The sequence below is a fragment of the Bos mutus genome, chromosome 7 (assembly GCF_027580195.1).
Source record: "Bos mutus isolate GX-2022 chromosome 7, NWIPB_WYAK_1.1, whole genome shotgun sequence".
Classification (NCBI taxonomy): Eukaryota; Metazoa; Chordata; class Mammalia; order Artiodactyla; family Bovidae; genus Bos; species Bos mutus.
In genome coordinates this window covers 80,913,738-80,985,826 of record NC_091623.1, presented here as the reverse complement: position 1 = coordinate 80,985,826, position 72,089 = coordinate 80,913,738, and the positions used below count along the sequence as shown (strand labels likewise).

Here is a 72,089-nt window from a genome sequence, read left to right as displayed (position 1 = left end):
ACTATGTATTGCACATAATTTCAGATAGTTTTTATGTAAAGATCAACATAATTCCGTTTTTAATTGCCTTATTTATTTTAATTGGAGGTTAATTACTTTACAATACTGTGGTGGTTTTTGCCATGAAGTGAAGTGAAGTGAAGTGAAAGTCACCCAGTCATGTCTGACTCTGTGGCCGCATGGACTATACAGTCCATGGAATTCTGCAGGCCAGAATACTGGACTGGGCAGTCTTTCCCTTTTCCAGGGCATCTTACCAAACCCAGGTCTCCTGCATTGCAGGTGGATTCTTTACCAACTGAGCCACAAGGGAAGCCCAAGAACACTGGAGTGGGTAGCCTACCCCTTCACCAGTGGATCTTCCCAACCCAGGGATCGAACCAGGGTCTCCTCCATTGGAAGCGGATCCTTTACCAACTGAGATATGAGGGAAGGTATGAGGGTTTTACCATAAATCAACACAGGTGTACATGTGTCCCCTGGTCCCAAATCCCCCTCTAACCTCTCTCCCTATCCCATCCCTCTGGGTTGTCCCAGTGCCCCAGCTTTGTGTGTTCTGTTTAATACATCAATCTTGAATTGTTCATCTACTTCATATATGGTAATATACATCGCACTCTCACCTTCTCCCACAGAGTCCAAAATCTGTTCTTTACATCTGTGTCTCTTTTGTTGTCTCATATATAGGGTCATCTTTAACATCTTTCTAAATTGCATATATATGTGTATGTGTGTGTGTGTGTGTGTGTGTGTGTATCAGAGAAGGCAATGGCACCCCACTCCAGTATTCTTGCCTGGAAAATCCCATGGACGGAGGACCCTGGTAGGCTGCAGTCCATGGGGTCGCGAAGAGTCGGACAGGACTGAGCGACTTCACTTTCACTTTTCACTTTCATGCATTGGAGAAGGAAATGGCAACCCACTCCAGTGTTCTTGCCTGGAGAATCCCAGGGACAGGGGAGCCTGGTGGCCTGCCGTCTATGGGGTTGCACAGAGTTGGACACGACTGAGCGACTTCACTTTGACTTTTCACTTTCATGCATTGGAGAAGGAAATGGCAACCCACTCCAGTGTTCTTGCCTGGAGAATCCCAGGGACAGGGGAGCCTGGTGGGCTGCCGTCTATGGGGTTGCACAGAGTCGGACACGACCGGGCGACTTAGCAGCAGCAGTGTATATATATATATATATATATATATATATATATATGCGTTAATATACTATATTGATGTTTTTCTAATTTACCTCACTCTGTATAATAGGCTCCAGTTTCATCCATCTCATTAGAACTGATTCAAATGCATTCTTTTTAATAGCTAATACGCCATTGTGTTTATGTACCACAACTTTCTTTCCACTCATCCGTTGATGAACATCTAGGTTGCTTCCATGTCCTGGCTATTGTAAACAGGGCTGTGATGAACATTGGGGTACACATGTCTCTTTCAATCCTGGTTTCCTTGGTGTGTATGCTCAGCAGTGGGATTGCTGGGTCATATGGCAATTCTATTTCCAGTTTTTTAAGGAATCTCCATACTGTTCTCCATAGTGGTTGTACTAGTTTGCATTTCCACCAACAGCATAAGAGGGTTCCCTTTTCTCCACATCCTCTCCAGCATTTATTGTTTGTACATTTTTTGATAGCAGCCATTCTGACCAGCATGAGATGGCACGTCATTGTGGTTTTGATTTGCATTTCCCTGATAATGAGTGATGTTGAGCATCTTTTCATTTGTTTGTTAGCCATCTGTATGTTTTCTTTGGAGAAATGTCTGTTTAGTTCTTTGGCTCATTTTTTGACTGAGTCTTTTATTTTTCTGGTATTGAGCTTCATGAACTGCTTGTATATTTTTGAGATTAATTCTATGTCAATTGCTTCGTTTGCTATTATTTTCTCCCATTATGAAGGCTGTCTTTTCATGTTGCTTATAGTTTCCTTCATTGTGCAAAAGCTTTTTATCTTAATTAGGTCCCATATGTTTATTTTTGCTTTTATTTCCATTACCCTGGGAGGTGAGTAATAGAGAATCTTGCTGTGATTTATTTCAGAGAGTTCTGCCTATGTTTTCCTCTAGAAGTTTTATACTTTCTGGTTTTACATTTAGATATTTAATTCATTTTAAATTTATTTTTGTGTATGGTGTTAGAAAGTGCTCTGGCTTCAGTCTTTTGCAGGTGGTTGACCAGTTTTCCCAGCACCACTTGCTAAAGACATTGTCTTTTCTCCATTGTATATTTTTGCCTCCTTTGTCAAGAATAAGGTGTCCATGGGTGTGTGGATTTATCTCTGAGCTTTCTGTTTTGTTCCGTTGATCTATATTTCTGTCTTTGTGGCAGTACCAAACTGTCTTGATGACTGTAGCTTTGTAGTAGAGCCTGAAGTCAGGCAGCGTGATTCCTCCAGTTCCATTCTTCTTTCTCAAGATTGCTTTGGCTTTTTGGTTTTTTGTGTTTCCATACAAATTGTGAAAGTATTTATTCTAGTTCTGTGAAAAATACCATTGGTAGCTTGATAGGAATTGCATTGAATCTATAGATTGCTTTGGGTAGTATACTCATTTTCACTCTATTGATTTTTACAATCCATGAACATGGTATATTTCTCCATCTATTTGTGTCCTCTTTGATTTCTTTCATCAGTGTTTTATACTTTTCTTTTGTTTCTTTAGGTGAATTTATTCCTAAATATTTTATTCTTTCTTCACAATGGTGAATGGAATTGTTTCCTTAATTTCTCTTTCTGTTTTCTCAGTGTTAGTGTATAGGAATGCAAGGGATTTCTGTGTGTTAATTTTATATCCTTCAATTTTACTATATTCATTGATTAGCACTAGTAATTTTCTGGTGGAGTCTTTAGGATTTTCTATGTAGAGGATCATCTTATCTGCAAACAGTGAGAGTTTTACTCCTCTTTTCCAATCTGGATTCCTTTTATTTCTTTTTCTGCTCTGATTGCTGTCACTAAAACTTCAAAAACTATGTTGAATAGTAGTGGTGAGAGTGGGCACCCTTGTCTTGTTCCTGACTTTAGGGAAATGCTTTCAATTTTTCACCATTGAGGATAATGTTTGCTGTGGGTTTATCATATATGGCTTTTACTGTGTTGAGGTATGTTTCTTCTCTCCCTGCTTTCTGGAGAGTTTTTATCATAAATGGGTGTTGAATTTTGTCAAAGGCTTTCTTTGCATCTATTGAGATAATTATATGGTTTTATCTTTCAATTTGTTAATGTGGTGTATCACATTGATTGATTTGCAAATAATGAAGAATCTTAGCATCCCTGGGATAAATCCCACTTGGTCACGACACATGATCTTTTTAATGTGTTGTTGGTTTCAGTTTGCTAGAATTTTGTTAAGGATTTTTTCATCTATGTTCATCAGTGATATTTGCCTGTAGTTTTCTTTTTTGTGGCATAATATAATAACAAGAATATGTATATATATATATATATATATAATGCTGATATATAAAATCTTTCTTTAGTTTTAACAACAAATACTACTCTTTTATGAATAAATATTATAATTTACTTTACCTGTACCCTTACTGTTAGACATTAAATCTCTGAAAACCACTATTTTGTTGTTGATTTTTTTTTAGAAATGATGTTACAAGCAGAATTATTTTAAGTGTACTATTTCAATCAATCCTAAGATCATCAATAAACTATTTCAACATGCATCAGTGAGTTAAACAACAACAGTACATATTTATGTGCATTGATACATTGACTCTATTTACATTTATTGCTATGACTATGTATAATTAACTCCATAGCCTTATTCTTTCAGCTTTTCATAAATTTTTTGTTTTGTTTTTTCAAGTGTGCTTTCACTGTAATAACTTGGAGCTGTTTTTTAAATCTTATTCCAATCCACTTGATAGGTAAATCTGTATTTTATCATTTCTTTAGTTTTTGTTCTTGGTTAACATCTGTAAAATATTACTGACTCCTCAATATTAAAGTAAAAATAGCAACAAACACAATCTCTGTCACCTCATCTATTTACTATCAATTTTCTTGGTTTAGCTGTTTCTAAATTAATACTTCTTTCCTGAATATTCTCCCTTTTCTAGTTATTCTTTTGGTAATCACTATTTTCAATACATATTGGTAAATATTTGAGATTTTTAAAATAAAAACAACTTCAGCTTTCTATAATTGATTTTCTATTCTCATCTGTTACATTATTTCTCTCCTTTCTCATATTTTTAAAGTAGAAATATGATGACTTTATTTACAATATTGTAAAGTAAAAAAATAAAAAATAAATAAATAAAATAAAATATGTTTATAAGGAACATATATTGCTGATGTCCCTGAACAGGCAGGAGGAAATATATTCCTTCAATGTCTTATAAAATTCTTATCTACCTCCTTTCTGTCCTCTCCCCCCATTCATACAACTTCTTCTTCATAAATCCATATATTGCTGGAGAGAAATATGTCCCTCTTTTCACATCTTGCACAACTGGCAAGTTGAGCAGCCACTCAACACTTTTACCTTTCACGTCCTCAATGGGAGAAGTCACCATGTTCTACCTCCCCTGTCAGGTACAACCTTGTTGTTGCCAGACACCACCAAAAGCCCAACCAATCAGCCCCTTGCTTTATCACCCTCAGGAAAGGGACAAAGTTGACAATGTTCTTTTTTGTATGTTCATCTATACCCATTCTTTTCTTTTCTGGTGGTGTGCCAGTTTTTCCTGTTAAGCAGACTAAATTTTCACAAATTCTCTATTGCTGGTGAGTATGCACTCACTTTTGTGATTTTCAGGTTTCTGTATTTCTAATGGTAGTGAGTAGGAATGGACCTGGCCTGCTCATTCTCTTGGTTCTACAGCTCCAGCAGACACTATTTGCCTACTTGCAGACGAACAGATGGGTAAAAACCTTCTGTGTGCCCTGATGTAATGTGCAGAGGAATTTTATGTGGTTAGAGATATTCAGATAGCTGTTAATCAAAAAGGAGAGAAGAATGGAACAACATATAGCATCATGATACTGACATCACTCAGTATCAACTTTATTAAACTGACACATTTGTGATACACTTTGAAGAGAAAAGTGATTTGGCAAAAAGTAATATCTATGCTGCTTTGTTGAAACAGACTAGATAGAAATAAGTGAATCAGGAAAATAGTAGTGAAGCCATTGCTGGAACATAAGGGCTAGATAGATGCATGGACTATAGTGATTGTGCAACAGGAGGAAAGGGGGTAGGGCAAAACTTTTGAAAGAATGACATAGCCTGAGGACACAACATAAAATGATTAGAATCAAATGGGCCCAAGATGGCAGACAAGTCAATTTCAGCTAGATCTTGATCCTCAATCAGCAAGCTTAATGACACACCCAGAGCCTCCATGACAGTTCCAAGATGCTATCAAAAGACCAAAGACTGTTAGTTGTTGTTCAGTCACTCAGTCGTGTCAAACTCTTTGTGACCCAATGGAATACAGCATGGCGGTCTTCCCTGTTCTTCATTATCTCCTGGGGTTTGCTCTAACTCATGTCCATTGAGTCAGTGATGCCATCCAACTATTTCATCCTCTGTTATCTCCTTCTCCTCCTGCCTTCAATATTTCCCAGAATCAGGGTCTTTTCCAATGAGTTGGCTCTTTGCATTAGGTGGCCAAAGTATTGGAGCTTCAACTTCAGCACTGGTCCTTTCAGTGAACATTCAGGGTGGATTGCGTTTAGGATTGGCTGGTTTGATATCCTTGTGGTCCAAGGGACTCTCAAGAGTCTTCTCCAGTAGCACAGTTCTAAAGCATCAATTCTTAGGTGCTTAGCCTTCTTTATGGTCTAACTCTCACATTTGTACATATCTACTGGAAAAACTATAGCTTTGACTACATGGACCTTGGTCGGCAAAGTGATGTCTCTGCTTTTTAATATGTTGTCTAGATTGGTCACAATTTTTCTTCCAAGGAGCAAGTGTCTTTTAATTTCATGGATACAATCACTGTCTGCATTGATTTTGAAGCCTAAGAAAATAAAGTCTGTCATTGTTTCCCCATCTATTTGCCATGAAGTGATGGGACTGGATGCCATGATCTTAGCTTTTGAATGTTGAGTTTTAAGTCAGCTTTTTCACAGTCTTCTTTCACCTTCATCAAGAGGCTCTTCAGTTCCTCTTCACTTTATGCCACCATTAGGGTGATGTCATTTTATTTGAGATTATTGATATTTGTCCCAGGAAACTTTCATCCAGCCTGGCATTTTGCATAATGTACTCTGCATATAAGTTAAATAAGCAGGGTGACAATATACAGCCTTGATGTACTCCTTTCTCAATTTGGAACCAGTCTGTTGTTTCATGTCCAGTTCTAAATTTTGCTTCTCGACCTGCATACAGATTTCTCAGGAGGCAGGTCAGGTTGTCTGATATTCTTTATCTTTAAGAATTTTCCACAGTTTGTTGTGATCCACACAAAGGCTTTAGCATAATCAATGAAGCAGAAGTAGATGTTTTTCTGGAATTCTCTTGCTTTTTCTATGTTCCAATGGATGTGAGCAATTTGATCTCTGGTTCCTCTACCTTTTCTAAATTCATCTTGTACATCTGGAAGTTCTCAATTCACATACTGTTGAAGCCTAGCTTAAGGGATTTTGAGCAATAACTTGCTAACATCTGAAATGAGTGCAACTGTGTGGTAATTTGAACATTCTTTGGCACTGCCCTTCTTTGGTATTGGAATCAAAACTGACCTTTTCCAGTCCTGTGGCCACTCCTGAGTTTTCCAGATTTGCTGGTATAGTGACTGTGGCACTTTAACAGCATCATCTTTTAGGATTTGAAATAGCTTACCTGGAATTCCATCACCTTCACTACCCAATTCCTGGAAATCTCTACCATTTCCCCCAAATACTTGGAATAATCCTCTCACTCATTAGCCTATGAAATTACCCAGTCCATAAAAACTAACCATGTTATATTTCATGTCAACCGCACTCACCCTTTAGGATGGCCATACCCTGTGGAGTGTGTTTCCCTCTAAATAAAATCACTTTTTACCTGTTACTTTGTCTCTCACTGATTTTTTTCTGTGATGAGACAACAAAAGGCTGAGCTTCATTAGGTCCTAGATTTATTAGGTCTGTGATCTCAGTTGGAAGATTGTGGGTTCTGGATGGGTTCAAGTCTGTCCGGATAGGTTCAAGTTCCAAGCAGAATTTTGGCCAGGTTCAAGTCCCAGCACATGGGTTCAAGTCCCAATCTGAGGCAGATGGTTTCAACTGGGTAGAAAATTTCTGCATATACTCTTCCTACCATATATTTTAAGAAATGAAAATGATATGAGAAACAAGAAAGAGTCCTAAGGGTATGCATTAAGCAAGGATTCAATCAAGCTTTCTGAGAATGGTAGGGAAGGTCAAATTTGTATCATGTGAAATAAAGGGATTTGATTTTGGTCATATTATGCTTGCATGTGTGCCTGCTAATTTGCCTGACTCTTTGCAACCCTAAGGACTGTAGCCTGCCATGCTCTTCTGTCCATGGCATTCTCCAAGCAAGAATACTGGACTCAGTTGTGTGCCCTCCTCCAAGGGATGTTCCCAACCCTGGGATTGAACCCATGTCTCTTACATTTCCTGCAAAGCAGACAGGTTCTTTACCACTAGCACCACCTGGCAAGCCCATGTTATGCTTGAGGTTACCCTTAAACATCTAAATAGAATAAAGTGTCAGATACTCAAACCTGAGGCAGAGTTGAGAGCTTCAGAGGAGCATCAAACAACTTGCAGCTATCCTTTTCTACCTAAGTCTATGAAACAAGAATAAGTCATACCAGGAGCAAATGTGAGTTAATAAAGTAAAAGGCTGAAAGATTTTTTCTTTCATCATTAACTATGATGTTAGCTATGAGTTTTCATAAATGCCCTTTATCATAATCAAAATGTTACCATCTACTCCTAGTTTTGTAGAGTTCTATCATTTTTAAAAAATGGATCGTGTCAAATATTTTCTGCATTTTTTGTATCATGTGATTTTTCTTAGCCCTTTTTTTTATGTGATAGAGAATTGTTGTGTTAATTCACTTGCTTATATTAAACTATACTCACATTTTTGTAAAAATCCTGCCTGCTCATATTGCATTATCTAAATTTAAAGCAATTTAAATTGCTTTCAGATTCAGTTTGCTAATATTGTGTGGAAGATTTTGTTTCAATATAGGAATATTAGGTCGAGGAATTTTGCTTTAATGCATGCTTAGTCATGTCCTATTCTTTGTGATTCCGTGGACTGCAGCCTGCCAGGCTCCTCTGCCTATGGAATTTTCCAGGCAATAATACTAGAGTGGGGTACTATTTCCTACTCCAGAAGGTCTTCCTGACCCAGGGATCAAACTTGTGTCTCTGCTTCCATACTCATGACAGATGTTGCTTTGAATTTTTTTCTTGTAATGTCTTTAACTGGCTTTTAAAATGAGATAATGCTAGTTTCATAGAATGATTTGGAGAGTGTTGGTTTATTTGTAATTTTTGGAAGTGATTGAGAATTCAGTTCAGTCATTTAGTCATGGCTGACTCTTTGCAACGCATGGACTGCTGCAAACCAGGCTTCCCTGTGCATCACCAACTCCTGGAGCTTGTTCAAACTCAAGTCCATTGAGTCAGTGATGCCATCCAACAATCTCATCTTCTGTCATCCCCTTCTAATCTTGCCTTCAATCTTTCCCATCACTGGGATCTTTTCCAATAAGTCAGTTCTTCACATCAGGTGGCCAAAGTATTGGAGTTTCATCTTCAGCATCATTCCTTTTAATGAATATTCAGGATTGATTTCCTTTAAGATTGACTTGTTTGATCTCCTTACAGTCCAAGGGACTCTCTAGAGTCTTCTTCAGCAGCACAGTTCAAAAGCAGCAATTCATCAGCACTCAGCTTTCTTTATGGTCTAACTCTCACATCCATACATGACCACCGAAAAAACCATAACCTTGACTAGACGGACCTTTGTTGGTAAAGTAATGTCTCTGCTTTTTAATATGCTGTCTAGGTTGGTCATAGCTTTTCTTCCAAGATGATCACCAGATGGTCAGTACCGAAATCAGACTGATTATAATCTTTACAGTCAAAGACGGAGAAGCTTTATACAGTCAGCAAAAACAAGACCGGGAGCTGACTGTGGCTCAGATCATGAACTCCTTATTGCAAAATACAGACTTAAAATGAAGAAAAGAGAGAAATCCACTAGACCATTCATGTATGACCTAAATCAAATCCCTTATGATTATACAGTGGAAGTGACAAACAGATTCAAGGGATTAGATCTGATAGAGGGCCTGAAGAACTATGGACAGAGATTCGTAACATTGTACATGAGGCAATGGTCAAAATCAACCTCAAGAGAAAGAAATGAAAAAAGGCAAAATGGTTGTCTGAGGAGGGCTTACAAATAGCTGAGAAAAGAAGAGAAGCAAAAGGCAAAGGAGGAAAGGAAAAATATAGCCATCTGAATGCAGAGTTCCAATTGTGGCTCAGCTAGTAAAGAATCCATCTGCAGTGAAGAAGTCCTAGTTCAATCCCTGGGTTGGGAAGATCCCCTGTGTATGGGAAAGGCTACCAGCTCCAGTATTCTGGCCTGGAGAATTCCATGGACTGTATAGTCTATGGGTTCTCAAAGAGTTGTGCACAACTGAGCAACTTTCATTTTCACTCACTAAAAAAAAAAAATAATAACCTTCCTAAGTGATCAGTGCAAAGAAATACAGGAAAACAATACAGTGGGAAAGACAAGAGATCTCTTCAACAAAATTAGAGATACCAAGGGAATATTGGTATATTCACCATCCAAAGAGCAGTGGCTGTGTGGGCACAGGAGGGCCGAGAGGAGCTACTCCATGTTCAAGGTCAGGAGGGGTGGCAGCGAGGAGATACCCTTTGTCCAAGATAGGGAGCAGCGGCTGCACTTTGTTAGAGCAGCTGTCAAGAGATACCCCACGTCCAAGGTAGGAGAAACCCAAGTAAGACGGTAGGTGTTGTGAGAGGGCATCAGAGGGCAGATACACTGAAACAATAATCACAGAAAACTAGTCAATCTAATCACACAAACCACAGCCTTGTCTAACTCAATGAAACTAAGCCATGCCCTATGGGGCCACCAAGGCAGGCAGGTCATGGTAGAGAGGTCTGACAGAATGTAGTCCACTGGAGAAGGGAATGGCAAACCACTTCAGTATTCTTGCCTTGAGAACCCCATGAACAGTATGAAAAGGCAAAATGATAGGACACTGAAAGAGGAACTCCTCAGGTCAGTAGGTGGCCAATATGCTACTGTAGATTAGTGGAGAAACAACTTCAGAACGAATGAAAGGATGGAGCCAAAGCAAAAACAATACCCAGTTGTGGATGTGACTGGTGATAGAAGCAAGGTCCGATACTGTAAAGAGTAATATTGCATAGGAACCTGGAATGTCAGGTCCATGAATAAAGGTAAATTGGAAGTGGTCAAACAGGAGATGGCAAGCATGAACATTGACATTCTAGGAATCAGCGAACTAAAATGGACTGGAATGGGTGAATTTAACTCAGATGACCATTATATCTACTACTGAGGGCAGGAATCGCTTAGAAGAAATGGAATAGCCATCATGGTCAACAAAAAGAGTCCAAAATGCAGTACTTGGATGCAATCTCAAAAACGACAGAGTGATCTCTGTTCATTTCCAAGGCAAACCATTCAATATCACAGTAATCCAAGTCTAAGCCCCAACCAGTAATGCTGGAGAAGCTGAAGTTGAAAGGTTCTATGAAGACCTAAAAGACCTTTTAGAACTAACACCCAAAAAAGATGTCCTTCTCATTATAGGGGATTGGAATGCAAAAGTAGGAAGTCAAGTAACACCTGGAGTAACCGTGAAATTTGCCCATGGAATATGGAACGAAGCAGGGTAAAAGCTAATAGAGTTTTGGCAAGACAACACACTGGTCATAGCAAACACCCTCTTTCAACAACACAAGAGAAGACTCTACACATGGACATCACCAGATGGTCAACACCAAAACCAGATTGATTATATTCTTTGCAGCCAAAGATGGAGAAGCTCTATACAGTCAGCAAAAACAAGACTGGGAGATGACTGTGGCTCAGATCATGAACTCCTTATTGCCAAAGTCAGACTTAAATTGAAGAAAGTAGGGAAAACCACTAGACCATTCAGGTATGACCTAAATCAAATCCCTTATGATTATACAGTGGAAGTGAGAAATAGGTTTAAAGGACTAGATCTGACAGATAGAGTGCCTGATGAACTATGGATGGAGTTTCGTGACATTGTACAGGAGACAGGGATCAAGACCATCCGCATGGAAAAGAAAAGCTAAAAAGCAAAATGGCTGTCTGGGGAGGCCTTACAAATAGCTGAGAAAAGGAGAGAGGAGAAAAGCAAAGGAAAAAGGAAAGATATAAGCATCTAAATGCAGAATTCCAAAGAACAGCAAGGAGAGATAAGAAAGCCTTCCTCAGTAATCAATGCAAAGAAATAGAGGAAAATAACAGAATAGGAAAGACTAGAGGTCTCTTCAAGAAAATTAGAGATACCAAGGGAACATTTCATGCAAAGATGGGCTCGATAAAGGACAGAAATGGTATGGACCTAACAGAAGCAGAATATATTAAGAAGAGGAGGCAAGAATACACAGAACTGTACAAAAAAGATCTTCACAACCAAGATAATCACGATGGTGTGATCAATGACCTAGAGCCAGACATCCTGGAATGTGAGGTCAAGTGGGCCTTAGAAAGCATCACTATGAACAAAGCTGGTGGAGGTGATAGAATTCCAGTTGAGCTATTTCAAATCCTGAAAGATGATGCTGTGAAAGTGCTGCACTCAATATGCCAGCAAATTTGGAAAACTCAGCAGTGGCCTCAGGACTGGAAAAGGTCAGTTTTCATTCGAATCCCATAGAAAGGCAATGCCAAAGAATGCTCAAACGACCGCATAATTACACTCATCTCACACTCTAGTAAAGTAATGCTCAAAATTCTCCAAGCCAGGCTTCAGCAATACATGAACCATGAACTTCCAGATGTTCAAGCTGGTTTTAGAAAAGGCAGAGGAACCAGACATCAAATTGCCAACATTTGCTGGATCATGGAAAAAGCAAGAGAGTTCCAGAGAAACATCTATTTCTGCTTTATTGACTATGCTAAAGCCTTTGACTGTGTGGATCACAATAAACTGTGGAAAATTCTGAAAGAAATGGGAATACCAGATCACCTGACCTGCCTCTTGAGAAATTTGTATGCAGGTCAGGAAGCAACAGTTAGAATTAGGCATGGAGAACAGACTGGTTCCAAAAAGGAAAAGGAGTACATCAAGGCTGTATATTGTCACCCTGCTTATTTAACTTCTATGCAGAGTACATCATGAGAAACACTGGGCTGGAAGAAGCACAAGCTGGAATCAAGTTTGCTGGGAGAAATATCAATAACCTCAGATATGCAGATGACACCACCCTTATGGCAGAAAGTGAAGAGGAACTAAAAAGCCTCTTGATGAAAGTGAAAGAGGAGAGTGAAAAAGTTGGTTTAAAGCTCAACATTCAGAAAACGAAGATCATGGTATCTCGTCCCGTCACTTCATGGGAAATAGATGGGGAAACAGTGAAAACAGTGTCAGACTTTATTTTGGGGGAGGGGGGGCTCCAAAATCACTGCAGATGGTGATTGCAGCCATGAAATTAAAAGACACTTACTCCTTGGAAGGAAAGTTATGACCAACCTAGATAGCATATTCAAAAGCAGAGACATTACTTTGCCAACAAAGGTCTGTCTAGTCAAGGCTGTGGTTTTTCCAGTAGTCATGTATGGATGTGAGAGTTGGACTGTGAAGAAAGCTGAGCGCTGAAGAATTGATGCTTTTGAACTGTGGTGTTGGAGAAGACTCTTCAGAATCCCTTGGACTGCAAGGAGATCCAACCAGTCCATTCTAAATGAGGTCAGTCCTGGGTGTTCTTTGGAAGGAATTATGCTAAAGCTGAAACTCCAGTACTTTAGCTGCCTCATGCAAAGAGTTGACTCATTCAAAAAGAGTCTGATGCTGGGAGGGATTGGGGGCAGGAGGAGAAGGGTCGACAAAGGATGAGATGACTGGATGTCATCACCGACTCGATGGACGTGAGTTTGAGTGAACTCCAGTAGTTGGCGATGAACAGGGAGGCCTGGCGTTCTGCAGTTCATGGGGTCGCAACGAGTCAGACACGACTAAGTGACTGAACTGAACTGAACTGAACTGAAGGGAATATTTCATGCAAGTTTAGTTCAGTTGCTCAGTCGTGTCTGACTCTTTGCGACCCCATGGACTGCAGCACGTCAGACCTCCCTGTCCATCACCAACTCCCAGAGTTCACTCAAATTCACATCCATCGAGCTGGTGATGCCATGCAACCATCTTATCTTCTGGCAGCCCCTTCTCCTCAGGCATTTAATCTTTCCCAGCATCAGGGTCTTTTCAAATGAATCAACTCTTCGTATCAGGTGGACAAAGTACTGGAGTTTCAGCTTCAACATCAGTCCTTCCAATGAATATTCAGGACTGATTTCTTTTAGGATGGACTGATTGGATCTCCTTGCAGTCCAAGAGACTCTCAAGAGTCTTTTCCAACACCACAGTTCAAGAGAATCAATTTGTTGTTGCTCAGCTTTCTTTATAGTCCAATTCTCACATCCATACATGACTACTGGAAAAACCATAGCCTTGACTAGATGGACCTTTGTTGGCAAAGTAACGTCTCTGCTTTTGATATGCTGTCCAGATTGGTCATATCTTTTCTTCCAAGGAGTAAACATCTTTTAATTTCATGACTGTAATCATCATCTGCACTGATTTTGGAGGCCCAATAAAATAAAGCCTGCCACTGTTTCCACTGTTCTCCCATCTATTTGCCATGAAGTGATGGGACCAGATGCCATGATCTTAGTTTTCTGAATATTGAGCTTTAAGCCAAATTTTTCACTGTCCTCTTTCACTTTCATCAAGAGGCTCTTAATTTTTCTTCGCTTTCTGCCATAAGGGTGGTGTCATGTGCATATATGAGGTTACCGATATTTCTCCCAGCAATCTTGATGCCAGATTGTGCTTCATCCATCCCAACGTTTCTCATGATATACTCTGCATATAAGTTAACTAAGCAGGGTGACAATATATCGCCTTGACGTTCTCCTTTTCTCATTTGTAATCAGTCTGTTGTTCCATGTCCAGTCTCAAGAGGCAGGTCAGGTGGTTTATTATTCTCTTCTCCTTCAGAATTTTCCACAGTGTGTTGTGATCCACACAGTCTAAGGCTTTGGCATAGTCAATAAAGCAGAAATAGATGTTTTTCTGGAAGTCTCTTGCTTTTTTGATGATACAGCGGATGTTGGGAATTTGATCTCTGGTTCCCTTGCCTTTTCTAAAATCAGCTTGAACATCTGGAAGTTCACGGTTCACATATTGTTGAAACCTGGCTTGAAGAATTGTGAGCATTACTTTACTAGTATGGAGATGACTGCAATTGTGCAGTAGTTTGAACATTCTTTGGCATTGCCTTTCTATGGGATTGGAATGAAGACTGACCTTTTCCAGTCCTGGGGCCCTGCTGAGTTTCCAAATTTGCTGACATTTTGAGTGCAGCACTTTCACAGCATCATCTTCTAGGATTTGAAATAGCTCAGCTGGAATTCCATCACCTCCACGAGCTTTGTTCATAGTGATGCTTCCTAAGGCCCACTTGATCTGGCATTCCAGGATGTCTGGCTCTAGGTGAGTGATCACATCATTGTGATTATCTGGGTGGTAAAGATCTTTTTTCTACAGTTCTTCTGTGTATTCTTGCCACCTCTTCTTAATATCTTCTGCTTCTGTTAGGTCCATACCATTTCTGTCCTTTATCGAGCCTATCTTTGCATGAAACGTTCCCTTATTTCATTTGCATGAAATATTCTCCAATTTTCTTGAAGAGATCTCTAGTCTTTCCCATTCTGTTGTTTTCCTCTACTTCTTTGCATTGATCGCTGAGGAAGGCTTTCTTATCTCTGCTTAGTATTCTTCAGAACTCTGTGTTTAAATGGGTATATCTTTCCTTTTCTCCTTTGCTTTTTGATTCTATTCTTTTTGCAGCTATTTGTAAGGCCTCCTCAGACAACCATTTTGCTGCTTTGCATTTACCTTTCTTGCGAATGGGTTTGATCCCTGTCTCCTGTACAATGTCATGAACCTCCATTCATAGTTCATCAGGCATTCTGTTTATCAGATCTAGTCCCTTAAATCTATTTGTCACTTCCACTGTGTAATCATAAGGGATTTGATTTAGGTCACATCTGAATCGTTTAGTGTATGTTCCTGTTTTCTTCAGTTTAAGTCTGAAGTTGGCAATAAGGAGTTCATGATCTGAGCCAATCAGCTCCCAGTCTTGTTTTTGCTGACTGTATAGAGTTTTTGCTGACTGTATGGAGACTGCATAGAGGGTATTTGTTTTGCTGACTGTATAGAGACTAGACAGAGGGTATTTGCTATGGCCGGTGCATTCTCTTGGCAAAACTATGAACATTTTCCGTGCTTCATTCTGTACTCCAAGGCCAAATTTGCCCTTTATTCCAGGTTATTCTTGACTTCCTACTTTTGCATTCCAGTCTCATATAATGAAAATGACATCTGTTTTGGGTGTGTTAGTTCTAAAAAGTGTTATAAGTCTTCGTAGAATGGTTCAACTTCAGCTTCTTCAGCAGTACTGGTTGGGGCATAGACTTGGATTACTGTGATATTGAATGGTTCGCTTGGAAATGAACAGAGATCATTCTGTCATTTTGAGATTGCATCCAAGTACTGCATTTCGGACTCTTTTGTTGACTATGATGGCTACTCCATTTCTTCTAAGGGATTCTTGCCCACAGTAGTAGATATAATGGTCATCTGAGTTAAATTTACCTATTCCAATCCATTCCTAAAATATCGACATTCACTCTTGCCATTTCCTGTTTGACCACTTCCAATTTGCCTTGATTTGTGGACCTAATATTCCAGGTTCCTATGCAGTATTGTTCTTTACAGCATCAGACTTTGCTTCCATCACCAGTCCCATTGGCAATTGGGTGTTGTTTTTGCTTTGGCTCTGTTTCTTCATTCTTTCTGGAGTTTTTTCTCCCTGATCTACAGTAGCATATTGGGCACCTACTGACCTGGAGAGTTCATCTTTCAGTGTCCTATCTTTTTGCATTTTCATACTGTTCATGGGGTTCTCAAGGCAAGAATACTGAAGTGGTTTGCCATTCCCTTCTCCAGTGGACCACATTTTGCCAGAGCTCTCCACTATGACCCGTCCATCTTGGGTGGCCCTACACGTCATGTCTTAATTTCATTGAGTTAGACAAGACTGTGGTCCATGTGATTAGATTGGTTACTTTTCTGTGATTGTGGTTTCAGTCTGTGGTTTGCATTTCATGCAAAGATGAGCCCACTAAAAGACAGAAACAGTATGGACCTAGCAGAAGCACAATATATTAAGAATAGATGGCAAGAATACACAAAAGATCTATACAAAAAAGATCTTAATGACCCAGATAAATATGATGGTGTGATTATTCACCTGGAGTCAGACATCCTTGAGTATGCTTGAGAATAAGAGATGTTAATTTTTTTTTCAAATACTTTCTAGAATTCATCAGTAAAGCTATCTAGTACTGTATTTTAATTTGATTGAAATTTTGAATATTGAATCAATCTATTTACTTGCCATAATTCTAATTTTTTTCCTTAAAAATTGAGTTAGTTTTGGTGCTTTAGAAATGTCTCCATTTCATGAAGACTATTGACCCATTCTTAAAATTGTTTATAGTATTCTCTTATAAACATTTTCAGGTTTTTTTTTATTTTATTTGTTTTTTAATTGAAAGATAACTAACTGCTTTATAGAATTGTGCTGGTTTCTAAGGATAGTACTGATACTATCATTTTGATTTCTGAATTTCACATATATGTGGCTTCTCTCTTACTCATGTTAACTGAAAATTTTTTCACTTTGTCTTTTCAAAGAGACAACTTTGGGTTTTATTAATTCTCTAGATTATTTTTCTTTTTTTCCCCTATTTTCTACCATTTAATATGCTCTTCCTTGTGTTATTAATTGCCTTGGGCTTATTTCCCTCTTATTTCTATTTTTGCAAAAAATGAAATTACAGTGTTGATTTAATAACATTCTTCATTTTACCGTAGGCATTAATAGATATAAATTTTCTTCTGAGAACTGCCTCTACTATATCTCAAAAGTTTAGATATACTCTATTTTTATTCATTCATCTCTAAATATTTTCTCTTTCTTATGAAATCTTATTTGACCCATTGGTTATTTATAATGTGAATTTTCTAATTTAACCTTTGTTTTTAATTTCCCAGATTTATTTAATTGTGATTGAATAAGGTATATGTGCAATACTAATATGTTTTCAATTTATTGAGACTTATTTTGTAATCTACCATATGGTCCATTTCAGAAATTTTTCTATGTGCACTTGAGAAGAATGTGATTTCTATTGTTAGATTGTTCTATATATTTTAGTTATATTGTTAGATTGTTCTATATATTTTAGATGATGTATTGAGCTGTCTGAGCCCTCTAATTTTTATTGTTCTTTGTTGTTGTTGTTGTTGAAATTCTCTATCTATTGTATTATTAAACATGAGGTAATGAAGTCCCCACTTACAGTGTAGAATTGTCTATTCTTATTTCTGTCAAAGTTTGTGTCATATAGCCTGAGGTTTTCCTGTGTAGTGGAAATATGTATATAACTGTTGCCGTTTATTTTTGAGTTGATAGTTTATTAATATATAAAGACATGTTCTTTTAACATATTTGTTTTTAAATTAACAAAATTAATTTAAAGAATTCAATTCTGTTTTGATTACTTTTTGTATGAAATACATTTTCTATCATTTCACTTTCATCCTATTTGTATCTTTGCATCTAAAATAAGTACTTTGTATACAACATATAAAAAGATAATTTTAAAAATACTGTTTCATCGTGTCTGTCTTGATGTATAGTTTGCCATCAATATACAATGTAGTAATTGATAAAAAGATTTATGTCTGCCAATTGCTCTTTTTAGTGTTTAGTCCACTCTCTTATAATTCATCTCCTCAAAACTGCCCTTACTTATGTTTAATTTTTTTAGCAAACTGAATTAATATCCTTTGTTATTTCTTTTGCATATATTTTATTGATATTTCCTTTATTGCTAATTTGGAGGTTAAGTCTTTAAACATTTATAGCAATCAAATTTGAATTTATGCAAAATTAATTTCAATATTAAATATTCTACTTCTATAACATTTCCACCTCACTTTTTGTTATTATTGTTTCAAACTATATTTTTGCATATTGTGTGGATATAACTGTTAATTCATTTTTTAGCATTTTCCTCTGAAAATATGTAGAAAACAAAAATTGCAATTACTCACTAAAAATACAGTCAGTTCAGTTAGGTCCAGTCACTCAATTGTGTCCGACTCATTGCAACCCCATGAATTTCAGCATGCCAGGCCTCCCTGTCCATCACCAACTCCTGGAGTTCACTCAAACTCATGTCCATTGAGTCGGTGATGTCATCCAGCCATCTCATCCTTTGTCATCCCCTTCTCCTCCTGCCTCCAATCCCTCCCAGCATCAGAGTCTTTTCCAATGAGTCAACTCTTTGCATGAGGTGGCCAAAGTACTGGAGTTTCAGCTTTAGCATAATTCCTTCCAAAGAACATCCAGGACTGACCTCATTTAGAATGGACTGTCTAAGGGACTCTCAAGAGTCTTCTCCAACACCACAATTTTCAAAAGCATCAATTCTTCAGCTGCTCAGCTTTCTTCTCAGTCCAACTCTCACATCCATACATGACTACTGGAAAAACCATAGCCTTGACTAGACAGACCTTTGTTGGCAAAGTAATGTCTCTGCTTTTGAATATACTATCTAGGTTAGTCATAACTTTCCTTCCAAGGAGTAAGTGTCTTTTAATTTCATGGCTGCAGTCACCATCTCCAGTGATTTTGGAGCCCCCAAAAATAAAGTCTGACACTGTTTTCACTGTTTCCCCATCTATTTCCCATTAAGTGATGGGACCAGATGCCATGATCTTACTTAGTTTTCTGAATGGGGAGCTTTAAGCCAACTTTTTCACTCTCCTCTTTCACTTTCAGCAGGAGGCTTTTTAGTTCCTCTTCACTTTCTGCCATAAGGGTGGTGTCATCTGCATATCTGAGGTTATTGATATTTCTCCCGGCAATCTTGATTCCAGCTTGTGCTTCTTCCAGCCCAGTGTTTCTCATGATGTACTCTGCATAGAAGTTAAATAAGCAGGGTAACAATATACAGCCTTGACGTACTCCTTTTCCTTTTTGGAACCAATCTGTTGTTCCATATCCAGTTCTAACTGTTGCTTCCTGACCTGTATATATGTTTCTCAAGAGGCAGGTCAGGTGGTCTGGTATTCTCATCTCTTTCAAAGTTTTCCACAGTTTACTGTGATCCACACAGTCAAAGGCTTTGGCATGTCAATAAAGCAGAAGTAGATGTTTCTCTGGAACTCTCTTGCTTTTTCCATGATCCAGCATATGCTGGCAATTTGGTGTCTGGTTCCTCTGCCTTTTCTAAAACCAGCTTGAACATCTGGAAGTTCACGGTTCACGTATTGCTGAAGCCTGGCTTGGAGAATTTTGAGCATTACTTTACTAGCGTGTGAGATGAGTGCAATTGTGCGGTCATTTGAGCATTCTTTGGCATTGCCTTTCTTTGGGATTCAAATGAAAACTGACCTTTTCCAGTCCTGTGGCCACTGCTGAGTTTTCCAAATTTGCTGGCATATTGAGTGCAGCACTTTCACAGCACCGTCTTTCAGGATTTGAAATAGCTCAACTGGAATTCCATCACCTCCACTAGCTTTGTTCATAGTGATGCTTTCTAAGGCCCACTTGACTTCACATTCCAGGATGTCTGGCTCTAGATGAGTGATCACACCATCGTGATTATCTTGGTCGGGAAGATTTTTTTTTGTACAGTTCTTCTGTGTATTCTTGCCACCTCTTCTTAATATCTTCTGCTTCTGTTAGGTTCATCCCATTTCTGTCCTTTATCGAGCCCATCTTTGCATGAAATGTTCCCTTGGTAGTGGTTATGTTTCTTTTATTCATGTGCACAGGTATCTGACATTTTTTATATTTTTAAAATTTCTCTGCAATGTACTTATTTATTGCCCGGTTTCCTTTCAGTTCAATTAGAAAATTCACTTTGGCTTTTCATGCAACAAATTTAGTGGTTATAAAATCTCTCAACTTTTATTTATTTAGGTTGTCTTAATTTCTTCCTCATTTTTAAAGCCAATATTACAGGATATGAAATTCTAGTTTGACAGATTTTCTCTTCCAGCATTTAAAACACTGTTATTTGATTGCCTTCCAGCCTCCATTAATTCTTTTGAAAATTTGATTGTTAATCTTACAGAGAATCCCTTGTACATGAAAATTCACTTCTCACTTGTTGCTTTCTGGAATCAGTCTTTGTCTTTCTGCACTTGATTAAAATGTGTCTTGTGAATCTCTTTGATTGTGTCTTGCTCAAATACCTAAATTTCTTGTGTTTTTAGATTCATGTATTTCATCAAATATGAAAAATTATGTCCTTTTTCCCCAAGTATGTATTTATTTATTTTGCCATTTTCTCTGTCTTTTATCCTTATTAGATACATATAAAGTATAATCTGGTCCACTAGATAGTATTCCTGAGTTTTCTTAAGCTCCAATTATTCTTCTAAATTTTTATTTAATTCTGTTTTTCAGGTTCAATAAAAATTTGCCTATCTTCATGTTCTGCTACTGTACCTACTCGAACCTGCTCTTGAATTGTTCTGCTCAATTTTTCATTTAGTCATTCTGTTCAAATCTATAATTTTTTGATTCACTTTCCTGATTTTTCATCCTTTTTCATATTTATCTTTTATTTTACAGATTTCCTTTATTTTTCCCAGAGCTTGATTTAGCAATTTTAACATAGTTTTAGGCAGTTCTTTTAAAATCTCAATGTGTGGGCTAAGTCACTTCAGTTGTGTCCAATTCTTTGCAACCCTATCTCAGTAGGTACTTCAAATTAGTAGCTTTGCTACTAATGTTACCTGAATATTTTTTTCCTTTAGGGTTTTTTTTTTTTTCCTGCTTTGTATGCTTTATCATTTTTTTAAAATATTAGATATCATCCTATTATAACATGGTAACTCAGAGATTATCTTTTCCCAGTTTCCAGGGCTTTCTGTTTTTCTATTAATTTTTGAAAGCTCTAGTAGAACATTATGAGAAGGAAATGGCAACCCACTCCAGTATTCTTGCCTAGAGAATCCTGTGACCAGAGGAGCCTGTTGGGCTGCTGTCCATGGGGTCATCAGAGTCAGACACAACTGAAGTGACTTAGCAGCAGCAGCAGTAGAACATTTGTTTAAGTAACATTCTAATTTATTTTTTTACTTAAAAAAATTATGTGTGGTCAATACATGTGCTTGCTTTAAATCACTGTATTTTGTATTTAGCTAATATTTTGACAAAAATCTATTTGAATTCAACAATTAGAAAAAAACAATGAAGAAAAAAACACACAGAAAACTTCTGTAATATAAACCTCTGAAAAATGACATGATATTTATACCTATTATACTGGTCAGCATTGTTACTCAAAAACAGCCAGTAAAGGCTTTTTAGTTATCTGCTACAGAAAAAGTTAAAGTCAGTGTTGTTGCTGTTTTTGTTCGTTTTACTGGTTGTGTAATTTTCTATTGGAAATAAAGAGTTCTCAATGCTAACCCAGTTTTTACTATTCATATTAGAGAATAGTATCTTCTATGGTATGGGCATGCTGCAGTCCGTGGGGTTGCAAAGAGTCGGATACGACTGAACGACTGAACTGATTGATCTTCTGCGGTGGCTGAAATATCAAGAGACACAATTCTGAAATTATATTTTGAAGGATAGTGACAGTTAATGAAGCCACCACAATTGCTTTGTTCCTCCTTTGGCCCCTAGGGAAGAGTACTCTGACCTTAACCCTGGGAAAGTCCTCAGAAGATATAGTTGTGAATTTCCCAAGATAGAGGACATATCTCCAAGGCTTAAGATTGATGAAGTTGAAATACTTCTCACAGGGGAATCTCTGACCATGCCTTTCCCTACATCCTGCCACAGGGAAAAATAAACTGAGGGGAGAAAAACACAAAGGGAATTTTGCATTTATCTAAAGCATAGGGATGTGCCACGTCGAATGACAGCAGGGAGGAGATCCCTTTGCTTATTTCCCTTATGAAATAATTGAATATAGTGTCCTCTAGTTAATAGCTATGTTGAAAAGGAACATTTGAAGAATATATAATTAATACTATTCCATTCCTGAAAAATAATCAAGCAAAATATTGGATGTGAGTATACGTGGCAAGATACATTCTGTGTTATTTCTCACTTGTCTAGAGAGTAACATAGCAGTGCTTTTGCAATTTCATTATTTCTGTAATCTGAGACAATAATCAACCTCAGAAATTCATTTAGCATGTATATTATCAATGAAAATATTAAATAAATAATATATTTCTCCTTATATTTAAATATTTAATTTTATAAAAATGCTAAATAAATTAAAATTGTATTTTTCTATATCAATTTTTTGCTAAGATTATACATAGCTAGAGAGTGTATAACCCTGTTTTTCTAAAGGCAGACTAAAATAACTGTGATATCTTTCAGAAAAAGAAAAAGTATTTGCTTTGGGGTATGGCATTGATTTGATTCTCTTGTCAAAACTCTATTTATATTCTTTCCAAATGGTTTTTCTTTTCTTGTTAGTACTAGAAAAATAGTGATAATAATGCTAGGAGAAATAGTGATTGATATCTTTTAGCATGACTAAGTACCATGCCATTGACTATATGCTGCTGCTAAGTCGCTTCAGTCGTGTCCGACTCTGTGCAACCCCAGAGACGGCAGCCCAGAGGCTCCCCTGTCCCTGGGATTCTCCAGGCAAGAACACTGGAGTGGGTTGCCATTTCCTTCTCCAATGCATGAAAGTGAAAAGTGAAAGTGAAGTCCTCAGTTGTGTCTGACTCTTAGCCACCCCATGGACTATAGACCGCCAGGCTCCTCCATTCATGGGATTTTCCAAGCAAGAGTACTGGAGTGGGGTGCCATTGCCTTCCCCAATTGACTATATAGAAAATGGCAATAAGATATACTTTGGACACTTGGTCTGGACATGAATAATATATATTTTAATATTTTTCTTCTGGAATCAGAGAATCAAATTCAGCAAATATATTTTTAAAAGTCTGTCCCAGTTCTTTCCTCTAAATGGTTTCCTCAAATTATAAATTATAGGTCAATTGTTACTCATATTTTTCAAAATCTTTCGAACAGTGTTACACCTGCAAAAATCACAATTTTATTTTTGTTAATCAGATAAAAATGGCAAAAAAGGATTAAAACTTTTTGGGATACTAAAACTGAAGGTTAGGTTAGTAAGACTCATAAACTATCCCTTGACCATAATGACCTAACAGCCGTTTAACAAGGTCTAACTTCAAGCTTTTTTTTTTTTCCCATCTTGAAAAAGTGTACTTTATCAACAGTACACCACAGAAAACATAAATACTGTGGCATAAACCCTATACACATTTCTATAAAAAGATTTATGATTCAATCACTATGGAGAACAGTGTGGAGATTCCTTAAAAAACTGGAAATAGACTGTCTTATGGCCCAGCAATCCCACTGCTGGGCATACACACTGAGGAAACCAGAATTGAAAGAGACACGTGTACCCCAATGTTCATCGCAGCACTGTTTATAATAGCCAGGACATGGAAGCAACCTAGATGTCTATCAGCAAATGAATGGGTAAGAAAGCTGTGGTACATATACACAATGGAGTATTACTCAGCCATTAAAAAGAATACATTTGAATCAGTTCTAATGAGGTGGATGAAACTGGAGCCTATTATACAGAGTGAAGTAAGCCAGAAAGAAAAGCACCAATACAGTATACTAATGCATATGTATGGAATCTAGAAAGATGGTAACAATAACCCTGTATGTGAGAGAGCAAAAGAGACATAGATCACAGATGTATAGAACAGTCTTATGGACTCCGTGGGAGAGGGAGAGGGTGGGATGATTTGGGAGAATGGCATTGAAACATGTTTAATATCATATAAGAAATGAATCGCCAGTCCAGGTTCGATGCAGGATACAGGATGCTTGGGGCTAGTGCACTGGGATGACCGAAAGGAATGATACACGGAGGGAGGTGGGAGGGGGGATCAGGATGGGGAACATGTGTACACCTGTGGCGGATTCATGTTGATGTATGGCAAAACCAATGCAATATTATAAAGTAATTAGCCTCCAATTAAAATAAATAAATTTAAATTTAACAAAAAGGGAAAAAAAGATTTATGATTCAAAACGTTCATAAAGGTTTAATGAAGAAATATCTAGATATGAACCATATTGCTGTCATGTTACATTCAGCTGCTGTTTTCACTGTGATCTATATTATCTGTATTTTTACCACCAGAACTTCTTTTTAAACATTATAAAATGTTTTACATTTTATACATTTCTTATATATGTTTTACATATATAAGAACATTTTTATTATTGGTATTCAATTTTTTATCATAATTTGATTTTATGATCTGTGTATTTTGGTACTAAAGCACATGTATATAAAAATATAACTATTGAAAAACATTGTTTCTCTGAAAACAAGATTTCCTTTTAAAAAAATTATAAGAATATTTAAGGTTTAAGTATAGTCATAAATACTGTATTGTATATTTAAACATTTGTTAGGTGGATATGTTGTAGCCATGTATTCTGGGAAACAAACTCACTCAGAAGGACAATGCAGATAGTGGAATGCAGTTTATTACACTGGTAGGCCCAAGGCAGAGTCTTCTCTTAGCTAAGGACCCCAACCAGTTTTTGTGAAAACCTTATATACCCTAAGCATATGTGTCCAAACCCACCTCCCCAAAATTCCCTGAAACTAGGCTGAACAAAGGAAAAAGAAAGATAAATCAAAGTTAGCCCATGATTCACAGCCTTAAGCCTAGGTGGTTAACAGTGGACAATTATTAATAGTCTTGTAGTCATACCCCAATAAGCAGAATAGAATGTATGATTCTATTTGGTTACACAAATAATTAGGGTATTCTTTTAGGAGATGGAGAGCCCTGGGGCTCTTCCTTCTGGGGGCCTGGTTTTCCAGTTGATATGTCGTTTCCATAGATACTGGGCATATAGCTCAAAGTCCACAGTCTGGCCCAAGATGGAGTCCTGCTTTCAAGATGGAGCCTGTTCTATTTCCCCCTTTAGATATATCTCATATTAAGTGTTCTTTAACTTAGCCAACTTATGGAAACAAACACTATGGACACTGAAAGATGAATGGATGTGTTGTTAGGGAAATTAAATAGATAGTCTTGTTTAGGCTTCAGAGACAAAGCAGAACAGGCCTCTGACCTTTCTTCTAACCTGCCTGGACACTGTCCTGACTAGGAATGACTGGGAGTGACTGCCTGCTGTGAGTGCAAGACTTGCAGCACCTTAGATAAAATGGGGGAGGAATCTTGAGATTGTTGAGCCCCTGGAGAGGGCCTGGCAAACCAAGCCTAGGCTTAGCAGCATTCTAAGTTTTACATGACAAAACTACCAGCTTTAAAGTGAAACCAGGCTTGCAATTTGGTCACAGATTGATGATGATTATCAGCTTGGATCCTGGTATTATAAGCCGGAACCCCAAATGGCAATCTCTGAAGCATCACCCATGTAGCAGACACACTGCCTGTGACCTTTTCCCAATTGGGACTCCAGATGTGCTGCGACACAGGACTTCCCAGCGCTGTTTAAGTCTGGGTGTTAGTCAAAACCCAATGTGGTGTGGTGATGTATGCTCTGCTCTATTTCTCATTCTTTTAATGTTAGTGTGTTGAAAGTAAGCTAGATAATTCTCTAATAAATATTTGTATTATTTATTTGTATATAATGAGTGGCTCATTTTGTTAACAAATAGTTTGAACCTGAGATGAAAGTGAAAACTTTCACCAAAACAATGTGTGAATTTAATAATTTTTTAAACTATTTTTAAACTATGCATGAGAATTTGTGAATGCAATCGTTTTTTAAATAAACAAGCTAAGGTTAGAACACCTAAAAAATATGAACAAATGCTTTTCCATAAGTGTTGAATTCCCTCTTTGTTTTGTGTTCTGAAAACAGAGTTGTTCATTTACCAGTCTCCCACCAAACCCTAATTGATAGCATGTAACAGCGTTCATAAATGTAAAAATGTAGCCAATACTTTGTCTTCATATGGACACTTGCATGGCCTAGGAGTTCTATTCTGAGACTGACCACCTCCAACCACTGGTCTCAGATTTGCATGTTTTTTATTTCTTCACCCTCTTCTAATGTTTACTATATAAAGTCCTCAGAGATAGGTAAATGTTATTATCTTTCAATAGCCATAATTAATATATTATCCCAACTGTGCTTTATTAAAACAACCTACCCGGTACAATACATGCCCCACCGCTTAAAACTATATAGCTAGAAAAATAATTTACTTCTTTAGTTTCTTCATTTGTAAAGTGGATTATTAGACTATTGTTGTCTCTGATTTATTTCCTAAATCAAATAAACTAAATCATGTCAAATTAAAGATGCCAATTATGTTTTTCCCATCATTAATTTTTAATTTTTCTTAAGGGTGCATTATTATCATCAAATAAGTAAAAATATAATATTCCTTTCTTGTTCATATTTTGGCTTTGTTGTTTCATTCCAGATTGGAGACAATGAGATATGAATGTGGCAAATCAAACAAGAGTGACAGAGTTTATTTTTCTGGGATTTTCTGGTGTTCTCTATCTAAGGCTTGCATTATTTGTGATGTTTCTTACTGTATATCTGCTCTCTCTCATGGGAAACACCCTCATCATCTTCATTGTTCTCACGGATTCCAGACTCCAAACACCCATGTATATTTTCTTAGGAAATTTGTCATTTCTGGAGATCTGGTACACAACAGCCACAGTGCCTAAATTGCTGGCCACTTGTCTCTCACAGGTTGTTACCATTTCCGTTTCTGGTTGTATAACCCAGTACTACTTTTTTTTCTCTATGGGGGCTACAGAGTGCATCCTGTTGGCTGTGATGGCCTATGATCGCTATGTGGCCATATGCAACCCTCTAAGATACTCATTCCTCATAAATCTTCAGGTATGCCTATGGTTTTCAGCTGGATCTTGGATTGGGGGCTTCATTGCCCCTGTTCTACCTACTGTACTTGTCTCTTATTTACATTTTTGTGGCTCTCAAAAGATCAATCATTTCTTCTGTGACTCAGAACCAATTTTTCAACTCTCCTGCTCAGATACATTCATGGTGGAGGCCTTGGGTTACACATGTACCTCTGTTGTGATTCTAAGTTCTTTTCTTCTCACTATGTCTTCCTATGGACACATTGTGGTCACAATTATCAAGCTATCTTCTCGAGAGGCTCAGAAGAAAACCTTCTCCACCTGCGCCTCCCACCTCACTGTGGTCACCATCTATTATGGCACCATTATTTTTGCCTATGTTCGCCCTCCAGCCAAGCACAACTTTACCATGGGTAAAGTAGTCTCAGTGTTCTACTGTGTGGTCACCCCACTTTTAAATCCTCTTGTATACACCCTAAGAAACAAAGATGTGAAGAAAGCCTTCAGAAAAGTTCTAGAAAGAAAGAGATTGTTCTTGGCCAGACATATCCAGGAGATTTGAGAGATTAATTAACATGAAAAAGCTAGAATGGATTACCACATTACATATGCAAATGGTAAATATTGAAAATTATATTATAAAATTGATGCTACCTAATATGGATATTTTTGCAATTCACATTTTGGTTTGAATTCATCTGAAATAGATATTTGGTAATTAGTGTTTAAGAATACTTCATTGCAAAGCTATAGTGATAAGGAGATAAATACATGAAGTTCCTACTCACAAGCACTTACAGTGGGAAAATTAGCTGGCTAGTTCTAAGCAATTGTTCAGCCAACTTTATAAAAATCTACACTTTAATAGTAACTATTAATACAAGCCAAAAATTGTTTCTGAGGCAGTGTTACTCCATGTGGTTGATTGTCTATCATAAATATATCATTTTGTACTTTAAAATAGTTTGATCAATAAACATTTCTTAAATAAATATAGTGAGCCAGACACTATTCTTAAGTATGAATGTTTATTTATGTATGGATATAAACACATATGAAGAATTTCTTTAGAAATATATCATGAAAATATTAGATAATTTAAATTTTTAGATCAGATCAGATCAGTTGCTCAGTCGTGTCCGACTCTTTGCGACCCCATGATTTGCAGCATGCCAGGCCTCCTGTCCATCACCAACTCCTGGAGTTCACTCAGACTCACGTCCATTGAGTCAGTGATGCCATCCAGCCATCTCATCCTCTGTCACCCCCTTCTCCTCTTGCCTGCAATCCCTCCCAGCATCAGAGTCTTTTCCAATGAGTCAACTCTTCGCATGAGGTGGCCAAAGTACTACAGTTTCAGCTTTAGCATCATTCCTTCCAAAGAAATCCCAGGGCTGATCTCCTTCAGAATGGACTGGTTGGATCTCCTTACAGTCCAAAGGACTCTCAAGAGTCTTCTCCAACACCACACTTCCAAAGCACCAATTCTTCGGCGCTCAGCCTTCTTCACAGTCCAACTCTCACATCCATACATGACCACAGGAAAAACCATAGCCTTGACTAGACGAACCTTTGTTGGCAAAGTAATGGCTCTGCTTTTGAATATGCTATCTAGGTTGGTCATAACTTTCCTTCCAAGGAGTAAGCGTCTTTTAATTTCATGGCTGCAGTCACCATCTGTAGTGATTTTGGAGCCCAGAAAAATAAAGTCTGACACTGTTTCCACTGTTTCCCCATCTATTTCCCATGAAGTGATGGGACCAGATGCCATGATCTTCGTTTTCTGAATGTTGAGCTTTAAGCCAACTTTTTCACTCTCCACTTTCACTTTCATCAAGAGGCTTTTTTAGTTCCTCTTCACTTTCTGCCATAAGGGTGGTGTCATCTGCATATCTGAGGTTATTGCTATTTCTCCCGGCAATCTTGATTCCAGCTTGTGTTTCTTCCAGTCCAATGTTTCTCATGATGTACTCTGCATATAAGTTAAACAAACAGGGTGACAATATGCATAATTTTAAATATTAAGAAAGGTAACATGATGGAAGGAAAGATTTAGAATTGGACTATGCAAGTATTGAATATCTAACATGATAAAACAAATTTCTTAAATTTTTATAAAATATTCAAGCAGATAATCATTTCAGCATGTACTAACGCATTTTGGAGCAACAGAAAAGTGGAAAATGGGGAATAAAATATGTTTCTATTATCATGTTCTTTTTTGTGTGTTAATGGAGATGCTTCACATTTTTTAATAATTTTGGTATAGTTTAGTAACATAAAGGATGAAAGGAGTGCTGAAAGACTAATAGTCTATAAAACTTTTTATGACAAGTGGTCTGTACATGATTGCTTATTGCTTGCCTTCTTTTTCTGTATTTAGTAGACTAGAAGTATCAGAATAACCTGGGAACCTGTTAAGAAATACAAATCTAACCTCAGCCTCTTGAATGAGACTATTCATTGTAACAAGATACCCAGCTGACTGATATGCAGATTAAATCATTAGTAGCACTGTTTTAGGCAATCAGAGTATTCAACAATCTATTTTTAATGGCAAGATTATATAATTAAATCATGAATTGTTTGCACATGCCAATGCCTGAAATTTTTCTTAGTTTAAATTTTTACGTATTTTCTGTATATATTAAAACTACAAGATTATTTTTTCTGAATGCCTAGTTTTTATTTTGTTTATCTTACACTTTCATGGAAACTATTGTCACAATCACTGGTTCATATAAATGAAAAATGTATGCCATACTTCAACATTTTTCTAACCCTTCTTTTGCCATCAGAATAATAGAGCAATATGCAAATTCTCACAATAACAGTGAAATGTTTTGTGTTATTAGACAAGTATTTCTGTATACCACTCTTCTGCAGGGAGTAAAAAGTTCTTCTATACATTTCTGTCCTATGGTTAAGCTTAAGTACTGAACTAACAAAAGGAAAATACACAGGATAAAATCATGTATGTTTTGTTCTAATTTTTTTTACATGTGTTTAAATGTCTTCAAAAGGAAAACAAATGTCAAAGAATTATACTCCCCATCCAGTTTTACAATGATTAAATCATTTGTTGCTGACCTCCAGTGCACCCTGAGAGCAAATATAAGGCACTTTGTGCTTTGAAAAAAATGTAACATTAAGATGGTTAGATTTATGTCTCTGAAAAAATTTTAAGGAAGCCAGATTTTTGCATCTCCCCTTAATATAGAGAAGGCACGAAATGGATAAACTGTGGTATCTGCTCTTCATGTCTAGCAGTAAACTTTTACCAAGATGTATGCTTGATTACATGCATTCTTTAGCCAAAAATCATATACATATATAATCATATACATTTATATATGTATAATCATAAGCACACACTGTCTTCTCCCTTATCTCTTTAGATCTGTCTTCTCAGAGTTGTTGAGAGAATATCTCTGAGGATACAGTCATAAGTAAGATCCTGCACAAACATCAAACTCATATCTCTTCTATTACGCATTTTTCTTCATGCCAACAGAATGCAGGAGTTGTTAGGCCCCAAATCATATATAACTTTTAAAAAAGAATCATAACCTGTGGCAGTGTGACAAAAGAAAGATATAAAGTAATTAACCTCCAATTAAAATAAATAAATTTATATTAAAAAAGAAAGATGCTAGGGTAAGGGACACTAAGTTGCAAAGCAGTGGTATTTTGATAGATTTATTTTACAGTTTCATTTGATATTAACTTCCAGATTCCACTGATAAGAGTTTTCTTCTCCTCCTGGGACTGGTAGACACCTTCCAAAGGGAAATATTATGACCTGCTTTTAGATGGGAAGGGAAAAGCCATAGAGTTTTTTGTGTGGCTTCTGTCTATCCAGTGTTTTCAGCTGAAAAATAGGATATTTTCTTATTCTATTTATGGGGGTAATCTTTCTAAATACAATTCTTTGCAGAGTGCGTACCCAAGTCTTCCTCTTTTTATCATACCACTTATCCCAATAATATTTTTTTTCATTAGAGCAAGCCAGAAGCTGTGGGTGGCTTTGAGTCATTCATAAAAGAATTTGTTACTTAATTCAACTACAATCTAATAATATATAAAGAAGTTTGCCTGTTCCTTTCACTTATATTTATCTCGGTTTATTTTGGTTGTGTCCAACTCTTTGCAACCGCATGGACTGCAGTATGCCAGTCTAACTTGTCTTTCAGTATCTCCTGGAGTTTACTCAAACTCATGTCCATTGTGTCAATGATCTCATGTTTATATGTTTGTAAACTCTTTGGTCTTACTTTCAAAAACTGCAACAAGTGTGATTTCACTGGAAAGCAGTATACTTGTTAATATGCATCACATTTCCTATTGGCTTCCCTGGTGGGTCAGATGGTAAAAAAAATCTGCCTGCAGTGTGGGAGACCCAGATTCCATCCCTGGGTTGGGAAGATCCCCTGGAGAAAGGAATGGCTACCCACTCCAGGATTCTTGCCTGGAGAATTCCTTGGACAGAGGAGCCTGGGGGGCTACAGACCATAAGGTTGCAAAGAGTCAGAAACAACTAAAGTGACTTAGCATACATGCACTCTTTAAAAAACAATGTAACAGCATGTAGCAGAATGCAAACCTGAGTCAATATAAAAAAAGAGAAAAAGTAAAAAATAAAGTCAAATAATTTTATTGTAAAAGTAGGAATATTTGATAAAATTTTGTAAAACATAAAGGAAATAAATATTTTATAGATTTTGAGTTTATTTTTGTGTATGATGAGAGGGTGTGTTCTAACTTTATTGATTTACATGCAACTTTTCCAACACCCTTTCCAAATTTTTCAACATCATTTGCTCAAGTACAGTCTTTCTGTCATTTTATATTCTTACCTCCTTATTTGAAGTTTGTGATTTTATTTCTGATATCTCTATTCTGCTCCACTCATCCATATGTTTGTTTTTGTGGCAATATTATACTGTTTGATTAATGTATCTTTATAGCATTGTCAAGTCTGGGTGGATTATGCCACCTACTTTGTTATTTTTTCCTTAGGATTATTTTGGTAATTTTGGGTCTTTTATGGTTTCATATAAATTTTAGGATCTTTTTTTCTGGTTATGTGAAAACTGACAAGCATAATTTGATAGGGGTCACATTAAATCTGTAGATTGTTATGAGTAATGTGGTCATTTTAACAATGTTAATTCTTGCAATCCAAGAGCTTGGGATACCTCTCCATTTCTTTGAATCATCCTCAATTTCCTTTGTTAATGTTTTATATAGTTACAGTACACAAGTATTTCACTTTCTTGGTCAGATTTTTATTTCTGATATGATCTTAAAAGATATTTTCTTTTTATATTCCCCTTTTCCTATATCATTGTTAGTGTAAAGAAACACAACCAATTTTTCTGTATTAATCTGGTATCCTGCTACCTTTCTCAATTTATTTATTACTAGTTCTATTGATTTTTGTGTGGAGTCTTTCATGTTTTCTACAGAAAGTACCGTGTTATCTGCATATGATGACAATTTCACCTCTTCCTTTCTATTTGGATATGTTTATTTTATTTTCTTATCTGATTGCTGTACTAGAACTTCTAATACAATGTTGAATAGAAGTGATGACATTGGACACTTGTCATCCACAGTGATGGACATTGTTGTCTTGTACTAGATTTTAGTGATATGGATTTTAACACTTCTCCATTGAGTATTAAATTGGCTATGACTGTCATAAATTAGTTTTATTGTCCTGGAGTTACGTTTCCTCTATACCCACTTTGGTAAGGATTTTTATCATGAATGGATGTTGAATTTTATCAGATGCTTCTTTTACATCTATTGAGATAATAATGTTGATGTGGTGTATCCCATTGACTGAGGTGCATATGTTGAACCATCCTTGTGAACTTTGGATGAATTCCACTTGGTTGTGGTTTTGATCTTTTTTATGTGGTTTTGGATTCAATTTGCTAATACTTGTTGAGATTTTTGCTGCACGTTCATTAAAGATATTGGTCTGTAGTTTTCTATTTTGATGGTATCTATCTGATTTTGGCATCAGGATGATGTTCCTTTTGTAGAATGTCATTGGGAGTATTCTCTCCTCTTCAGCTTTTGGAAGATTTGGAGAAGGATCAGTGTAGGTTCTTCTTTGTATGTTTGATAGCATTCACCAGTGAAGGCATTCTGGTCCTGGGGTTTTGTTTATAGGTAGTTTTTTTTTAATTATTATTATTACAGATTCTATTTCACTTCTAGACATCAGTCTGTTCAAATTACCTGTTTCTTCTTGATTCAATTTTGGTGGGCTGTATGCTGCTAGAAACTTGTCCATTTCTTCCAGATTGTTAAATTTGTTGGCATATAATCATTCTTAGTATTCTTGTCTTTTAGTATTTTCATGATATTGGCCATTATTTCTCCCTTTTTTTCCTTTTTTTGCTTATGTTCACTCTCTTTTCCTCCTTTCAAGCCTGGCCAGAGGTTTGACAATTCTGTTTACCCTTTCAAATAATAAATTATTGGTTTTATTCACTTCTATTATTTTTATCTCTATTTTATTTCCTCTCTGATATTCATTATTTCCTTTGTTTTGCTGACTTTAGGTTTTGTTTGTTCTTTAGCTTTTTAGGTGGGAGGTTAGATTGTTTATTTAAGGTTTTTTGTTTGTTTGTTTTCTGAGGACAGCTTGCATTACTAAGAATTTCCCTTTAAAGGGAAGATTTGCTGCATCACATAGATATTATGTGGTTCTGTTTTCACTATCATTTGTCTCTAGCTATTTTTAAATTTCCTCTTTGATTTCATCATTGGGCATGCTCATACTCCTTGGAAGGAAAGTTATGACCAACCTAGACAGCATATTGAAAAACAGAGACATTACTTTGCCAAGAAAGGTCTAGTCAAGGCTATGATTTTTACAGTGGTCATGTATGGATGTGAGAGTTGGACTGTGAAGAAAGCTGAGTGCCAAAGAATTGGTGCTTTTGAACTGTGGTGTTAGAGAAGACTCTTAAGAGTCCCTTGGACTGCAAGGAGATCCAACCAGTCCATTCTAAAGGAGATCAGTCCTGGGTGTTCTTTGGAAGGACTGATGTTGAAGCTGAAACTCCAATACTTTGGCCACCTCATGCGAAGAGTTGACTCTGTGAGGGATTGAGGGAAGGAGGAGAAGGGGACGAGAGAGGATAAGATGCCTGGATGGCATCACCGACTCGATGGACATGAGTTTGAGGGAACTCCAGGAGCTGGTGATGGACAGGGAGGCCTGGCGTGCTGCAATTCATGGGGTTGCAAAGAGTCGGACATGACTGAGTGACTGAACTGAACTGAACTGAAGTAGTTTAGAAAGGGTCAGTAATTTCTCTTGATCCCATAGGGTCTCCATTGACTTTACCTCAAAATAGTCCACATGCCTAAGTGGTACATCTTAGGGAGGCTTGATCTAAACCACTACAGATACAACTTTTTTTTAATTAATGATGCTAAAAATTTTTATAGATGGATTTTTTAAAAATGAAAAAAAGAAATCCTCAGATTATTTTTCAATAAATTAGAGTGCTGTGAAACAGACTTCTCAAACTTGAAGTTATATCCATTAATACTATCTTTATTAAAAAGAAGTTTGTCAAAATAAATTGAAAGACTCAAAAAATCTTTAGCAGTGATTTAATACTTCCAGTAATTTACCGCCATGGGATAATTCTGAATAGCAATGTATTTTTTTTCCTAAATTGAATTTTTATAAATTATTGATTTGAAAAAAAAAAAAACTAAATCAAATATACAGAAATTACATATAATTGCTTGATAATATATCATGCAAATAATACTTAAGCTGTTTTTAAATCAACAAAGGAGGAAACACCCAAAGTTACCCAGTTCATTCTTAGTTACTTTCTTCACCTAACATTAAATCTTGTGTGTGTGGTCATGTATGGATGTGAGAGTTGGACTGTGATGAAGGCTGAGAGCTGAAGAATTGATGCTTTTGAACTGTGGTGTTGGACAGGACTCTTGAGAGTCCCTTGGACTGCAAGGCCAACCAGTCCATGCTGAAGGGATCAGCCCTGGGATTTCTTTGGAAAGAATGATGCTAAAGCTGAAACTCCAGTATTTTGGCCACCTCATGCGAAGAGTTGACTCATTGGAAAAGACTCTGATGCTGGGAGGGATTAGGGGCAGGAGGAGAAGGGGACGACAGAGGATGAGATGGCTGGATGGCATCACTGACTCCATGGACATGAGTCTGGGTGAACTCTGGAAGTTGGTGATGGACAGGGAGGCCTGGTGTGCTGCTATTCATGGGGGTCGCAAAGAGTCAGACACGACTGAGTGACTGATCTGATCTGATCTGATGCAATATCATGATAAACCAACTCATTCATTTATCCACATTAAAAGCTGAGCACTATTTCCTTGGTTTTGATATAATGAGGTGTGCACCAGAAGACAGTGAGATGTTGAAGATAACTTTCACTACAGTTGACTATACCAACTGCTTTTTTTTTTTTAATGTTGGGGCTCACTCATCAAAGCAGGAACGCTATTTGTCTCAGAAAATAGCAATTTGACTCTTATTAGAAATTTTGATCGGACATGACTGAAGCAACTTAGCAGCAGCAGCAGCATGGATGGCAGGGGAGAAGGCAATGGCACCCCACTCCAGTACTGTTGCCCGGAAAATCCCATGGATGGAGGAGCCTGGTAGGCTGCAGTCCATGGGGTTGCTAAGAGTTGGACATGACTGAGCGACTTCACTTTCGCTTTCCACTTTCATGCATTGGAGAAGGAAATGGCAACCCACTCCAGTGTTCTTGCCTGGAGAATCCCAGGGACGGAGGAGCCTGGTGGGCTGCAGTCCATGGGGTTGTACAGAGTCGGACACGACTGAAGCAACTTAGCAGCAGCAGCAGCAGAAATTTTGATTTTTGGAAATCCTCAAAAAGTAAGATTAGAAATTTATTTATTTATTTATTTATTTTTTAGCTCTGCGTGATTGCACGCTAAGTCTCCAGTCATGTCCAACTCTGTGGGACCCTATGGACTGTAGTCCAAAAGGCTCCTCTGTCCATGGGATTCTCTAGGCAAGAATACTGGAGTGGATTGCCATGCCCTCCTCCAAGGGATCTTCCCAACCCAGGGATCAAACCTGCGACTCTACCACCTTACCCGCAACTCTGCCACTATCACCACCTGGGAACTCCTATGGAAGTACAATTGATTTACAAAACGATATACATTTACTATATACATATTTATTAGCTGGATGTATGCATACACCCAGGACACCATTAGACTTCCCAGGTGGCTCAGTGGTAAAGAATCCACCTGCCAATGCACACCAAGGTACTTCACATAATCATAACCTCCAAAATTTTTCTTGTGATCCTTTGTGGGTTTTTAGAGTTTAGGAATTTCATGGATTTGAAATTCATGCTCACAATAAATAAATAATGGCAGCAGATCAGGTGTACATTGTTGAATTATGGTGATTTAAGAAGTAAACTTTCAACATAGACATACCTTTTGAAACTTAATGTTTATTATTCTCTCAATGAAATATTTTGCCTTATTTCCTTCAATCATATGCTTTCTTATTCTGTCATCTCCTCCTTTTTTTGAGTGAGGACCCAGTAGAGATTTCAAGAAATATAAACAAACAAGACCTAGCGGGTAGCTGCTACTCAGCCCCATAGACTTTTTTCCTATGAGAAGCAGCCTACATTGTGCATGTGTGAAACAATGTGGAACAGGACAGATTATATCTTCAACATGGTTAAGCATGACAAGTCCTCTTTGCTGCTTCAAACCTATGTGTGCGTGCTCAGTTGCAAAGTGTCTCAGTGCTGTCTGACTCTTCACAACCCAATGAACTGTAGTCTGCCAGGCTCCTCCTCTGTCCATGGGATTCTCCAGGCAAGAATACTGGAGTGGGTGGCCATTTCCTCCTCCAGGAGATCTTCCTACCCAAGGATCAAACCAGCATCTCCTGAGTCTCCTGCATTAGCAGGATAATTCCTTTACCACTAGCCATAGGGAAAAAATAAAAAGAGAGAAATAAAGCTTTCATCCATGTGTTAATGGTTGAAAATAAATATCTTGGAGTCATTTGGAGGAAAATCAACTATTATAATTATTTTTTTCTATAGTCATTTTCCCTTGAAGCCATGTGGTATCTAACCTTGATGACTTACTAACAGAATCCTTTAGCATTTTCCTTTTCAAGACTAACATTTTGTTATGTAAAAACATTTATTGCTTTTTCCAAGCTCTCCTGAAGTTTTGTCGCCCTCTAACTTTTAACATCACTTGCTTATTAGAATGTGTTTGTTCACTATCCTTGTTAAACAAAGGTCTCACATTGTAATTATCAACTTTTATATGTACATATTTTACTATATTTTATCCAAAAAATAGTGTGTTGAAATAATTGCGCACTATGATTTCAATTGTCCTTCTATTTATTTAACCTTTTCCTATTTCACAAACATGTTTTAAAAGTTTTCACTTTTCACATATTTCATCAAAGCTATTTTAGAAGGGACAAGAATTTAAAGTTTACTCAATAAAACACCCTTCTTACTAACTATTACACCTCATTTTATAAATGAAATCCAAGGATAAACCGAATTCAGTATGTAAAGATATTTTTCTTTAAAAATGTCCAGTTTGCTTATACCAAGAACTTCCATTCCTATCATATATGAGAAAGTAGCGTAAGTATACACAGGTTTTTAAACTTGTTTTGATTGATTTTTTTCTGTTTTTTTTTTTCCTCCTCTCCTTACATCAAGAAAGACTTGCCTTTTTCTCCATATTCTTACTTGGAACCCCTGAACAGATATGGAGACAATTGACAGAGGTCTGTTTTGTTGGAAGCAGTTTCTTTTCCTTTACATTTCTTTAGCAGAGTTTCTCTTACTTCCTTGTTACGAAGAGTGTAGATGAAGGGATTAAGAACTGGAGTTACCACAGTGTTCAAGACATGAACAGCTTTGGTCAGATTCAAAGCCTCTTTAATGGAGGTGCGGACATGAAGGAAGATTGTAGAGCCATACCAGATGAGCACCACTGTAAGATGTGAGGAGCACGTGGAGAAGGCTTTGCTTCTGCCCTGGGCTGAGGGAATCCTGAAGATGGTGCTGATGATGTAGACATAGGAGACAAGGGTGATAAGGCAAGAACTTAGGATGACCACAAAAGCAATCACAAAGCTTACAAGTTCCACTGGCCGTGTACTGGTACAGGCCAGAGCAATCCAAGGTGCAATGTCACAAAAGAAGTGGTTGATAGTGTGGGGCCCACAGAAGGTCAGGCTGCTAATGAGGGCTGTGGGAACGGCAATAGCCAGGAAACCACAGACCCAGGAGCCCAGAGCCAGCTGCATTGAGAGGAGGCTGTTCATGATAGTCCCATAGTGTAGAGGATAACAGATGGCCAAATAACGGTCATAAGCCATGGCTGCCAGGAGGAAGTACTCTGTACAGCCCAATGAGAAAACAAGGTACATCTGCAAAAGACAGCTGGTAAATGATATGCTTTGGCTTTTCCCCAGTAGAATGGCCAGGGCTTTGGGGACTGCAGCTGTGGTATACCAAATCTCCAGGAAAGAGAGATTGCTTAGAAAGAAGTACATGGGGGTGTGTAGCTGGTGGGAGGTACTCACCAATATCAATATAGCCACGTTACCACCAACTGTGAGGATGTACATAACCAAAAAAAGCATGAAAAGAGAGAGCTGAAGGATCTGGGACCCAGGAAAGCCCAATAGGAGAAAGTCCTGGGGGAGAGTTTCATTGTGTGTGTTCATAGAGAAACACAGACGCCCACATGGAGGTCTTTGACTCAATCATGCAGTTCTAGAAAAATAAAAAGAAATGCATTCATGAGAGTGCTTCAGTACTTGAATGCATATTGACAAACTAACATCTGTTGAGTGCCTGCTCTGTGCTTGGAGCTATGCATGATTAGTATTGGTTAATTTAATTAAGTAGAGAGTTGTGCTATTATAACGAATTAACAGACAGTGCAAATAATGTTAGCAATTTTGCAAAGATTTCATCTATGGTTACACTTCAGATCCAAGATTCAAATCCAGTCTTGCTGCTTTAATCATTCCTCTTCTAACCAGATCACAGATTACTGGTTCGCAGATTACATTCACAGATAACATCTAAACACATGAAGGGCTGAGCATTTCATGCAGACTCGGTTCAATACTTTGTTACTAAACTCTTTCTGCACAGTCCTTAGATGAAATCATGTACTTTATCTTTGTTGAGAAATAGGCCTCTCAAATGTAGATTCTAGACACTTTCATATCTGACAGTTACAGTTTCTGAATTGATCTTTTAATATATAAGCTCTGAACTCAAAAATAATGTCTAAAAACAAAATGGAAGAATTTTTAAAATAGTTTCAAATTATTGCCTTCTCCAATATTAATCATTTCATGTTTAAATTTGTCTTACATTATTCACATCAAAAAATTTCCATATTAAACAATGAACTTAAGGCAATTTCTTCCTGCATCTAGGATTATTGTTATTCAGTTGCTATGTCTTTTCAAACTCTGCAACCTCAGAGAATGTAGCACGACAGGCTCCTCTGTCCTCTGCTACGCTTATTTGGAAGTGAATGAACAAGCAGAAAAGCAGACAATCATTTTGAAACTAGGTTTTTTTTTCTTTTTGTATACTTGTAACTTATTTTTAAATGCTTTGTTTGAGGATGGAGCCTATAAATTAGAAGATCAATTGGAAAGCTATAAGTGTCAAACATTCAGGTCACAAGAACCTACACCTGAGTGCAGTTTATTGCACAAAGTGAACTTTGGTGTCTTCAGTCTCTGAGAAGTCTCTGTGAAGAAATGTTTTCTCTCTCTGTCCTCAAGTCTTACACTCTCACACTCCAACAACAAATGTCATCTCCTTCATAAATCTCAGCAGATTTATTATATGTGTAAACAAGGCAGAAAGGGACTTCAATGTCATTTACAGCAGTGATCTTAAGTTCTAATGGGAACATCACTTGAGGGGGATGTCAAAATAGAGATTCCAAATCAGTCACCTGTGGTGGGGGGCTGTGGTTTTGCATTTCACACAAATTTCCAGAAAGTATCACTGCTGCTTGGGGATCCTACTCTGTTGAGGAAGAAACTAGCTTCCTTTTAATTTTGTAAATAAAGTAAAGATCAAGGAAATGACATGACTTTCCCAAGGTTTGCTTGGTTGAGTAGTAAAAGCCCTAGATTATTACTTATTTAATTATCCTAATAAAGAAAAATATATCTTAGTTTAGACATTGAGGGGTTAGATAGAGAAATAAAGAGTACAAAGAAATGTTCATAAGCAATAAATACTAAATAATGGTTTCCACAAATTTCTTTTTTTTTTTTTTTTTTTTTGTGTAGTAAAGTTTTATTAAAGTATAAAGGAGATAGAGAAAGCTTCTGACATAGGCATCAGAAGGGGGCAGAAAGAATACCCGCTTGCTAGTGTTAACAATGAAGTTATATACTCTCCAGTGAATCCAAAGAATGTCTGGAGGTTGTAAAGACCTCATCAGACCTACTCCCATAATTTACATTTTAAGATAACACTGTCCTCAGGCAAGATACATCCTTGTAAAGACCAGGTCTACTTCCATAATTAACATTTTAAAATAACAGAAGGTTGAATCCAAAGACTGTCCTTAGGCAGGATACATTATTGGTATATAATCCTAAGGAATGTGGAGAAAGAAAAAAAGTTTGTCCTTTCTTCCTCCTTGAGAATTCCAGACCCCTCTCTCCTTGGGGACCCCTAGACTTCCTATCAACCTGCCTAGGAAATGACTCTCTCAAATTTCTTAAAGTAATATGTTCTTAAAGTAATATGTTCCAACATCTGTATCACTTGCAGCCAACTAATAGAGTTAACAATATTTTCTAGCTCAAAGTACCTATGGATGTCTTTGTATTATTCAGCTATTTTTCTTTAAAAAGTAGTCAAGGACTCACTAGGTAACCATAAACTCATAATAATAGCTAATAGGAGCAAACACATAGTGAATGCATATTTGGCAGTCACTAGCCAACTGTCCGGGCTTCTCTCATAGCTCAGTTGGTAAAGAATCTGCCTGCAATGCAGGAGACCCAGGTTCGATTCCTGGATCGGGAAGATCCCCTGGAGGAGGGATAGGCTACCCATTCCAGTATTCTTGGACTTCCCTTGTGGCTCAGCTGTTTAAGAATCTGCCTGCAATGTGGGAGACCTGGGTTCGATCCCTGGGTTGGGATGATCCCCTGGAGGAGGGAAAGGCTACCCACTGCAGTATTCTGGCTTGGAGAATTCCATGGACTGTATAGCCCATGGGGTAGCAGAGTTGGATGCGACTCACTTTCAGCCAACTGTCTAATGTGATCTTTGTAAATACTATTATTTTGTTTTATTGTTATGTCACTAGTTTTACAGATGAGAAAACTGAAACACAAAGAAGCTAAAGAAGCTGTCTAAAGAGGTGCTATGATTATCAATTCTACAGGTTCAGTCCCAGAACCACAGCACTTTGGATCTGCTGCTTTCAAAGACATTTTAAAAGATAGACATTTGATTGGAAAATGCAAAAGAATGATATTTTAATTCATATTCAAATAGGAATAACTACTGGATATGTAAAATGGAAATAGGTCAAAGCTATTTCTAAAATCTATTAGTATGAAGTTATGGTATTTTCACCAACTCTATAAACATGAGTTTGAGCAAGCTCCTGGGGTTGGTGATGGACAGGGAAGCCTGGCATGCTGCAGTCCATGGTGTCATTGTCAGACACGACTGAATGACTGAACTGAACTGAAGTGAAAAATGTAAAAATAATGTAAACAAAATAATTATATTTATCATTTTACAAATTTAAGAATTAATTTGATAACTGAAAATTAAAGATACATAGAATACCTATTACCATATTATGAAATGGTATTTTCAAGTTTTACTTTCAGTTATATTGCTGAATTGGTCAGACACAATGAATTAATAATATTTTCTTAGAGTATGTGATGATCATGCCCTACATTTTAAAACCTTGTATGTATTGCTCTATATTTGAGTAATCTTAGTATTAATTCTAAGATGACCTACTTGGGACTTTATGCAGATGACTTCAGAGTTTTTAAAAAACCAGAGATATTAATATTTTGATTTACTGGCTTTAAATAAACTATGTATTCAAAATTAAATAACAGTTGGATATTTTATAAGAAAAAGATTAAATTATTAACAATATACTAACTAATTCAAAAAGTAATTTTAATTTTTTACATTTGGAAAATGACTGTACCTATATGAGAGTTTTCTTCTACAAGCATGCACTATTTTGACAAAAATGAATACATTTATGTTGTTTCTGAACCATAGGAGATTTGAGGTATTTATTAAATGCTATAAAGGGTATATTACAAAGCAAAAATTTGTGGCAACAAATTGACTAGAGCATAATGAATACAGAATCACCTTGTTTACTTACCCAGTTCCAATTCTTTCTGCCATAAATTGTCTTTCCACTTTATATTTTCTCTGTTTTTTATTATGCAATTTTGTTTTATTTAAAAATATTATATTTAATTTTAGCAATTCTCTCTATCCCCCTCTATTATTTTTAATCTTATTTTATTGTACACTTTTTTCTTTTAATAGTCATTACTTTTGATTAACTCAATTTTCCATAGTCTTTTAAACTTATTCTCAGTTGAAATTCTTATATTTCCTTTTCTATTTCTTTCTAATTCTGTAGTGTCTTAGTTACATTCAACTGTCCTTTAGTGTTTTACATTTTCTCCCTCTCACTCTTCCTCCTAATAAGTTCCATACTAAAAACAACTTGCTATTAAGTAAATTCTTAAGTGATCATGAACCTTCTGGGGAAAGGCAACATGTAAATTCTCTTGGGTATTTATGGCTAGCTCAAGAAGACATAATCTTCTGTTAGATCTTTCTAAATAGATGGGGTGGTATCACTCATATGTGCAATCGAAAAGATAATATAAATGAATATATATGTAAACAGGTGATCCTAGTGGTAAAGAATCTGTCTGCCAACTGGGGAGACGAGGAATGTGGATTCGATCATTGGGTTAAGAAGATCCCCTGGAGAACCAAATGGCAACCCACTTTAGTATTCTTGCCATGGACAGAGGAGTCTGACAGGCTACAGTCCATGGGGCCACAAGGAGTTGAATGCCACTGAGCAAACAGTCTTGCTATGTAATCAGAAAGACTCACATATTGAAAAATAAAACGGTGGTTACCAAAGGTGAGAAAAAGTGGGGAGGGACAAATTAGGAGTATAGGATTAGTGGACACAAACTCCAATGTATTAAATAGATAAGCAGCAAGGATATACTGTATAAGACAGGAAATTATAGCCATTATCTTGTAACTACTTATAATGGAGTAGGATAGTAGCACTGGCTGCTCAGTCGAGTCTGACTCTTTGTGACCCCATGAGCTATAGCCCACCATGCTCCTCTATACGTGGGATTCTCCAGGCAAGAATACTGGAGTGGGTTGTAATTTTCTTCTCCAGGGGATCCTCCTGACCCAGGGATTAAACCCAGGTCTCCTGCACTGCATGGAGATTCTTTACTGTCTGAGCCATTAAGGAAGTATAATCTGCAAAAATACTGAATCACAATGCTGCATACCTGGAATTAACATAATATGATAAATCAAATACACTTCATTAAAAATAAATGGGTGATTTGGGATTATTTTTAATCATCTGATTTAAAAAGCTAAATTGTAAAATCATTTAATTTAAAAAGCTAAATTATAAAATTACTTGCCCTAGAATCAAAATATTTCCTTAGATTTTAAATATGTTAATCTGGGTACTTTGTCTCACTGAGAGCGCCTGCTAAAGTTGCTTCAGTCGTGTCCGACTCTGTGTGACCCCAGAGATGGCAGCCCACCAGGCTCCCACATCCTGGGATTCTCCAGGCAAGAACACTGGAGTGGGTTGCATTGCCTTCTCCAAGAGAGCTCCTAGAAAATGCAAATAAAGAATTTATATAAAAAAAAATAAAGCAAAACTGAAAAAACTTTTTAAAACAAATAAAGCAGAATTCAATTACATAAATCACCTTAACTTAAAAAATTAAATAATACAAAGCATAATGTAATGGGAAATTAAAAGTGAACTAAAATAAGAAAATTAAAAATCTTCCTGGCTGTTCATCACACTAAAATAGCTGGAAAATAAAAGGCCAGTTGCAAATATAACAATTTCACTCATAAATAAGTTGTATTTATAAAGTATTATAAAAACTTCCTTCTTTGAGTGATTAGAATTTCTCACTGAGAAATTTTCTTCTTAAAAATCATGTTTTCAAAGATTTTGCTGTAATCTAAATTATACAGGTAAGAATGGAGTATGTCAACCTACTGGGAGTACCTTCTTCACTCTGATAAGGACAGACAATCTAACTTTCCAGCACAAATTCAGAGGCTCAGATAAGTTTCTGTACACAAAATTCCTCATGTAAGTTAACTTTGTAGTTTCAAGCAAAATAACTTTTGAGCCTTGTTTACAGTCTAGACATGATGTTGACCCTTTGCATGGAGATTTGGTTTATAGGCACAAGTCTATAAAAACCTCCTCATTTAAATTCCATCTTAACTTCTTCCTTTCCCCAAATCTATAATAACTCTCCCTTTTTATTTTGGGTAATGACCACACAACCCCTATGATTTGTATCCTCTGTTCATGCAGTAATTTGATAAATCTGACTTCACGGGATTACATGTGCTTACTTAGTGTCCTTTGGCTGATTGAGCTACAGTAGAACTAAAGGAAGAAGGAAAACTTAAAAAAAAAAACAAAAAACGAAGAATAAACAGATCAGATCAGTCGCTCAGTCGTGTCCGACTCTTTGCGACCCCATGAATCGCAGCACGCCAGACCTCCCTGTCCATCACCAACTCCCAGAGTTCACTAAGACTCATGTCCATCGAGTCAGTGATGCCATCCAGCCATCTCATCCTCTGTCATCCCCTTCTCCTCTTGCCCGCAATCCCTCCCAGCATCAGAGTCTTTTCCAATGAGTCAACTCTTCTCATGAGGTGGCCAAAGTACTGGAGTTTCAGCTTTAGCATCATTCCTTCCAAAGAAATACCACGGCTGATCTCCTTCAGAATGGACTGGTTGAAGTCAATTAAATAGAGTTAAGATACCAGAAGGCAGAACTCACACCTTGAGACAGCAACAGAACACAACAAGAATAAGAGAGACTCCTCTTATTTCCTGGCAAAAGTTTCACCCAAAGAAATATCAAGAACTATGTCTGCTATAGCACTCCCTATATTTTTTTCCCACTGTAAAAGCATTGTCTTTCTTTTGCTGTCTGGGAACTTGCACATGGCTTGCCATAGTTGCAGACACTGATCTGCAATTATTTACTGATCCTTAATGAAACCATCTTGCTGCAGATATCTGAAATCTATGCCAAGTCAGCAAAACACATGTCATGGCTTATCTACAGAAATATTCCCTGAATCCTAAAATATTATTCACATAACCCTAAAATATTATTCATATTATTCAGTTGCAAGCTTACAAATTGTCTTAAACAATTGAATTGCAAACAGAGTGTGGAACATCACAGAGGGCAAGCTTGGCCTTGAAATGTGGTGTGTTTAGCTTTTAAGGGATGGGTAATAGAGCTATTTCAAATCCTGAAAGATGATGCTGTGAAAGTGCTGCACTCAGTATGCCAGCAAATTTGGAAAACTCAGCAGTGGCCACAGGACTGGAAAAGGTCAGTTTTCATTCCAATCCCAAAGAAAAGCAATGCCAAAGAATGCTCAAACAAGCACACAATTGCACTCATCTCACACACTGGTAAAGTAATGCTCAAAATTCTCCAAGCCAGGCTTCAGCAATACATGAACCATGAACTTCCAGATGTTCCAGCTGGCTTTAGAAAAGGCAGAGGAACCAGAGATCAAATTGCCAACATTTTCTGGATCATGGAAAAAGCAAGAGAGTTCCAGAAAAACATCTATTTCTGCTTTATTAACTATGCCAAAGCCTTTGACTGTGTGGATCACAATAAACTGTGGAAAATTCTGAAAGAGATGGGAATACCACACCACCTGACCTGCCTCTTGAGAAACCTGTATGCAGGTCAGGAAGCAACAGTTAGAACTGGACATGGATCAACAGACTGGTTCCAAATAGGGAAAGGAGTACGTCAAAGCTGTATATTGTCACCCTGCTTGTGTAACTTATATGCAGAGTACATCATGAGAAACGCTGGGCTGGAAGAAGCACAAGCTGGAATCAAGATTTCCAGGAGAAATATCAATAACCTCAGATATGTCGATGACACCACCCTTATGGCAGAAAGTGAAGAGGAACTAAAAAGCCTCTTGAATGAAAGTGAAAGAGGAGAGTGAAAAAGTTGGCTTAAAGCTCAACATTCAGAAAATGAAGATCATGGCATCTGGTCCCATCACTTCATGGGAAATAGATGGGGAAACAGTGGAAACAGTGTCAGACTTTATCTTTTTGGGCTCCAAAATCACTGCAGATAGTGATTGCAGCCATGAAATTAAAAGACGCTTACTCCTTGGAAGAAAAGTTATGACCAACCTAGATAGCATATTGAAAAGCAGAGACATTACTTTGCCAGCCAAGGTCCGTCTAGTCAAGGCTATGGTTTTTCCAGTGGTCATGTATGGATGTGAGAGTTGGACTGTGAAGAAAGCTGAGCGCCGAAGAATTGAGTGCCAAATGAAAAGTGGCTACTGGTGGTGAGCTTATCACTAGTAAAAAGTATGTTTTATGAAAAACAAAAGCATGAATATAAATCTTTAAGATTGAACAGAGTTTCAGAAAAACATCTATTTCTGCTTTATTGACTATGCCAAAGCCTTTGACTGTGTGGATCACAACAAACCATGGAAAATTCTTCAAGAGATGGAAATACCAGACCACCTTACCTGCCTCCTGAGAAATCTGCATGCAGGTCAAGAAGCAACAGTTAGAATTGGACATGGAACAACAGACTGGTTCCAAATCAGGAAAGGAGTACATCAAGGCTATATATTGTCATCCTGCTTATTTAACTTACATGCAGAGTACATCATGTGAAATACCAGACTGGATGCAGTACGAGCTGGAATCAAGATTTCCGGGAGAAATATCAATAACCTCGGATATTCTGATGACACCACCCTTATGACAGAAAGCAAAGAGGAACTAAAAAGCCTCTTGATGAAAGTGAAAGAGGAGAGTGAAAAAGTTGGCTTAAAACAACATGCAGGAAACTAAGATCATGGCATCCGGTCCCATCACTTCATGGTAAATAGATGGGGAAACAATGGAATGAGTGACAGACTTTATTTTGGGGGGCTCCAAAAAAAAAAAAACTGCAGCCATGAAATTAAAAGACTCTTGCTCCTTGGAAGAAAAGTTATAACCAACCTAGACAGCATATTAAAAAGCAGAGACATTACTTTGCCAACAAAGGTCCGTCTAGTCAAAGCTATGGTTTTTCCAGTAGTCATGTATGAATGTAGGAGTTGGACTGTAAAGAAAGCTGAGCACTAAAGAATTGATGCTTTTGAACTGTGGTGTTGGAGAAGACTCCTGAGAGTCCCTTGGACTGCAAGGAGATCCAACCAGTCCATCCTAAAGGAAATCAGTCCTAAATATTCATTGGAAGGACTGATCCTGAAGCTGAAACTCCAATACTTTGGCCACCTGATGGATAGAACTGGCTCCTTGGAGAAGACCCTGATGCTGGGAAAGATTGAAGGCAGGAGGTGAAGGGGATGACAGAGGACGAGATGGTTTATGGCATTACCGACTCAATGGACATGAGTTTGAGTAAACTCTGGGAGTTGATGATGGACAGGGAGGCCTGGTGTGCTGCAGTCCATGGGTCGCAAAGAGTTGGACATGACTGAGCGACTGAACTAAACTGAACTGAAAGCTTATATATGTATCACACACATCACATCACATACACATCACAAAAATGTTTACTTCTAATATTATAAAATTAATTATTCAATGGATATAATCATGCCATCATCTTATGTAATAATAAAATATATTTGATCACAGTGAGGCATTGTCTGACACAGGCAGTAGTTTTTCCTTGAAATGAAAGTTATAATCAAGGCTTCACTGCAAAATATTAATTTAATGCACACTTTTTTTTGTACTATTCTAAAATAAGATTGTTCAGGTCACTTTTTCCTGCCTTAGCTTTTTTACTCCAGATATACAGGAAAAAACATATTATATTTGGTGTTCTTGTATACAGAATCTAATGTCAAATTCTAAATAAATTAATATCTAAAAGACAAGAGTAGAAAGACTCCTCTCAATGACTTCTAGCTTAAAATCACCATAAACACATGTCTAAGTGAACAGGTTAGGTGTATTTCATGGAGACAGCATATTATATATCAGTAAGTGGCCCTGGAAGGTACTTATTTGGCATTGTGTGGGTATTTGGTAAAGAATTAAATAAGGGAATTTTCCCTAGATTGAGTAGTGTCATAAAGCAAAGGCAATGTTACCTGGGAGGCAGAGAAAATAAACATTAGTACAAAGTGAATTTGCTCAGCTGTGTCCAGCTCTTTGCGATCCCATGGACTGTAGGCTACCAAGCTGCTGTGTCCACGGAATTCTCCAGGCAGGAGTACTGGAGTGGGTGGCCATGCCCTCCTCCAGGAGATCGTTATTTTCACCTATGCCACATGTCAATCAAGTGGACTTGTGACTTTTTATTCCATTGTAATGACTTTTTCTAATGCTAAAATTTTCTGTGATCATTTTTTTTTTCTTGAGAATGAACAGAACATCATAACCTGTTCAGCCAGACAAGCTCAGTAGACAGCTCTCAGAGGCAGTATTTGTTTTCCTCACTTCTTTAAATTTTTTTACATGACCTTCTTCATTATATTCTCTTCCTTGATGAAGCAAGTCAACAATATAGGTTAATTATTTTATAGAGAATAAATGTCAAATACTTTTCTGAATGTGATCTTTTTTCTGAAATAACTGCTACTGCTACTATTTAGTCACTAAGTCATGTCTGACTCTTTGTGACTCCATGGTCTGTAGCCTGCTAGGCTCTTTTGTCCATGGGATTTCCCAGGCAAGAATACTGGAGTGGGTTGCTGTTTCCTTCTCCAGGAGATCTTCACAAACCAAGGATTGAAACTGCATCTCTTGGATATTTTACCACTGAGCCAATTGGAAAGCACTTTTCTGAAATTAGGTAGTTATAAGACTGGTTTGACCAGAATTGAAAGAGACATGTGTACCCCAATGTTCATCACAGCACTGTTTATAATAGCCAGGACATGGAAGCAACCTAGATGTCCATCAGCAGATGAATGGATAAGAAAGCTATGGTACATATACACAATGGAGTATTACTCAGCCATTAAAAAGAATACATTTGAATCAGTTCTAATGAGGTGGATGAAACTGGAGCCTATTATACAGAGTGAAGTAAGCCAGAAAGAAAAACACCAATACAGTATACTAACGCATATATATGGAATTTAGAAAGATGCTAACAATAACCCTGTATACGAGACAGCAAAAGAGACACTGATGTATAGAACAGTCTTTTGGACTCTGTGGGAGAGGGAGAGCGTGGGATAATTTGGGAGAATGGCATTGAAACATGTATAATATCATATATGAAACGAGTCGCCAGTCCAGATTTGATGCACGATACTGGATGCTTGGGGCGGGTGCACTGGGATGACTCAGAGGGATGGTATGGAGAGGAAGGAGGGAGGAGGGTTCAGGATGGGGAACACATGTATACCTGTGGCGATTAATGTTGATATATGGCAAAACCAATACAATATTGTAAAGTTAAAAAATAAAATAAAAATTTAAAAAAAGTGGTTTGAAATAGTAAGACCTATTTAAATCATTAAAATTTATTTTTATTCAGATTTTTTACTTCAATTGGAAATTTTTAAAATATATATTGATTCTGAACTCCCACCTCTCAGATGTTGTTTTGCTTTGGCTTCCACATTATTCTTGCCCAATATTGCATTTTATTTTTTAATATTTATATACAAGAATATGACATCAAGTTGTTTCAGACTATGTTGTGTGATTTTCTATTTTACCCCTTACACTTACTTATGCTTACTACCCACTGTAATTGTACCCATTATTATGCTTCATATAACACAAAAGAAAATTGACTGTGTGTAACTAGCCTAGACTATTTGTATTTGTTATTTACAAGAGACTATAGACTTAGTGAAGGTGAAATTGAATCTTCTCCATATTTCTTGCACAGTATGCTATACTCCTTTCCAGGGCAAAGATTCATCTTAAATCATGAATATACTGATCATTTTAGGTTTAAAAGTAAGGAAATAAGAGTGATTTGAATATTTTGTGTATTTTGGGCCATTTATTAGTTGAGGTGTGAGTGTGCTATGGGGAGAATTGCTGTGCTGTGCTGAGTCATGTCCCACTGTTTGTGACTGAAAGTTTAAGAAATCTTCTGAGGCTCGCAAACAAGCTTCCTCTGTCTCAGCACAGAGCAAAATATCATCTACATATTGTAACACCACTGTTTCAGAGCTATTAAAGTTTTGTAGATCCCGTGACAAACTTTGTCCAAATAAGTGACGACTGTCACGAAATCCCTGGGGCAAAACTGTCCAGGTTAACTGAGAAGCTGGCTGTGTAGGGTCTTCAAAGGCAAATAGAAATTGACTTTCTTCCACCAAAGGCACTGAATAGAAGGCATCCTTTAAATCAGTTACTGAAAAATATTTGGCCCGTTCAGGAATTTCAGACAATAGAGTATAAGGATTAGGCACTACGGGGTGTAAAGGAACTACAGCCTCATTTATTATTCGTAAATCTTGAACTAGTCTCCATTTACCATTCAATTTCTTTATACCCAAAATAGGAGTGTTGCAAGGACTGTTACAGGGAATTAATAGTCCCTGCTCCTTTAAATTTTTGATGATGGGGTTTAACCCTTCCTTAACTTCAGGTTTCAGTGGATACTGCTTCTTATGTGGAAATACGTGCGGGTCTTTGAGCTTAACAACTACAGGAATAGCATTTTGTGCTCGACCCACAGATTTTCCATCTGCCCATACTCTAGGATTTACATTTTGTTCAACTAAAGGGAGAGAAAGGAAGGCTCCATATTCATGAAAACAGAGGCATGGACCTTGCTCAGTATATCCCTTCCCAAAAGGGGTGAGGGAGATTCTGGCACGATCAGAAACTCGTGTGAAAACAGCACAGAATCCCAGCTGCAAGATAAAGAATAACTGAAATAATACCTTTTGGCTCGTCCAGACAGTCCCATTATGGAAGCGGATGGGGAAGAAAGTGGGCCAGGGGTTTCAGTAAGCACAGCATAAGTTGCCCCAATATCTAAAAGGAAATCGACGGATTGGCCCCCCAAAATTATTAATACCAGGGGTTCCTCAGGTGTAATTAGGACGGGAGCTTCTGTGGGGACCCCCGGGCACCTTCAGTCCTGATTGCCTTGAGAGCCCGACCCTGGAGACCTACACCTCTGGGGGCAGTCTCTCTTACAGTGTGGTCCTTTGCAGACTGGACATAGAGCCGGGGGTGGCTTAGATGCCTGAGGGCAATCCCGCTTGAGGTGACCCTCCTTTCCACAGTAATAGCAAGCCCATCCCTTTTCACCTGGGCCCCTCTGGGCATTTTTCTCAGGCTGTTTAGCCATGGCAAAGGCTTCCGCCTTTTCCTTTGTCTTTTTTTGCCTTTCTTTCTTTTTCTCATATTCCCTACCATAATAGACTGTCTGAGCCAGTTGTAACAGAGAATCTAAAGACTGATTTGGTCCATACCCCCGTTTTAATAGCTTACAGTGGATATCTGGAGCCGACTGAGTGAGAAATCTATCCTTTAAGATCACTTTTCCCTCTTCACTTTCGGGATCAATCTCAGTGAATCTGCGAAGGCCTTCTCTCAGTCTATCTAAGAATTTACCAGGAGCTTCCTTTTCTTCCTGTTCTATGTCTGCCAATTTGCCATAGTTTAAAGGCTTATTACGTGCCTGCCTAAGTCCTTCAAGAACACATCTAACAAAATGACTCTGATCCCATCTTCCTATAGCTGTGTTGTAGTCCCAGTCTGGTTCTATAGTTGGGACCGCCTGATTCCCAGTGGGGAGGGCCACTATCTCGTTCTCCCTTTTCCCTACTGATTCATTATCAAGCCATTCATCTCCATAAGCAACCGCTTTATCCAAAACTTGAGTCTTTGACTCGGGAGTCAGCGTTTGTCCCAAGATATACATCACATCCTTCCAAGTGAGGTCATAAAGCAGAGTAACACCTTTCAAAGCTCTAATATATTTTTCTGGGTCCTCTAAATAGTCTCCCAGATCTTCCTTGATTCTTTGTATTAAGAAAAAGGCTTATTAACTCTCACAGACTGATTATTTCTCCCAGTGGGTGTTTCATAAAGAGGCAACAGCTTGTGTGGCTGTTCCTCAGTCTCTCTGGCTGCTCTGCACATATGATCCCAGGGATAGATTGGAGAAACCTGTTTTTCTCCTTCTCTTTGTCTCCTGTCCTCCATCTCATTTCTTACTTCGATGGTTTGAGTTCCACTGAAACCAGAGTAGTCTGAGATCATACTGAGACAGGAGATGTAAAGGAGGGAGCTGAAAGTTTCATGCCCAAATCTATACCCTTAGGACATAAGTCTGGCATATTTCGCAGAGAGAAAAAGGGCAATACATATGCTACTTCTACCCATTTCCCTTGTTCCTTACAGAACAGGTCTAATTGTAGAACAGTATTATACTTAAGAGACCCTCTAACTGGCCACCATTCACTGTCCTCCAATGGATACCATGGCCATGCAGTATCACATAGGAAGACCAGGTGTGTCTTCTTTAAGCCCTGGGGATCAAATCTATCCCAGTTTTTCAGGATACAGTTCAAAGGAGTGAGGCTGGAATTGTTAGCTCCCATCTGTAAGAGAGAAAAAAAGCGACCAGCACCATTTTTCTACCAGAGGCGTCCCTCCCTGCTCTAGATGGGGGTGTAGACAGATGTTACACCAAAAGCTTTTCCTACCTGGTCAGACTTAATCTGTCCCTTACCGACGAAGGCACAGTCCACATCCCTCCCGGTTCTACCACCGAGAAGGGGTGGGGATGTATCAGGGGTATACTTGATAGCATCCCTACTTGATGTCCAGCTCTTCACCTTTAACCTTGCTTGCCTTTGATATCACCCGGGGTGAATCAGAGTAACCTTCCAGAATGCCTCCCAAGCTAAGACTACTACGGGAAACATTCGTCACCTGAGTGCCTGTGCATGACCCTGAGTATTTCCTGACCACAATAAGACCGACACAAACATAAAACTGAGATGTTCTTTCCAAGCATCACCATACCAGTATAAGAGCCTCCTCTGATCCACTAAGAGCCAGCATTACCAAAGAAAAAAACCCATTGCAGTCCCAATCTGAGTAACCTTTAACCTCAGAGATGTTCTTGGAGCTAGCGCTCCATCTAGCTTTCAAACTTTTGATTCCTAGTGAGGCTAGGTGCTGTCTTGAATACCAATCCAAGTTTGGGACCTAAACCACAGTACACAGCAACAGCATAGATCACAACTCCCTTGAAAGTCTATAATCCAATAGATTAGGTTAGTACTTCTAATTTCCAAGGAGTTAAGAAATAGTCAAAGAGACCGAAAAGTTTGACCGAGAAAGGAGAGTTTGGTGCACATGCTTTGCCCATTTCTGGCCAGTTCCCGAAGGAGACATTGGGTGCCTCTTGACATTGGCAAGTCAGTGTAACCTCCCGACAGGTTTCTGCCATAAACTGTATGAGATCACCATGGAACCGCAGAGCAGGGCTCCTTACATGCTTCACTCAGGGCATGTCATTCATTCACACAAGCACACAGTAGAGTTAGTAAAGCACAGCAGAAAACGTGTTCGCTAAGAGAACAAAGAACTAAAGCTCTAAGCATCCTTACCTTGTCCTGAAGGATCCCGGATGAGCCCCCAAGATGAAAGGTTGTTGTTGAATCACGCAAAGACACCGGGATTCTTGGCCCCCGGAGGAGAAGAATTCAATCCAGAGCCAGAGACGAAGCTTGATCGCTCAGAGCTTTTGTGTAATAAAGCTTTATTAAGGTATAAAGGAGATAGAGAAAGCTTCTGACATAGGCATCAGAAGGGGGCAGAAAGAGTACCCATTTGGTAGTGTTAGCAATGAAGTTATATACTCTCCAATGAATCCAAAGAACGGAGGTTGTAAAGACCTCATCAGACCTACTCTCATAATTTACATTTTAAGACAAGAGAAGGTTTAATCCAGAGACTGTCCTTAGGCAGGATACATTACTGTTATATAATCCTAAGGAATGGGGAGAAAGAAAAAAGTTTGTCTTTTCTTCCTCCTTGAGAATTCCAGACTCCTCTCTCCTTGGGGACCCCTAAACTCCTTATCAACCTGCCTAGGAACTGACTCTCTCATGACCCTATGAACTGCAGCCCACCAGGCTCCTCTGCCCATGGAATTTTCCAGGAATACTGGAATATATTCCAAGAATACTGGAGTGGGTTACCATTTCCTACTCCAATGGGAGAAATAGTGTATATAATGAGTTTCCTCCTGACTGAACCTAGTATTTGAAATAGCATATAACGAATATCTTACAATAATCTGTACTAGTTTACTAAGATCACTGTGGTAATGAGGCAGTCACTCTGACTATAGACCCCAAGTAGGTTATTTTAGATTTCACTGGCTCTCCCAATGAAATGTAGTTGTAGGACAAATCCTTGCTAAATTTATAATATGTTGAGCTGCAAATAATAAAGAATACTGCTTCAATTCTTTTGCATGAAACTTAAACCTCATGCAACAGAAGTTGGGGTTAGACAGTCAATAGTGTTGTAGCTACTCACTGATACAGTAAAGACCTAGGCTTCTCTCATATTCTAGCTCTTCCTTTCAGTTTCATTTCCCCTGGGGACATGAATGATTTCTGTATTACCAGACATCTCACTCATGATCCAGGCAGATTGAAGGATAAAGATGAAGACATGAAAGGGCAAAGGAGTCTTGATCTAATATTATTTAACTCCTTTTTTCAGCTTTATTGAGTATAATTGACAAATAAAATTGTAAGATACTTAAAGTGTACATCATGATGATCTTTCAAATTAATAATTACTTAATATTACTTTTACCACATCTATATTAATGCACATTCTCAATATATAAGCCCTGATTGGAAGAACAAATTTGAAAACAAGACACTTGGCATCAAACAAATTTGGAGTTAACATATGGGAAGAGCAGAAGGGAATATTCATATTATGTCAGTTACCAATAATGTCTATCAACAAAAATATTATGAATACAGATTTGAGATCATAAAACTTAATGCTGGAATAAAGTTGGATTGGGAAAGAGAACAACAGAACTAAAACCATTATAAGGTTTTAATTCCATTGATTGTAGTTAAAAATTTGCCTTAAATATTATATTCTTTAATATTTTAGCTATTATTGTTGTTGTTCAGTCTCTCAGTCATGTCTGACTCTTTGTGACCCCATGGACTGCAGCATTCCAGACCTCCCTGTCCTTCACCATTTCCTGGAGCTTGCTCAGATTCATGTCCATCGAGTCGGTGATGTCATCCAACCATCTCTTCCTCTGTCATCCCCTTCTCTTTCTGCCTTCACTCTTTCCCAGCTCCAAGGTCTTTTCAAATGAGTAAGCTCTTCCCATCAGGTGGCCAAAATATCGGAGTTTCAGCTTCAGCATCATGCCTTCCAGTGAATATTCAGGACTGATTTCCTTTAGGATTGATTGGTTGGGTCTCCTTGCAGTCCAAGGATCTCTCAAAAGTCTTCAATATCAATTCAAAAGCATTAATTCTTCAGCACTCAGCTTTCTTTGTGGTTCAACTCTCACATCTATGCATGACTACTGGAAAAACCATAGCTTTGACTATAAAGACCTTTGCTGACAAAGCAATATCTCTACTTTTTAAGATGCCGTCTGGGTTTGTCATAGCTTTTCTTCCAAGGAGCAAGCATCTTTTAATTTCATGGCTGCACTCACCAGCTGCAATTACTATTATTAGTATTTGTTTATGTTGTATAATATAGACTTATAAGTTAAAGACACAGTGAATAATCTTTTAATAGGTTTTAACACCAATACAAAACAAAATTATTTGACTTTGATGATAATATTTTAGTAAAGGCAATATGAGTAAATACATTTCAATATTTTTGAAACATTATTTAATATTTATAATTTGATGACCTGGATTTTTTTGTATTATGCTGTAATATTTCTATACAGTGACTACCAGAGCTAATAGTGACACCTTGAAAACAGGTCTCTGTCTCTAAAATCAAGTTCCTCTGCTGAGTTTATGATTAGACTATCTATCCAAAACACTATTCACTTTCTTGTCCCAAACCTATTCTTAAGATTGAGGAATATTGAAGGAAAAGGGAATTTGCATACAAGTCCTTGTACCCCTGTCCTTTGAGGTAAAACGTTTTTGATTTAGTCTCCCAGTTCTTTCCTGAGTCTCAAAGGGCTGACTTATGAATTAATCATTAGAAAATCTGAAGATGTGGAAACAGAGCTGCTGTTGGGCAAGGAAACCAAAAACGATTTAGACTTTAAATCAGCCACATAGAAGAGTTACCACATCCCCTGTTCCTTGAAAGATATAGAGTAAGTTGTTTGTACAGGAATCAGACCACCACCAGGTAAAAAATGCTGACTTCAAGCACACAGATCCCAGACAAGGTGAAAACAGACAGTTGGTGATGCTCAAACTTCACTTTGATGCCAACAAATTTAGGAACTGAGCACATGCTGCTCAGGCACCTACAGCTCATTCCCTCACATTGTCTTTAAAAACCTTTCCTTGAAAACCATCAGCAATACCTGGCCAGTAGAACATGAGCTACCTGTTCTTGCTTGGTGCCCTGCAGTACATGCTGCAATTTCATTCATCAAAACCAGTGTCATGGATTGACTTCACTGAGTGTGGGTGAGCTGACTCAAGTCCAGGTGTGATAAACAATTTTACCACACATATCAAACTGGAATAAATCCATTACTTGCTGTGCTTACTAAATTGGATATTTTTTCAATGTATATCTACAATTATAGCAATATGCAAGTAGCTTGTAAGAAATAACATATTGTACTTCTCTACATGCATTACAGAACAGGGTTAGGATTTTACAGTAAGTCTATAGATGTAGGCATGTTTTATTTAAAATGAGTAATAAACATATGTTGTCTATTTGGGGGGGTAATTTAAAAACAAGTTATAGTAGTTTTTTTTCTAGTTGTATTAAGTATACATACATGAGATTATAGAGATTATATGTTGCATCACTTTTGCCAGTGAAACTGCATAATGGTAAACAATTTTCAAACATCTATTCTTATTTTATCCATATATTATTAGTTTCTTTCTAAAACAAATGAATGTTCACACTTGTTTTTAAAATGCAAACTCTGTATTTAAAAATAGCAAATAAAATAAAAAGAATCTATTTTATATCTATTTGCATATCAGGATAATTAGTTTGACAAATATTTGACTTATGTATGGTGAGGGAGTAGTCTTTAAGAAGGATTTCAATTAATAAATGAAGAAGGAAGACATAATTAAATATCAGTTTGAAAACTCTGATGACAGCATCCATCTAGGCAATAATAAGAGGTGGCAGCTGATAACCCTAAAATAGAGACAGCTGTCATTGTACATTACCTTGAAAAATAGAAAGACAGTTTAATCAATCCTTTATATCTGGCAATCAATTTATACTAATAGTAGAATTATAGGAAGATAACACCATGAAAATGCATCCAGTAAAATCCATACTATAGGAAACTCTTCACTATGAACTATCCAGTTTCTACAACAAGAAAATTGCAAGATTATAAATAAATAAACAACAAATAAAACAAGATTTAGTAGACTTATTAATCAATTGCAAAAATTAATTCTTATTTTATCTCAATTCAGGTAAACACTTTTATCAAAACTAATAAGTCAACAACAAAAATATAAACTCTGGATATTGGAAAATGATATTTAGGAAATGTGAATTTTTTGCTGAAATAATGCTCTTTTTTAATATACAAACAGAAGCTGACTCACCGATACATTGTAAAATGTTTATATTAAACAATATGAAATATGTGAAGAAATAGGTAAAGGCCAATTTCCTCCCATATTTGAAAATCTATATATACATATAATCTATGCATATATAAGAAATGTATAGATTAAACAATATGAAATATGTGAAGGAAATAGGTGAAGTAATCACCCTTCACGAATCACTGCCTTGTGGCAAAGGGGCTTGCATAACTCAATGACGCTATGGGCTGCGTCATGTAGGGTGACCCAAGATGGACAGGTCATAGTGGAGAGTTCTGATAAAATGTGATCCACTGGAGAAGGGATTGGCAAACCACCCTCATATACTTGCTGTGAGAACCTCATGAACTGTATAAAAGGACAAAAAAAAAAATATGGTATTGAAAAATGTGTCCCCCAGGTTAGAAGATGTCTAATATGTTACTGGGGGAGAGTAGGGAAGAACTACTAATAGCCCCAAAAAGAAGGAAACGGCTGGGCCAAAGCAGAAACGATGCTCAGATATGGAAGCTTCTGGTGATGAAGGTAAAATCCAATGCTGCAAAGAACAGTACTGCATAGGAATCTGGAATGTTAGGGCCATGAATCAAAGAAACTGGATTTGATCAAGCAGGAGACTGTAAGAATAAACATCAACTTAGGAATCAGTGAACTAAAATGGATGGGAATGGGTGAATTTAATTCAGATGACCATTATGTCAACTCTTGTGGGCAAGAACCCTATAGAAATTAAGTAGCCCCCATAATCAACAGAAGAGTCCAAAATGCAGTACTTCGGTGCAACCTCAAACATGACAGAATAATCTTCATTTGTTTCCAAGGCAAACCATTCAACATCACAGTAATTCAAGTCTATGCCCCTACCAATACCAAAGAAGCTGAAGTTTACCAGTTCTATGAAGACCTAGAAGACCTCCTAGAACTACCACCAAAAAAGATGTTCCATTCATCTTTGGAATTGGAATGCAAAAGTAAGAAGTCAAGAGATACCTGGAATAACAGGCAAAACTGGCCTTGGAGAACAAAATGAAGCAGGGCAAAAGTTAACCGAATTCTTCCAAGAGAATACACTGGTCATAGCAAACACCATTTTTCAACAACACAAGAGACAACTTTACACATGGACCAAATGGTCAATACTGAAATCAAATTGATTACATTCTCTATAGCTGAAGATGGAGAAGCTGTATATAATCAACAAAAACATGACTGGAGCTGACTGTGGATCAGATCATCACCTTCTCATAGAAAAATTAAGACTTAAACTAAAGAAAGTGGGCAAAACCACTAAATCAGGCAGGTATGGTTTCAATCAAATCCCTTATGAATATGTAGGAAGGTAAGGAATAGATTCAAGGGATTAGATCTAGTGAACAGTGTGCCTGAAGAACTATGGACAGAAGTCCATGATATTGTAAAGGAGGCAGAGAACAAAACCACCCCAAAGAAAAAGAAAAGCAAGATGACAAAGTGGTTATCTGAGGAGGTTTTAGAAGTAGCTGAAGAACAAAGAAGCAAAAAGCAAGGGAGAAAGGGAAAGGTACATCCAACTAAACACAGAGTTCCAAAGAATAGCAAGGAGAGACAAGAAGGCCTTTTTTCAATGGACAGTGCATAAAATTAGAAAGAAAACAACAGAAAGGGGAAGACTAGAGATCTCTTCAGGAAAACTGGAAATACCAAGGAAGCATTTCACACAAAGATAGGCACAATAAAGGACAGAAACTGTAGAGACCTAGTAGATGGTGAAGAGATCAAGAGAGATGGAAAGAGTACAGAGAGTAACTGTACAAAAAAGAACTTAACGAACTGGATTACTATGGTGGTGTGGTCAGTCACCCAGAGCCACACATTCTGTAGTGTGAAATCAAGTGACTTAGGAAGCATTGTTGTTAATAAAGACAGTGGGTATGATAGAATTATAGTAGAGCTATTCAAAACCCTAAAGGGTGATGTCAGTAAGACATTGCATTCAATATGCCAGCAAATCTGGAAGACCCAGCAATAGCCACAGGACTGGAAAAGGTCCTCATCCCAATTCCCAAGAAGGATAGTACTAAAGAATGTTCTAACCATCGGACAATTGCACTCATCTCCCATGCTAGTAAGGGCATGATTAAAATCTTGCACCCTAGGCTTCAACATTTTGTGAACCAAGAACTTCCAGGTGGCCAAGCTGGGTTTAGAAAATGCAGAGGAACAAATTGCCAACATTTGCTGTATCATAGAGAAAGCAAGGGAATTCCAGAAAAGCTTCTACCTCTGTTTCATTAACTATGCTAAAGCCTTTGACTGTGTAGATCATAACAAACTGTGGAAAGCTCTAAAACAGATGGGAGTATCTGACCATTTTACATGTCTCCTGAAAAACCTGTATGCTGATCAAGAAGCAACAGTTAGAACCCTGTATGGAACAATTGGTTGGTTCAAAATTGAGGAAGGAGTACCACAGCTGTTACATGCTTGTTTAACCTACATGCTGAGAACATCATGAGAAATGCCAGGCTGGAAGAGTTACAAGCTGTAATCAAGATAAGTGGGAGAGACATTAACAACTTCAGATATGTGGATGATACTACTCTAATAGCAGAAAGCAAAGAGGAACTAAAGAGCCTCTTGATGAGGGTGAAGGAGAAGAGTGAAAGAGCTGCTTAAAACTAAATATTAAAAATACTAAGATCATGGCATCTGGCCCCATTACTTCATGGCAAATAGAAGGGGAAAACATGGAGACAGTGACAGATCTCCTCTTCTTGGACTCTAAAATCTCTGTGGATGGTGACTGCACTCATGAAATCAGATGATGATCACTTCTTGGCAGGAAATCTATGACAAACTTAGACAGTGTGTTCAAAAGCAGAGACATAACTCTGCTGACAAAGGTCTGTATAGTCAAGGCTGTGGTTTTCCCATAGCCTTGGTTGTGAGAGCTGGACTGTAAAGAAAGCCTTCGAAGTGTGGTTCTGGAGAAGACTTCTGAAAATCCCTTGGGCAGCAAGGAGATCAAACCAGTCAATCTTAAGGGAAATCAACCCTGAATACTGGTTGGAAGGACTGATGTTGAAGCTGAAGCTCTGGTATTTTGGTCATCTGATGTAAACAGCTGACTCATTGGAAAAGACCCTGATGCTGGGAAAGATTGAAGCCAGAAGAAGAAGAGGGCATCAGAGGATGAGATGGTTGGATGACATCACCAATCCAATTGACATGATCTTGGGCAAACTTTGGGAGACAGTGAGGGACAGCGAGGCCTGGAATGTTGCAGTCTATGTGGTCACAAAGAATAGGACATGATCAGGTGACTAAACAACAACAAGGTGAAGGCAGTATTAAACAAAATATGTTATATACATTAACTATAGAAACTAGATAATTTGTACTGTTCTCAAAAATTATCGGGAAGGTTTGCACATCTACTATCTGTGTCAGACCTTTTCCCCCTGAAATTTGTTTATTTTTTTGTGATAAAAAAGCAAACTTTTATATTTCATACTATATTTTCATAATTTCTATTTTACTTTAAATGTATTTTTATTGATGTCTGGCCAAGATAGTGGAGTATGAAGACCCTGAACACACCTCTGTCCACAGGCATAGCAAAATTAAAATTGTCTACAGAGCAACTATTTATGAGAACCTGAAGGCTAGCAAAAGGTATTTTTTACAGCTAAAGATACAAGTAAGGAAGCACAAAAGGGTGGTAGAAGGAGTGAAAACATGGTAATCACAAAAGCCACACCCTTTGGTAGGTGATCCTCAAACACAAGGATGCTCAAAATTTCAGAACATTTCTCCAAGGTGAGGGATCTCTCCCGACATCAGGTTCACCAGCCTAGGTGTTATATACCAAGAAGAAGCATCCCCAGAACATCTGGCTTGCATACAAGGGAGCTGAGGGGCCTTACAAAACTGAGACTCTAATCTTAAAAAACATGTGAAGACATTTACATGCAGTAGCACAGAGACAGCAGTTTGAAAAGAGCTGATCTTGAAGAGCACCTCAGAGGGACAGGTGGCAACTGAAACTTACTCTGGGGCTGGAGATGCCAGCAATAGACATTTTGGGGAAGAGGTTCTGCATCAGGGATGCTGACACTGGAAAGCATCATTTCGGAGTCCCCTCTCTAGCCTATTAGTGTGAGAAAATTATCCACTCATAAGTAAACCAGCTTCAGCCTCGGCCACTCCAGGCCCTGTAGTCAGTCACTTAGGGACCTGGCCCCACAAATCAGTGGGATGGCAGTCACCACAAAAATCAGAACCTAATGGCCAACAAGTCCAGTGCCCTGTCCTGCCTACCAGTGCTCCCATAATAGTTGACCACATCAAAACAGAAAGACCCATATAGCCCACATAGGGGCCACTCATGGAGCATACAACCCACTAAAATAAGATACCCTATGTCCAAAGACAAAGAAACCATAGCAAGACAATAGGAGGGGCTCAATCACGATAAAACCAAATCCCATACCCACTGGGTGGGTGACCCGTAGACTGGAGAACAATAATACCAAAGAAGTTCTCACACTATTGTAAAGGTTCTGAACCCCATGTCAGACTTTCAAGCCTCGGGATCCAACAAAGGGACGGGGGCCACAGAGAATCTTGCCTTGAGGGTCAATGGGATTTGATAATAGGCCTTCCACAGGAGTGGGTAAAACAGAGACTCTGGTCTTGGAGGGCACAAACAAAATTTTGTGCACATCAAGATGCAGAGGAGAGGAGCAGTGACCCCACAGGAGACTGAGATGAAAATACCTGCTAGTGTTGGAAGGCCTCCTATGGAGACATGGGTCAGCAGGGTCTCACCATAGGGAAGGGGGCACTGGAAGGTCCCCCTTGTGTAAACCCTGTTGGAGTTCACCCTTAACCCCACCATCAAACCCCAGAACCTAGGGCTGGGCCACCTCAGGGCAAACAACTATTTCATATTCAGGGCTCACATTTCATTTAGTTTATGTTCTCCAATTTCTCCATCTCTTCTCTCTTTTACTGATGTTCTTTCTCAAGCCTTTATCAAATGTAGTTGAATATATGTGTAATATATATGTATTGTAGTAGATATGCATTTTGTATACATATTATAAATGTATATAATGTATATATTTTAGAAAACATGAATTTTTGCCTTACTAAAAATATGATATTTTGATACCACTTATTTCACTTAGTATGAATAGAATACTAGATTTTTAATTAAAAAATAGATATGCAACAAGCAACAAAGGTTTACTGTACAGCATAGTGAACTTTGGTCAATATCTTGTAATAACCTATGATGGAAAATAATTTCAACAATAATATATGTGCATTTGTATAATTGAATCACCTTGCTGTGCACCTGAAACAATGTAAGTCAATGATATTTCAATAAAAAATATATATGTATATTTATAAGATCCAAAATTAGTAAAATAAATAGAAGTTGTAACTAACATTACAAAAATACAAAAAATCATATAAGATTACTATGAACAATTATACATCAATAAAATGAAAAATATAGATGAAATGGATGAATTCCTATAAATCTTCTATTCCTAAGACTGTATCAGAAAGTAAAAAAGGACAGACTGATTATTAGTAATGAAATTGAGTCAGTAGTAAAAAACAAACAAAATCCAGGATCAGACAACTAAACATTTAAAAATATTTAACATCTATCTTTTTCAAACTATTCCCAAAAAATAGAGAAGAAGGAATAATTTTGAACTTACTTTATAAGGCCAGCATCAACCTGTTATCAAAACCAAAGAAACAATAAAAGATTAAAGTTCAATATCATTAATGAACATAGATGTAAAAATCCTCAACAAAATACTAGCAGTCCAAATTCAACAATATATTAAAAGGATCATACACAATGTTCAAGGGGAACATATCTCAGGGATACAAGGAAAGTTTAATAACTGCAAATCAATCCATCAATGTGACACACCACATTAAAAATTTGAAAAATAAAAACATTATATGATCAGTAGAAACTAACATAACATTGTAAAGCAACTATACTTCAATAAAAATTTATTATAAAATTATATGATCATCTTAATAGATACAGAAAAAGTTTATGACTAAATTTAACATCCATTTATGATTAAAAAAGCAACATGGGTATAAAAAATACCTCAGCATAATAAAGTCTATGTATGACAGACCTACAGCCAACATCATACTCAAGAGTGAAAAGCTGAAAGCATCTCCTCTAAGATCAAAAATAAGATACACTCTAGTCACTTTTATTCAACAAAGTATTGGAAGTCCTAGCCACAATTAATAAAACAATCCATTTTACAATTTCATCCAAAATAATAAAATAATAAATTTAACCAAAGAGATGAAAAGCCTCTTCTCTGAGATTGAAAAAACTTGATTAAAAAAACTTGAAGAAGATGCAAATGTAAAGATATACCAAGGTCATGGATTATAAGCATAAATATTGTTAAAATATCCATAGTACTTTAAGCAATCTACAGATTTATTATAATTTCTCTATAAATACTAATGACAGTTTCACATAACTGGTACAAATAATCTTAAATTTTGTATCGAGACACAAAGGATGCTGAATAACCAAAGAAATATTGAGAAAGAATAAAATTAAAGGTATAAACTCAAAATGGATTAAAGATCTAAACGTAAGACCAGAAACTATAAAACTCCTAGAGGAGAACATAGGCAAAACACTCTCCGACATACATCACAGAAAGATCCTCTATGACCCGCCTCCCAGAATATTGGAAATAAAAACAAAAATAAACAAATGGGATCTAATTAAACTTAAAAGCTTCTGCACAACAAAGGAAACTATAAGCAAGGTGAAAAGACAGCCTTCAGAATGGGAGAAAATAATAGCAAATGAAGCAACTGACAGACAACTAATCTCAAAAATATGCAAGCAACTCCTACAGCTCAATTCCAGAAAAATAAATGACCCAATCAAAAAATGGGCCAAAGAACTAAATAGACATTTCTCCAAAGAAGACATACAGATGGCTAACAAAGACATGAAAAGATACTCAACATCACTCATTATCAGAGAAATGCAAATTAAAACCACTATGAGGTACCATTTCATGCCAGTCAGAATGGCTGTGATCCAAAAGTCTACAAGCAATAAATGCTGGGGAGGGTGTAGAGAAAAGGGAACTCTCTTACACTGTTGGTGGGAATGCAAACTAGTACAGCCACTATGGAGAACAGTGTGGAGATTCCTTAAAAAACTGGAAATAGAAAGGCCTTATGATCCAGCAATCCCAATGCTGGGCATACACATTGAGGAAACCAAAATTGAAAGAGACACGTGTACCCCAGTGTTCATCGCAGCACTGTTTATAATAGCCAGGACATGGAAGCAACTTAGATGTCCATCAGCAGATGAATGGATAAGAAAGCTGTGGTACATATACACAATGGAGTATTACTCAGCCATTAAAAAGAATACATTTGAATCAGTTCTAATGAAGTGGATGAAACTGGAGCCTATTATACAGAGTGAAATAAGCCAGAAAGAAAAACACCAATACAGTATACTAACGCATATATATGGAATTTAGAAAGATGCTAACAATAGCCCTGTATACGAGACAGCAAAAGAGACACTGATGTACAGAACAGTCTTTTGGACTCTGTGGAAGAGGGAGAGGGTGAGATGATTTGGGAGAATGGCATTGAAACATGTTTAATATCATATATGAAATGAGTCGCCAGTCCAGGTTCGATGCACAATACTGGATGCTTGGGGCTGGTGCACTGGGACAACCCAGAGGGACGGTATGGGGAGGGAGGAAGGAGGAACGTTCAGGATGGGGAACACATGTGTACCTGTGGTGGATTCATTTTGATATATGGCAAAACCAATACAATATTGTAAAGTTAAAAAATAAAATAAAAAATAAAATTAGCATAAATTAAAAAAAAATTAAAGGTATATGCTCCTTGATTTTAAATTATGCAATATAGTAGTAATCAAAAATTGTGTGATACTGACACAAAAACGGATAGATGGGATAGATGGATAGAGCAGAATACAGAGCCCAGAAATAAATCCACACTTATTTGTTCAATCAATTAATGAGAAGGAGAGTAAGAATAGTCAGTGGAGATAAGAGAGTCTCTCCAATAAAGAGTGTTTATTGGAAACACTCTTGATTATGGGAAACTGGACAGCTACATACAAAAGAATTAAATTGGACAACTTTCTTACACCATATAAAATCACCTCAAAGTAGATTAAAGACTTAAATGTAAGACCTGAAACTATAAAACTCAGAAGGAAATATAGGTAGTAGATTCTTTGACAGAAGGCAATGGCACCCTGCTCCAGTACTCTTGCCTGGAAAATCCCATGGATGGAGGAGCCTTATAGGCTGCAGTCCATGGGGTCGCTAGGAGTTGGACACGACTGAGCGACTTCCCTTTCACTTTTCATTTTGATGCATTGGAGAAGGAAATGGCAACCCACTCCAGGGTTCTTGCCTGGAGAATCCCAGGGACGGGGGAGCCTGGTGGGCTGCCCTCGATGGGGTCACACAGAATCGGACACAACTGAAACGACTTAGCAGCAGTAGCAGCAGGCAAGGGCAATGAAAATGAGAGTTAAAAAATGAACCTGCCTGAACCTAAAAATCCTTTGCAAGCCAAGAAACCACCAACAAAGCAAAAGGAAACTCATTAAATGAAAGACTATATTTGCAACTTATATATCTGATAAGGGATTAATATTAAAATATATAATGAACTCATACAACTCAATTTCAAAAACCAATCCAAATGAAAAAATAGATTAAAAAAAACCTGAATACAGTTTTCCAAGAAAGCCATATAGATGGACAACAGACACATGAAAAGATGCTCAACATCACTAATCATTTGTTAGTCATTCAGTCATGTCAGACTCTGCAACCCCATGGGCTGTAGACCTCCAGGCTCCTCTATCCTTGGAATTCTCCAAGCAAGAATACTGGAGTGGGTAGCCATTCCCTTCTCCAGGTGATCTTCCCAATCCAGGGATCGAACCTGGGTCTCCTACATTGCAGGCAGACTCTTTACCATCTGAGCCACCAGGAAAGCTCCATAATCATCAGGGAAATGCAAATTAAACTCACAATGATGTATCCTTCAATACTGGTCAGAAGGGCTATTTTCAAAAAGATAACACATAATACATAACAAGTGTTGGTGAGTGTATCAAGTAAAGGAAAACTTGCACACTGTTGGTGGAATTGTAAAATGATGCAAGCATGATAGACTATTGTATGGAGGTTTTTCCATTAAAAAAAAAATAAAACTACTGTACAATCCAACAATTCTACTTCTGGGTATTTATCCAAAGAAGGAAAAAGCGCTAATTTGAAAAGGTATATGCACCTCTATGTTTATTGGAGCATTGTTTATAATAGCCAAGGTATGGAAGTGACCTAAGTGTCCATCAGTAGATGAGTGGGTGAAGAAAATATAAACATATGTGTGAAGTGAAAGTGAAAGTGTTAGTCATTCAGTCATGTCCAACATTTTGAGATCCCAAGGACTGTAGCCCTCCAAGCTCCTCTGTCCACGGAATTCTCCGGGCAAGAAAACTGGAGTGAGTAGCTATTGTCTTCTCCAGGGTATCTTCCTGACCCAGAGATAGAATTCAAATCTCCTGCATTGCAGGCAGATTCTTTAATGTTTAAGCCACCAGGAAAGCCATATATATAGTGAAATATTACTCAGCCATAAAAAATGAAATTTACCAGTTGCCAAAACATGAATGGAGCTAAAGGGTGTTATGCTGAGTGAAATAAGTGAAACAGAGAAAGAAAATACCACATGATCTCACTTACATGAGGATTAGAAGAAACAAAATGAAAACGGACTTGTTAATACATAGAACAAAAGGGCTAGTTACCAGAAAAGAGCTTAGTTTGAGGGTGGGAAAAATAGTTGAAGAAAATTAAGAGATACAAACCTCTACTTATAAAATAAAAAAGTCATAGGGATATAATAGCATAAGAAACATGATCAATAATATTGTAATAACTTTGTATGGGTACAGATGGTTAATACACTTATGATGATTATGTCATAATGAGAAAAAAGAAAGTGAAAAGTGAAGTCTCTCAGTCATGTCCGACTCTTTGCAACCCTGTGGACTGTAGCCTACAAGGCTCCTCCATCCACGGGATGTTCCAGGCAATAGTACTGGAGTGGTTGTCATTTCCTTCTCCAGGGGATCTTCCCAACCCAGAGACTGAACCCAGGTCTCCCTCATTGTAGGCAGACGCTTTACCATCTGAGCCACCAGGGAAGTCCTATGAAAGTGTAAAATTACTATGCAATACACCTGAAACTAATGTAGTATGTTTTATCAACTATATTTCAACTAAATAAAAAGCAAATAAACATTTTTTTCTTCATAAAAATTAACCACTTACTAATTTTGAAGTTTTGCTCTGCAGATATCTGCTGTGTAATTTAGCTTTGATATAGGGAATGTAAAGTACTAGTAATAATCCACTAAAGGTAGCTGTTTAACTAATGGTTAATAGTATGTATTTTTCTATACAGTTTTTTTTCTTTTTGTAACTGAATTTCTTCTTAAGAATATATCTTCAGTGATTTATATTTCCTTCACTCAAAAAAATTACCTTTGAATACTTCTTTATTTAAAATAGAATTTACAAATATCAGATAATATCATAAAAGATCTCCTCTGGTGATTAATTTGTTATTAAATTTATTTTGCTAAAAATTTATCATTTTTTTCCTGTTTCTTTGCAAATGCATGCTGACATTTGAGAAACTTTAGTTTCTCATCTTATTGTTTCCATTATTTGTTTCAGTCATGTTTATCAATATCACAAAAACAAGTAGTTCTTTTATAAAATTTTGTTTTTGTTCTTTTTGCTTTCACATAAGAAACGTCAAAGGCTGCTTCCAAATATGAAGTGTCATACCTATACATCTTTTTAAACTGCATGAATCTGTTAAGTGTAAAAAAATAAGTTATGATGTGATAAAATTTGAGACTGGTCTCTTTGTTCTAGAAGATTAATTTTAATGATTTTTCCTAACAGTGATGACTTTATACTAATACCAACTGACATTGCAGGTTAAGTAGAAGTTCATTGCTAATGACAGAGTGTGCATGAGTGCTAAGTCGTTTCAGTTTTGTCCCTTTCTTTGAGACCTCATGGACTGAAGCCCTCCAGGTTCCTCTGTCCATGGGATTCTCCAGGCAAGAATACCGGAGTGGGTTTCCATTTCCTTCTCCCAATGACAGAGTAAACCCGTATATTGATTAATCATCTTAATGTTTTAATGTTTTTCTTTTTTAATTTTTCTGACTATTTGACAGAACTGATTAGTCTGCCACTTTTCTTCCCTCAGACTTTGGCTAATCAATACACATAATGCTGATTTGAGTTCTCTCACCTTCTTGCTGTTCCTTTTGTAATGACAAATGAACTTTAAAATGAACCTCTAGAGAAAAGGCATTATAATGGAAAAATAAAAAGAGGTAAATCATCAACATATCACACAAACCTAACAAAATAAGTGAGCCAGCAATACACCAGTTGTAGAAACGTCAAACATATAATTGAATAAGCTTGAATATAGAAACATTGAACTAGAACGGTATGTATAATCTTATATATAGCTCTCTCTGGGCTCCTCGGATAGCTTAGTTGTTAAAGAATCTGCCTGCAGTGCAGGAGACCTGGGTTTGATCCTTGGGTTGGGAAGATCCCCTGGAGAAGGGAAAGGCTACCCATTCTAGTATTCTGGACTAGAGAATTCCATGGATGTCCATGGAGTCTCAAAGAGTCGGACATGACTGAGCAGCTTTAACTTCACATATATCCATCTCCAGAAAGAGAGTGGAGTTTCTTTACAAGAACATATGAAACAACTTTAAAATGCATCATATATTTTACCATGAAATGAATCTCAATAAATTTCAAACCATCAAAGATAGCAAATGTTATCAAACATGTAGTGTGTGTGTGTGTGCCTGTGTGTGTGTGTATCTGTGTGTCTGCAATTTGGAAAACTCAGCAGTGTCCACAGGACTGGAAAAGGTCAGTTTTCATTCCAATTCCAAAGGAGGGTGATGCCAAAGAATGTTCAAGCTACCATACAATTGAGCTCGTTTCACATGCTAGCAAGATTATGCTCAAAATCCTTCATGATAGTCTTAAGTAGTAGCTGAACTGAGAACTTCCAGGTGGGAAAGCTGGGTTTTGCAGAGGCAGCAGAACTAGAGATCAAATTGCCAATATTCTTTGGATCATGGAGAAAGCAAGGGAGTCCCAGAGCACATCTACTTCTGTTTCACTGACTATGCTGAAGCCGTTGAATGTGTGGATCACAACAAACTGAGGAAAATTCTTAAAGAGATGGGAGTACCAGACCACTTTACTTGTTTCCTGAGAAACCTGTATGCAGGTCAAGAAGCAACAGTTAGAATCAGACATGGAACAACGGACTAGTTCAAAATTGAACTCGTGGAAATGTTACTCACAATAGCACAAAATTGGAGGGAAAAAACAGAAAAAGTTATGTTTTAAAAATGTATTGGTACATATCAGTTATTTTTTAAGTGCTTTACAACCATCAGCACTTGCATGAATAAATCTCCAAGGCCAAACTTCAAGTTAAAAAAAGACAAACAACACTTTCAGTATGATTCTCTGAATATAAAAAGCTCAAAAGAAAAACACACATTTGAAGACACAAATATTTATGATAAAATTGTAAAGAAAAGGAATCGACTAAAACAAAATCGAGGATGTTGTAGCTCTCTGAGAAAGATAGGAGGCAACCACCAGGAGTTTGAATTCATTGCTGATGTACATTTCCTATATGTGTGGTGACCACAGGTAACTTTCTTTCATTTTAAATGTATAAATGTTAACAGAATGTATTTCCTTGTGTATACAATATATTTTATAACATGAATTAAAATAATTTTACTTTAGAAGTGTCAAAAATAGCACAAAACCACCAAGGAGACTTCATTTTGTTATTCTACTGCATCATATTAACAAGTACATTATTGTCATTCCACTCCCAATACATTTGCAAACCCTGACATGCTTCTAATAAGCAAAAGGCCCATGAATTCTGTTCTGAGAGTCACCTAAAGGCAAAACACTCAATAATGCTTCTATTAGAGTAAACCAGAAATCAGCAGTTAATTAGAACATGCAAAGCAATGGGTAGTCCAATGTATAAAAATATATGAAGAGATGATTTATTCCATAATTAATCTTTAGACAGAACTTAAATAGCAATAAAATATTAATGTATTCCTATTGAAATAATGATATATTTAATACCATGCTGGTGGAATCCAAAACAAGCAGATAAATAAATAAACAGAGGATATATTACTGTAGATGTGACAGGGGAAAAAAATGAATACATTTAGATCAACTTGCATAAGGGTGTTAAAAACTGCTCCTGACATATACCAAAGACATATAATATGGATATCAGATATATGTATATTTACACATTAAAACGAAACTTTCCTCTGACAGGAAGTTCAGAATATATCTGAAGATCCGAAACAGGTGACATGATGCAGAGTGGGTGGGGCTTAATCACAGGCTCTGTCACCACGTGAGAGTAGTAGTTTCCTAGGGATAAA

General features: G+C 37.3%; 2 protein-coding genes across 2 annotated transcripts; one reads left to right on the top strand and one right to left on the bottom strand.

The window, feature by feature from the left end:
- Positions 1-26,874: 26,874 nt before the first annotated feature.
- On the top strand, positions 26,875-27,834 carry LOC102268708 (olfactory receptor 6F1). The gene has a single exon (XM_005897697.1). The coding sequence runs from the start codon at positions 26,875-26,877 to the stop codon at positions 27,832-27,834; it is 960 nt and encodes a 319-aa protein (XP_005897759.1).
- A 10,233-nt stretch (positions 27,835-38,067) lies between these two features.
- On the bottom strand, positions 38,068-39,057 carry OR6F1 (olfactory receptor family 6 subfamily F member 1). Its single transcript, XM_005897696.2, has one exon. It carries the CDS (start codon positions 39,055-39,057, stop codon positions 38,068-38,070), a length of 990 nt encoding a protein of 329 aa, XP_005897758.1.
- Positions 39,058-72,089: the final 33,032 nt, after the last annotated feature.

Bases quoted from the DNA above. Each gene is read 5' to 3' on its own strand.
- LOC102268708 (XM_005897697.1), top strand. From the start codon at position 26,875: ATGAATGTGGCAAATCAAACAAGAGTGACAGAGTTTATTTTTCTGGGA.
- OR6F1 (XM_005897696.2), bottom strand. From the start codon at position 39,057: ATGAACACACACAATGAAACTCTCCCCCAGGACTTTCTCCTATTGGGC.